Below are 60948 nucleotides of genomic sequence, written 5' to 3' on the forward strand. Positions count from 1 at the left end.
TGAAACCAGGACAATAAAGATATAAGATGAAAAAAACCAACCTGTCTCTCTGGAGATGATTTAATTCTTTTTTTTCTTGGAAGCAAAACATGAGTTTTAAAGTCTCATTAGACAAAGGAAACCTTGAGTCTGTATGGTCAACTGGGTGGTGGTGGTGGGATGCTGAGTCTTCGCACATCTCCTAGCTGCTATTGTCATTTCTGGTCTAGCATTCAGCAAGGCTGTTGTGAGTGAAAATCAGCTTGTCAGAGTGACACAGGAGTAAGAGAGATGGAGCTTCATATCTGATCTCTTTGGAGGCTTTTAATTCAGCTCTCTGCCCCAAGAAATTTCTGTACGAATGCTGCTGGGCTTAGAGAGAACTAATCTTTTATACCCTGCAGGTCAGGGCGTGTCAAAGGGAACAACCAATAAGAAACAGAATAAACATGAACCGAAAAGGACATGGCTTTTTACCTCACCACACCTGTGAAGGTGGCCAGCTAAGGCTTCTCCCGTAAAGAGAATGACGAACTGTATCCTATGTAGTCTCTTCCCTGCAGGGAAGGACAGGTATATTGTTGGCTGGATCACTGTCCCCCACAAGTCTGAGCTTTTCATGTTTTAGAATAGAGATTTGCATTCTTGTTTGGAATAATGTTGCTGTTGTCACCTCCCATTCCCAGTAGTGCACATCAGTCCTGCTTTTGTCTGAAACCTCTGCACAAAGCCAGCTATCAAATGTATGCATGCAACATCCACATTCACATATGACATTGACATATACAACAGATACAAAAGCACACTAAAACTTCTATAAAAACTGATTTTCCTTTCTAGCATAATACCAAAGTTGCTATTTTTTTCTTCAGTTACTATCAGTTTCTTTCACTTTGTTGAACTCTGCAACATGTGGAAAGACAAATTATGTATTGATTTTTTCCTCTGTTCAATAGCCTCATGAACAAAGAGGCAGTGGTGTCGAAGATGGTGCTTCTGGGAGAGAAGGGACATCACCCACAGAGTTTTGAATCACAGTTCTCTTTCAGGTGTTTTTTCTGAAGTTAACAGACTTACCACCACAGAAGCACACTTCTAGAACGTGCATTCTGCTGTTTGCTCCTCAGATTGGAGCAAAGGAGAGCTATATGCATCTATCAGTATAGTTCTTCTGCCAACAGTATAGCAAAACAAATGGTTCTTCTCTGCCTCTGTCCCACTCCCTTTGTTCCTTCATACATTTTACGACAGCACACCACTCTCAGTGTTGTTGCTTTGTGGCTATTCCCATAACTGGTATTTTTTATGTGCCTATAAAAACTATCCTTCTAGTAGACCTGCTGCAAGAAATGCATCACTGGAAATTTCAGCCTTAGGTGAGCAATCACTTAACCCTAATTCACTGTGCCGTGCACACTTATAACTACAATAGGCTACTTCATTATTGAACACTACAAATCCTTCAGCTACTAATGGCAGAGTTTTCAGCATGCAGCAGTCAATATTTAATTTCTCTCCTCTTCAAGCACATTTTGTGATGGTGAGTTAATTTAGTGAACTAAATAGCCAGTTTAACTAACACCATGAGAATAGTTCTCTCAAGGCATTTTATTATTTATTATTTGAAGTCCCCAGCCAGAATAGGGATCAACGATGCTGGACAGCGTGCAAAAAAAACCAAGAATTGTTTATTAAGACATACTGCCACAGAAGAGCTGCCACAGAGTTTTAGGCTCTACTTCAAAAATGTACTAATAATGTCAATCATCATTTGGTCCACAAACTAAATAATAACACCTATTCCAGCAGGAGCATTCCATTTCTTACCAACATTTAAACACCAAAATTTTCCTTCTTGTTGAAATGTTAAAAACTCAAAATGATTCACAAAGCATTATTTCAGCTGTCTGTATTTCTGATCAGAAACTAGCAAAACAAAAACCTTAGTAGAAAAAGTAAAAAAAATTTGCTCAAACTAATATAGATATTCAGTTTTTGAGAAAACAGCAGAGTACATCAGAATTTTATCTAACTGAAAGTGATTTACATTTCATGTTTGAACATTTCTTCAAGTAAAATGTGTGTCTACATAAAAGAAAGAATTTCTGTCCAAAACAAAAATCTTCCCAACTGTCCTGGTTTAGGGCAAATTTGGAGAAAACCTCTGAATAGCGTCCCTCCAGAAAGAAAATTCAAGCAGCCCCTCCCCCAGCTGGTTCGGGAAAATATTTCCTTAGAGAAAAGTGGAAAAAACCTGTTTATTTAACAGAAATTGAATAATATTAAGCAAAAATAAAACCTCTCACTGTTCAAACAGATGGCACATCCAGAAAAGCCCTTTGCATGTGACGTAGCTCAGCTCGCTCAGTCAGTTATCAGTCTCTCTGGCACTGGAAAGTGCCAAGGCCCAGGCCCCGGTGGGCCACAGGAGTGAGCTCCCAGTGTTTTTCTGGGTTTTCAGTCCAGAGCAGGTTTGAACAGATCCAAGGAAAAAGTAAAAAAAAGCTGTCTGGGGAACTTCCCTGCCTCAGCTAGCTAAAAGCTAACTAAAAGCAAAGGAGAGCTCTGTCCTGCCATTTGTCCATGCTGCAGACAGCACAGTCCAGGAGCAGGATGCAGGGAAGTGAGTGCCATTTCTGCAAACAAATTGTGTGCTTCTTCTTTCCCCCACTTTGCTCTCAAAACCAGGCTTAAAGGTGCAGAACTTAATATGTAACGTAAACAAGGCAACTGGGGATACAAGCATCACAAAATCACCCCATGACACCTTCCAAATACAAAAGTTAACTGCCACTCCTTAAAAAAAAAACCCAAAAATCCTTCCCAGAGGCAGAAGCAAAATTAGGTTTTTCAATGGGTTTTTCCATTTCTAGTTAGGGTTTGAGCTTCTTATTTTTTCTTATCTGTTTTTTTTTATGTTTTGAATGTCGGAATTTTTCAAATTATTTTATTTAGAATAATCTTAATAAAAGTCACATAAGAAAAATCCACAGCAAGATTCAAAATTATAGTTGAGGAGGAGAAGTATTCCCATTAACTCCATTGTTAATAGGAGGTATGTGGATTCTTTTCTCTATTCTCTGAAGAGAAGCCTGCTACATCTCCCACTCCTCCAGAAGAACTCTAAGCAATGGGCTTAGTCTTTCCTACTATGTGATGGCTGTTTAAGGGGCCAGTGAAAATGTGACCTCCAGCAGCACCCAGGCTACTGCATTACTGGTGTAATGAATTGCTGGTGTAATCCAGAATGTCCTAGACCTGGAGGCATAGATACCAATCTAAGTGGTCAGAGGGCCATACTGACACTCCATGTTTTAGACATCTGTTAATGCCCCTCTCTGCAGGCCACTGGCCTCTCCTTAACCTCCTTTTTCTCGCATGGAGTATTATATTACCCTTGCTTTTATTACATGTAAACAAAATAAACAGTCTGTTTAAGTTTGCAAAAAAATCCTTTCAATCACCAAAGCATTTTCTTGGTTTCTCATCCAGCTTTTATTTATATTTTTGTGTGCTTTTTTTTTCATTTTGCTTCACTGCACTGGTTCCTAAACCCTGCTTCAGCATGGTTTGCTTGGACAAAGTATTGATGCACACAATTCTACCTACAGTCTTCTAGGGAAGAGTTTGCAGTCCATTTCTCACAGCTCCTCAAACTCATTCCTTTCTTCCTTAAAGCTCAGTGTCTGTTTCATAGGAGAGTTTATGACTCTACTGGAGAGTTTATAAACTGGGTAGACCCCATCCCTTGAGCTCATCACAAACAAGAGCATCCCACTGCAAGACTTTATATGTGTCACTGCAACCTCACTCGCTCATTTCTCCAAGGAGTTCATTTGAGGATTTCCTTATCACAAAAAACTTGTTTATAATTTGTGGGGGATAATATACTAGATACTGGTGGACTGAACACGTAAAATATTCTGCCTGTCCTAAAAAAAAATAGGATAATTGTGTCCTGAGTTAAGCTGGAGCTTCAGCTCTGTCCTCTACACAGAACAGAGACATCTATCATTATGCATAAAGCAACTTCAAAAGCAAGGACAGATATTTCCTTTGTGAAACAAAGGCTATTGGTAGCAAAGAAACAGTTAAAGTACAAAGCCAAGACAACCATGAAAGAAAATGGTGTGTCCAGTGGTATGTTTGTGTAGAACAAAAGAGGGCAAACACTACTTCCTTCCAGCTTCTGCCCCAAAACTGGCTTCTGTACTCATTACCCACTAATGGTCATTGGCTTTCAATGGAAAGTGAAGTAACTAGCATGTCTTCAAATTTAAAGGTTTAAGACATCTAAATTCTATGCAGTCACAAGCTTTTCCCTTCTCTCTGCTTTAATCGTGTGGATTTTTTTCAAAATGGGATTGTAAATCCAGTGACACATGCTCTTGTCCTTGTGAAGAAAGCTGGCTTTAAGGTCTCCTATGGCATATTAGGATCCTCCCCCTGAGGAAAGGATGTCTGTCACAGGAGAGGTGTGCAAACTGAATTAGATGGGATGGATAATGCCTTGGACAAGGTTCCTAACAAGGAGGAAATCAACCTAAGGCCTCAGTAGGCAGGGTGCTGGGAGGATGTTAATGGAATCATTCCATAATAGGTCATGTCCCTGATCCACATTTGCGATTCAACCTCTGCCCTTGGATACCCTTTGTAATGCTAGGTTAACTATGCCCCTGGGTCTTTGGAAGCAGCCCCTTGGACCATGCAGTCTCTGTGAACATTAAAAGCTATCTTTGGACACTCCATCATACCTGTCCTAATTTATTCCGCCATGCTCAACACGGCCAAACCAGAAAAGAGGTGTCTCTGAACCCTACTGTGACAGAGAGGATTCTTTTGAGAGACCGCCAGCTTATTCACCAGTCTTCACAGAAGTAAATGTGAACACCATTTATTTCTATCTTTAACACACCTTTTATAGGGTTCTACGGGGTCTGTGGGCAGAGCAAGCTACTATTGGCTAACACACACAGGTTTACATTTTTTCTCTTATACACAAGGATATTGTTTTGCTTTACTCTCTCTTCTGCAGGAAGGTTTCAAGGACTTTAGCCTTTAATATCACGACTTATTTCAAAGGCTGGTTTGTGCATACAGGCCTTTACTAATATATAAAATATATCAACAATTCCCCCTTTCTCTTTTTGCACAAACCAGGCTTTGGATGTGACTCTTTCTATACTCTTATGAAGACAAGATAACATACAACTTAGACTTCCATCCCCATTAACATTATAAGTAAAGTCTGTCCCCTTTCTAGCACAAGAGACTTCAACCATCCAGTGATACCACAGCTGGCGAACCAACTTCCAATAGGGTCACTATCTTCTTTCAGGGCATGTAGCCCACCCTGTAGCTGGCGTAGTTGCTTATGGATGGAAACTGAATGACCAGTAAGATTCAAACAGCACATGCCTTCAAACTCCTCACAACCATGTCCTTGTGCTAAGAGCAAAAAGTCAATTGCAGCTCAATTTTGTATGTATGTATACTACTCACATTGGCTGAAGGTTCACTTAACATTGTGGATGCTAAATTCAATTCTTTCTTAGTCTAACAAGTGAGCCTTTTTAGAGTTGCTAAGCCTTAATTCATTCAGGCTTCACTTTGACTGTTTGATGTTTTTCACTTTGCTAGCTACATTCAGCAATTCGTGTAAGCTTGGGTGGAACAAAGTAAGTTTCCCAAGATAACAGGGTCTTCTATGTGGATTTGCAGGAATCTAATTCCATGCTCTATCTCCACAGATTAGGAATATGGAACTAGGTAATTGCTTTGGTAATTGTCCTGTGAGATTGCACCACGAATAAAAGCTTTACTTTCAGTGTGAGTAACGAGATCAACTATAGGGCTGACTGCAGCCCAGTGCTGCATTACTTTGTTGGAATGGCTTTTTGTTGGGGGTTCAAACATTATCCATCCACCTGAGGTATTGGTGGAACTTAACAAATCTAATTCTTCTGAGGGCTGTATGGTAACATTGAGAACTTTGGTAATTTTTGCTTGCCAGCAGGCTTCAAGTTGTCTTAATGTGAAGCCAACAGTGTGATTGCACTCTTGCAACATTGCTAATTGATTCAGTCAAGTCTCGTTACTAACTAAACCTTTAAATGCTTGAGGATCCCATTCAGGGACTCCTATGAGACAGGTGTGAAAAGGATCTCCAGGTGTGGCTAGGCTTAGACACATTGACCTTTGGCCAGTTCAGTGTGCCAGAGTGACCCATATGTTCTGTCACTTTGGATGTTAATCAGCAGACAATTGGTTGGGACTATACACAGCACAATTACCATAAGCAGTTTGTTCCATGAAAATGACATCATACTTGCAAACTCACAGCTAAAACTTTAACGTTAAATGAACTTTCAAAGATGCTTACACTACCTCTTGAAGGGGGAATACTTACACTTTATACTAAGAAAACAATTACTACACAGGCTAAACTCTTTATCTTAAACTATTATCTAACTACCTGTAACACATGTGCTCTGGTATATATGTAGTCTAAGCATGAAAGCAATTTGCTGAAAGGGTAATTACACAACTACAATTTGCTTTATATATAGTTAGATGGAATCTCTACATTTTTCTTAGATCTTCTACAGAATTTCTCTAACATGATTCACTCCTGGAACGTTCACTGCTCCCATGATGTCAGCTGGCAGCTGATTGGTGACTGAGGGCTTTGATGTTCAAGTTGTTCTTCACATCCTTCTAAATCTTAAAACAAAGGATACCTGAAAAATTGGTAGAGACACAACATCATAATAACAACATAAAAGTTCTGTTGGTAAACTGTCTGTGTGGTGTTCAGACACAACTGTGTCCTGACAGCTCCACTTCTGATCCATGTCTGGAGTACCAAGTCTGTGTGATGACATCTCTGTTCACTGGGTCTCACGTGTTCAGAGGCAGACAGTCTGGTCAGATGAAGAGGTGACCTTTTTGAACCTGCCAACAAAATACAGACACTTCTCCCCTTGAAGTTAATGAATTACACTAATTAAATGCTTTTAGGGCATCAATCTCCCCCGTTTTCTTAAAAAAAAAAAATAAAAATGAGATGTACTTCTGTTATAAACATCAACATCAACACAAAACCATATACACAATGAATAAGAACCTATAGCAGTTAAAAATCAATTAAATCATAAACATTATTAATAACATATGTAATATAAAACTACTATTAATTACTAAAACACTGCACCAGCATCCCATAGTTAGCAAACAAACAGAAACAAAAAAAATCAGTGAAGGATTGGATAACCACCTCCGGAAATGATTCTCCAAGCTCACTTCAGAATTCATCCAGCTGTCATATTAATAGGGTCAAATTGCTGAGTCAAAAAATGACTCAAATACTGATTTGGTACAGAAAACATCTGGATCCGTTGGCAAACATTCCATCCAGGTAAAGTCAAGGCTTGTCCAGGGCCTAGGCTTTAAACTGGAAAGATGCCTCTTAACATATTTCTAAAACAAGGTTCTCAATAGTAGCAGCTATGAGATGCTTACACTACAGCAAACTGTTAAAATGCATTTGTACAAAGCAAATGATCAGAAGCCTTAGGTACCAGACCAATTAAACCATTTAGCAGTTGGTTTAATCTGAAGCCTCTCCCATGGCAGCTGACCCTCAGCAATGGTACATCTTAAAATTCTGGAAACACTGAAAAATAAGAAAGCTATAACAAACAAAAACTGCAGAGATTGCAACAACCAATAGAACTCCCGATGAAGTCAAGGGTGTCACAGACTGCATTCACTTCTATCCACAAGCAGGTGTTCATCAGCGTTCTATCACAGCTGTTTCAGTAGTGGCTATCTTCATTTCTCTATAAAAATAACTATACTTTACAGTTTGGATAAGTGTCCCCAATAAAACATAAAACAATTTAAATTAAACAATATTTAAACCTAACAATAATTATTTATGACAAAAGGAAATAACAAACTTAACCTTAAAAGAATATCTAAGTTACAAAACTTAAAAATATTCAAGCCTAAACATAATAAAACTTGACTATTCTTAATTCTATTAACACTTAATCTATATTAAATAAAAACATACCTTAATCTTATTCTGTTACTACAAAAAGGCAACTAAAAGTTTGATATATACCTTTTAAACACAATATAACAATAACATGGATTCACTATAAAGATTATAAAACTGTAACAAATACATCACAATTCTATGTCATCTAGCTTTGAGAATAACCCACAATAACTGCAAATGTTACTAAAAATACTCATTCATAACAGGAATTTGCCTAGTATATGCTCAAATTGGTTAATTTTAAATTGGGGTTTTAAAGTGCAGTTTTTCTAGAGAAAAAACACAACAACACAGGATTTGGCAAGTTGCCATTCAGCTTTTGTAGCACTTTTCAGATGCATAAAGTCCAATTCTTAAACTAAAATCCAAAATCCCAATTGGTGTATATGCAGTTATATGTGTTTTATATAACAAAAGAACTCACATTGAAATTACCTTCTTAAAATTGTGGAAAAACCAAGCAAATAGATAATACATGCTCTAACTTAACTTTGTCTTGTACAGTAAAATTCTCTTAACTAATTATTTTTTAAACCATAAATCTCTTCTGTAGATAACATTAATTGGAAGGTTTTCTTAGAAGCTGTAAATCATGCCATATTTTAACCTTAGGTTCTAAAACTAATTATTGCAAGGCAACTTCTGTTAATATTCACCTTAAACACCCTTTTTTTTTTTTTTTTTAACTTTCAAAAAACCACAATAATTTCTCCAATAAAATCCTAAAAACTGCAACTGCATAAACTCATAATTACTTAAAACACAAAATTAACCCCAAAAGGGTATATAAAAACATTTTGAAAACCCAATAAATCATGACTTTGTAACAAACTGGGTACTATCCCGGTGCTTTTTCTTAGAGAGGGAGCAGGGGGGTTGGACTGCCCGCTCTGCTGCTGCTCTCTGCTGCTGTTATCTTTCTTCAAATTCTTCACATACTCTCGCAGAGAGGAAAGATGGAGAGAAAGGAAAAAAACCTCACAAAGTTAACTTTAACAAATGCAGGTTTTTTTCTCAATTTCTCTCTCGCTGTTTGCAGATAGAAGTAAAAGGGCACGATTTTTACAAAAGCAGGCGATGTTACACGAAAAGTCTCTCACGGCCAGGTGGTAACAACGGCAATCATTGCAGCTTATCAGAATGGCCTTGGAACTTTTCTTGCACTGCTTCTACCCCAAGGGTGCCCCCGCTCTCTGCACACACCTCAGTGCTCCCCCATGTCACCCTGGTTCGGGTGAAAACCAGTCTAAATTTGGCTTTCTTTCTTCCAGGGTAGTAAAGATAGAACTTAAATAAGATTGTAGTGTTAAAAGTGACTCCAAAAATGAAGCAAATAGCTCCAAATGTATCACATCCTGCCATAACTGAACAGATTCTGTTCGTTGTTTCAGTGTTCACTGTGGAACTTTTTTCTCATTATTTTCTTCTCTTTGACTCTCCCTCCCTCTCTCCATGGGCAGCATAGATAGGAGATAGCTTGCCCAGCAGTGGGAGGTGAAGGCATCTGCCGCTGTGACGCAGGTAGAATTACGGGGCTCACAGCCTCAGCATATCTCGCTTTTCTGTTTTTTAAGGTATTAATTACAATCTGCCAAGTTCGACCGAGAGACACAATGTCCTTGCTCTTTTTCGTGATTGCCGTTTCCCATATCAGAGCCCTTAAATCCGTCCTTTCCTTCACTGCAAAAAGCCGTGGTGGCACTACTAAATGCCCATGACAATTAGCCCATATAATGAGCATATCCAGGTCCTTTTCCCGTGCTGCTTCACCTCATTTAACGAGGATGCTAAGAAGCAGTTTTTTCGCCGCCGCACATTCCACTTCCACGCTAGCAGCAAACAGCGGGAGGGAAGGTTGCAACCCTTCTACTACACCCCTGCACCTCGATCTCCCCCAGCAACCTGAATTTCCACATCCAACCGCACCACGTCTCACCGGGCTCAGGTTGCTTATCTGGTGCCGATCTGCGCCCACGGCTTCCAGCGCCCAGATCCGCTCCGCTGGCTCCAAAGCCCCTCTGCCCACAGGAGGTCCCTGGTCGGAGCGCCAGATTTTGAGAGACCACCAGTTTATTCACCAGCCTTCACAGAAGTAAATGTGAACAGCGTTTATTTCTGTCTTTAACACACCTTTTATAGGGTTCTACGGGGTCCGCTGGCAGAGCAAGCTACTATTGGCTAACACACACAGTTTACATTTTTTCTCCTACACACAAGGATATTGTTTTGCTTTGCTCTCTCTTCTGCAGGAAGGTTTCAAGGACTTTAGCCTTTAATATCACGACTTATTTCAAAGGCTGGTTTGTGCATACAGGCCTTTACTAATATATAAAATACATCAACAGGATTCTTTGTTACAGAAAACACTCACCAAATGCTGATTTTGCTCTAAACTCTAGATCTATGGTAACATGTGGGAAAGGATTTGTGGTCTGCATCTGAGTGTTTGAAAATTTGAAGTCACTATTCTAATCTGTCATTTTCTACCCTACATGCCCACTCACCCTGCACATTTCTAAGGGTCTAAATTACTCTGATAATGCTCAAAGTGCAGGGCTGGCTTTCATTTAATCAATATTGTTTATACTAAAGTACTGAGGTACTGAACTCTTTATTTTAGCAGTCATCAACATGACAGTTGATACCTGTGTCATGATGGCTTCTTCTATTTGTGCAAAAAGTCTGTTTTACAAGTACAGCAAAAATGGAGAGAAGATAGGGAAACACACAGGCTGACAAATCCCTGAACGCTGAGATTTTTCTATTAAAAAAAACCCCACACAAACAAAAAAAACCACCCCAAAACAAACAAACAAAAAAACCTTAACAAACCACAAAACCCCAAACCAAAATCAACTCTGTAAAATATTTCTGTTTTGCCCTTGTGTCTGAAGATACAAGGGTGGATGTTATCTTACCTGTATTAGCTAATTTAAAGCTGTAAAGAACAATGTCCACTGATGAGTTTAGGGAAATGTTCTAGACTATTTTTCAGGTTGAAAAATACTTTATTCCAGAAATACTTGAGTGAATGACAAGGCATATCCAGTATGTAAAAGCAACATATCTAAGGATCATGGAATTCACTATTAGGAAAACTGTGACACTTAAGAGCACAGTAGTACAAACACAATTTTGGGTAGGTTATAAAAGTGTAGACCCTGCCAAAATTTGTGTGAACCACAGCTAGAAGGCTGAAAACAAATCTATTAACACTTAGTTCTTATCCACTTTTAGACATCCCATATCCAGTTCAGTAATTTAGTTAAGTATCACTGAAAAATGATGGACATTTGTCATGACACAATTTAAAATCATGAGATTCCAAGAGAGCACTACATCCATCACCATATAAAAAAAATAATTTCATAGAGTTTCTTGTTGACCTGTGTGTTTCATGTGCAATATGATTTTACCTATCAGGGAACTACTGAATGAGAAGTCAACACCAACACAAAACACACAATCCTACAACATTAAATCCTAGTTTACTTTCATTTCTGTTAAGGTTTATAATTGTGTCACCTGCTGAGCTGGGTTTTTCTGCTCCCTACCCATGCCCCACCTCCTCAACATTTTTTATTTTTTTAAATCCAAGAAAATTACAGCAGACTTAGTGCAATAGTAAAGGCAAACATTTCAATATGCAGAGGTCAAGATAATACAAGGTTATTGTTCCCAGAGCGATATTGATTTTACCACACTTTACAAATAATTGTATGCATATATTACTATAGCAACTGTTACATAAATTATTCAGCATAGCCAAGCAATTAATACTATGGGAACCTTTATATTTTTTATTTACCTGATATTTTGTATCTATATGGTTTAATTGTTGTATTAAAATAATTTAAATTTTCTCTGCTTTGTGTTATAGTTTTACAATATACTGCAGCTTATTCCAATACACTCCACTATTGGCACTATGAAATATGGAGAATTTGGGATGTTTTTACTAGTGAAGGTAAATTTTAGGAGATCTCCCGAGTTCTCAGTGTTAGCGTTCAGGAACACACATAACCACAAATGGTTATATGAAGGCGCTTTATTTAAAGAGCTCTGGGTGTCAGGGGTACACATACCTAAATCTGACCCGATTTGGGTTTTTGAGTTGAACATATTTTATACTCTATCGTTATGCAACTTACATATTAATTATTAAACTTACATTATTCTATTGTATGCATTGTTTTTACCCAAGCATGAATTTCTCGTGATCCCCTCCTTAGCCCCCTAACATGGTTCCCCTAACATGTTCTCTAAACAATAATTATATCTAATCACATCTAACCATTGTATCATTTATCATATACTGACTACACAGGTGCAGCTTGACCTGGTCTTTAGCAAGCACAAGGCCTAACATTTCCCAGGGCCTGCTTTTCCCACGGCTTTCCAAACCTAACTTTTTTCCTAAGTCCCTGAATTTTCTAAGATTTTAAGACCTTTTACTATCATCGCAGGTACCCACCGTATCCCAGCATCTGTGGAAACACATGCATACCCACCACCCTAAGTGATGAGCTCACACGGGCCTTGCCACTTGTTAGTGGTTAGGTCTCTCACCCAAACTTTGGCTCAAGGCAGATGCATCTCGCCTGAGGACTGCAACGAAAGAAAATTATTCAAAATGACAGGATTATCAGAATTCTTTTGGACTGTGAGATGATTGATTGTATACAGAGCTTTCTCCAACCTACTGTGTGGAGTTTCTCCAATCATTCCCATTTCTTGTTTTTCCAGAACATGCTTTAGGGTACCATGAGCGTGTTCAACAATAGCCTACCATTACACATTTTTTGAAAATTAGTAATTTTTGGCTTAGAGTCCAAATAAATGAAACTCAGGGAAAAGTCCATCAGCTGAAGATGTTCTTTAACATCACCAGATGTCTTTTTGAATCACTCTTTGAAGGCGATGGAGCTTAATGTGGCTGCTTGGACCTGCTGACAACAAAACACAAGCATACTTTCTTCTTTAAATTCACAAACTAATTAAACTTCATGTTATTAGTCAGTTAAAATTTAGACTCAACAATTCATTTTCCAAGCTTCTACTACTTTTAAAATATTCATGCATTGAGAATACTAAAACAAAGCAAAAAATCCCCCAAATTTCTTGGGATGAATGACTATCACCATTTTTCATGTTATTCATAAAACAAACCCAGCAGATATCAAATATGCATTACCTATATTTCAAACTTGGTAGAGATTAATTTTGGAATAAGGAAATAACAAACTTAACCTTAAAAGAATACTAAAGTGACAAAACTCAACTTAAGAATACTCAGATCTAAACCTAGTGAAACTTTACTTAATTCTATTATGCAATATCTATGAACTTTTTACAGATTAGCTAACAATGCAACTTACAATGCTTTTAATTTTTCATTGTCTAAGTAAAATCTCTTTTTTTTTTTTTTTTGGCCATTGGATTTTCACCTCAAGTATGATTTGCACTATTATTTCTATTGCCGTGAAAATTGTTTCTGAGGGACTTGCAGAGTTCACATGGCTGTGGTCAAAAGCTTTTTGACTCTCTGTAATCACTGAAGTAACCAGTGAAGCTAACTGCGGTGTAGACATGGTTGCTTCATCAGGCTGTTGTCGTTCGTCGGGTTCTGCAGTTGTGTTGCTGAACGGTTTGAAGTTTGCAGGTTTTGAGTAAAGCTGACTCCATTGTAAAGTTGCAGTTGCTGCTACTCGCTGAAAATCCTGCTCAGCTACTGTTGCTGTTTCCAGCAGTGGTTGCCATGGCAACAGCTTTGCAGTAGCTGGCATGGGCAGTGGCTCCACTTGTGGACCCGTCTGCCCCCCTGCGCTGGGCTGGGCACGGAGGGAAGGGACCACGCCTGCCTCTGCTGTGGTGGGTGGTCCCACTGCCGTCAGTGGGCGTTGCAGAGGTGGTGCAGAGGCTGGAGGGAACACCCCTGATGAGGGCTGCAGCAATGGGTGCCCCGGCAAGGCTGGCACATGAGCGGACCCCGCGGATGGACGCGGGGGGGCCGGAAGCCCATCTCCCCCCGCCACGCCGGCAGCCTGCTGTGGGGACTGCTGCCCTTGTGATGCAGGAGAAAGGGGCCCGGGGGGGGAGGGGTGGGGGGAGAAAGCCCGTCTCCCCCCGCCATGCTGGCGATCCGCGTACTGTCCCTTGCGGCGCAGGAGGGCAGGGCGCAGGGGACGCGGGGGGGCCAAAGAACACCATCGACAGTGAAGGCCCTCCTGTGCCCACTCGTTGCGGTGCTTGCAGTGCCGGTGAAGGCGCCATGGAGGGCGCAGGCAGAGGCGGGCAGACTCCGTTCCCCTGCTGCTTCTCTGTCGATGAAGCTTTGTGCGCTCAACTCCGCGGGTGACGGATATTTGAACTCTCGGGGAGAGGGAGATTTCTGGGGCACAGACTGTTTCTGCCTGCGGCTAAGGTCTTCTGAGGGCTCAGGCAGAGCTGAGGGACCACTACGCTGCTCGTCCTCGGTCCCATCCCCCAGTCTCTCATGGTGTACAAAAGAGGCACTCCCGGCATACGAATTCTCCATCCCGGCATCGCTGTCCCCAGACTTGGCTCCGCTCCAACGCTTTAAAGAGCACACCCTAGGTGGCCGCCAGGCTACACACATTGGTGTCTCCTTCAGTTAACTCAGACCATATGCGGTCTCCCACTGACAGCCAAACGTCGAGATCAAAGGCATTATTGACAGTCACACTAAAACCTTGCGCTTTCGCCCACTGGAACAAAGTGTGCATAGCATCTTCAGAAATATCGAGTCCCATGCGTGTCAAGGTGGTCTGCCACGCAGAGAAGACAAGTTGATCATCAGTTGAATTTCGATTCCCCATCATGAGAACCGTTTATCTTAATGACCCGCGAATGCAATTACACAGACGCAGCGGCTTAACCCTGGACTTTAAGCTCTAGCTTCGTCAAGATAAGCCGTTCCAGGCCCGCTCACCGGCAGGGCCCTAATATCCTGTGGTCTGAAAGACCAGCTCCCTTCAGGAGAGCACAGGAGATATTCGCTTACCCCTCTGCGGAGGAAGCAGGTGGCATGTTGTCCGTCGGCTGCACTGAACTATGGGGGTCACCAGATGTCGCTCTATTGGGAACGGCGAGAAGAATGACACAGACTCTCTTGGAGTGGATCTCTCTGTTTATTACCTCAGATCTTTTTCATAGATCGATACGTGAAAGTACAGAAAAGTAAAACTCTTATTGGTTAGTAAACTAACACATCGCCATCATTGGTCAGTGGGGTACACCACCCCCCTCGACCTTCTCTTGCAAGAAAACAAGGAACAGACAAAGAGCACCTGCAAGGCTGTTTTCTATCACTGAGGATTGTTTTAATTCTTCCTTATGATTTCCCAGGCCACTTTCTCAGGTGAGACTGAGAAAGTTATGCGGCCTGCTATTCCACAGGCACTGTGCTCCCTTATTCATAGTTAGCATCCATATTATATATTGCTGTGTGAAGAAGAAACCCGTGACTACCTTGAGCTATGGCTGACTTGTTGCTCCTCTCTAAATCTCATGATTTTGAGACTGATATTTTATCTGGCTTACTTGAGCAATAAATTGTCTCAAATAGCATGGTGGTCCCATCCCTCATTTTTCGTCTCGACAATGTGCACACAAGAAACTGTATGGAGCCAATGTTTTAAATTAAATCTTAAATCAGACTTAGTGAATGTGAGGAAACTGCTTTCACAAAACATAATTCATTATCAACTAAGTGGCCAGGACAAAGTTCATTTATCAATGTTCCTGCTGGCTACCCATAATCTGGATGGTCTCTCAAGGAAAGAGCAATAGACTTACTAAAGTCACCATGTCAACAAAATATTTCCTATTGCACAAAGAAATGCTCACACCAAGTTTAAGATTTGCTTTGATTATGCTTAGAGCACAGCCAAAGATGAAACCAAGGAGTGTTAATAGGACAGAAAGGAGCTTGACACATTTCTGAGAGAATCCTCAGCATCTTCCAAGATATACCTCTAAGTCTGCAGGTTTTCTAGGGACTAATATCCATGTTATTTTACATACAGGAATGTTTTCCCTTGCATAATCTAGCAAATCTCTGTCCTACTGTCGGTCTACTCTGTAGATATCCATAAACCCCATTTACTGTTAGTCCAGATGCATTATAGCTGGGAAGCTGCTATTAAGAAAAATTATAAACATCTTCTAAAAAGGCCACTTTCTCTCTGCTAAATTACCTTTTTATAGCATCTTGACTTGTAAATTTATTGACAATAAATTCCTGTTCCACTGCATAACTTTAATAATTGTTTTCTTGATAATAGAAAGAAACAAGATAATACGTAACCTTGTTCATTACCAGGTGCAGCAGAACCCTGCAAACAGTAACACAGAGTACAAAGACCAATGAGAGAGTCAGCACTGTGGCTGGATGATACCACTGGAAGTCCTCAGATATAGTCTCAGTGGAGCACAAGAATTCTGTTTCTCAACAAAGCACTGCCAAAAACCCACACAAACTCTATCTTGTACCTTAACTGCCCCAAAATAGCATAAGACAACAGAAATTTCTAACAATATACTAAAATTTTAGTAAATAATTTTTTCAGCCTTAGATAATCAAAGCATTTTTCATTTCACTTCATTAATTCTGGTTTTTCTTGACCACATCTTTCATACAACCCCCAGCCAATCCATTCATAAACTAATTACACTGTCCCATGACACAAACCTTGGATTTTCCCAGTAAAAATAACTACTAGACAGGAAACCTATGGTTTGATAATATTTTCATTTAGTTTAGCATATCCTCCCTTTAGATGCATCCCTGATTGGGATAAAAGAGGTCCTTATTCAGTTAAGCAAGGCCTAAGCATTTGATGTTCTTCTCAAAGAAAAGACTGATTCAAGAATTCACAGTACAGAAAAACACAGGAAGAATAATCTTTACTATCGAGGAGAGCAAGCTTTTTTCTTAAACAAAATATGGAGAAAATTCAATTTAAGAGAACTGTAACTACACAAAAATAGTAACGTGTTAAGACAAAAGCACAGGAATTATATTTAGCAAAATGCAATTTTAATAGCTGCAATTAATTTATTATGAAGTATCTTAAGGTGATACTTGAATATAAATGGAAAAAAAGCAAGATTAAAATCTAAATCATAAAAATTACTATATTTTATGGTGTTTCACCAGAATTACATCTAGGAACATAGTGAATTACACAATATCATAAGCATTATTCACAGGAAGATTTTCTCTACAAATTTAACCACAAAAGAACCCTATGTCAGAGACTAAATAATAGTCTCTAACTGAAATTCAAGTTTATACATAGCACCCAAGTGATTATAATTAATATGATTCAGAATTGTTAAAGGAAGACATCTATGCAGGACTAATACAAGACACTCATTTCAAAAGTCAAAACCCATCATCAACAATTAATGTCATTGTTGTGCCTCAGAGCAGCATACACATAAAAAATATTGCATAGGAACAGAAATATTATTATAGGGATACCACTGTTAAGTGAAAAATATTGGGTTTTCTGTAAATGCATCTCCCCTTTGCCCCTACAAATGAGTAAAGACACAAAGAGAAACATGTTTACAAATAAAAAAGACCCAGAGGCATATAAAAATAATTATGATGTGAATCTTCTCATATGTAAAAGTCCATAGGATTTCTTAGTCCTGATGAAGCTCAGAAAAAATCCCTCGGTCTATTATCCTCCTGCAGAGTAAAGAACACTAAATGCCCAAGAAGCAATCAATGCAATTTATTTGGACAGCATTTTCTGCAGTCTTAAAGAACATTTCTACTCAAGACACAGATGTGTTAAGTAATGGAATCTCCAAATCTGTTATTCCCCCTTTTATTTGTAGCACGCCAGGCCCAGATGGTCTGGCTGGGTGCTACCTTGCAGATAACCAGTGTGAGGTCTGAGGGTGGCAATAATAAAGAGGGACGGGCACAGTTGTGTGATCCGAAAATAAAATACTTTAATAAGCAAAACAACAAACATAAACCATACACAGTAAGGGGATGCACACAAAAGGCCAGGGTCCAGGGTGTTACAATAACTTACATAACATAGATTAGGGGCAGAGTTGAGGGAAAGGAAGCAATAAGAACTGGGGATTAGTAATATGTAAAATAATGCAGTAAATCTCAACCAATAATAACAAGGAAACCATAGAACTTTCCAGCAACATTAACATATAACTTTTCAGGGGGCATTACGGATGAGTTCTTGCTCCCCCCAACTAGAGGAGATTCTTCTTCTCAGGGCCTGGGGAGAAGTCCCTTACCAACCCCTTGCCCTAACAGACTCCAGCATTTGTTTATTTTTAAAATTTCTTCATCTCTCCTAGGAGTTTTTCCCATACTACCTGATGTAGAGGGCATTTATACACTTCATGGGCACTGTAAACTATGGACAACAGCAAGGAGACAGGCCAGACCTAGGGTCTTCTGGCTGCATGGATTTAATAGTCTGACATTCCAGACCATGTGGAAAAGTCACAAAATATGGGGGAAAGGCATAAGCAGCACACTGGAGACCACATGGAGTTTGGCTGCTGAGGACTGGTAGGAACAAAAGGGCTAGAGGGATGAACCTTTCACTGTCTGCTGCTCCAGCAGGCTCAGGAAGTGTGGGAGTAGCTGCCTGCTGTAGCATTCCAGGGTTGCAGGATCATGTCCAGGGAGGCTACAGTTACTGGTGACTGGCATGGGATTCCAACAAGAAGGGCTTCTGCTCAGGAAACCATTTATTCAGCACAGGAACAAACTTAGATCCAGAGACAGAGAGCCTCGAACAGAAGCAAGGTGATGGGTTTTGAGGGGCAGAACCAGGGTGGAATTCAAGGGTCTAATAGGAACATAGCAAGGGAAAAACTCCAGGGGCACAGAACCAATCAGAACACCCTGGGCTGCCCCATGAGGGTCCAGGGTGGGGCAACTCTCCCCAGGCTGTCAGGGCACATCTCCCTAGGGAGAGGGTGGAATTTACTCTTCTCGGGTTTTAAAGCCATGCCTGTCACTTTATCAATACTTATATGAAACTAAATCTTTGCCTCCCTGGGCGGGGGCACCTCACAAGCTGTGGAGATGTGTGGGCACGGCCAAGGCCAAGAGGTGCTTTGGCCTGTCACTGTGTGAGTATGGCTGTCATGGGTGAAGATACCTGCCTGTTCCCTGCTGGTTCACTACCTGGGCTTTGGGAGGGCTGACTTTCACCCATCTTTGCATCTGCCCTAGTGCAGCTGGGGCTCTCCAGTGGAGGACAACTCCTCTCTTGCACCTCTCCAGCAGGTGGGGATATTGTGTGAATGGACATGTACAGGTTACCAGGCTGACAACCAAACCACAGCCAAAATGTAAAGAGTAGATTTATCTGGTTACCTCACTAACAACGCTGGGCAGCACAGACACACAGGGACACAGGCTCTACTTGGCTTAGTTCATCACAGCCAAGGGCATGGAGGGCCTGCTGCCAGCCCCAGTACATCAGAAAGCTTTGCACACACATGGGTTTTCACAAGGCTGCCTGACACAACTTCAGTACTGCCAATAGTGTCAAAATGTTGCTCTATTGGGAATGGTGAGAAGAACAACACAGATTCTCCTGTGAGTTGAACAGGAGAGTTCCTAAGGTTTATTACCTCAGATCTTCTTTTATAGACCGACACGTGAAAGTACAGAAAGGTAAAACTCTTATTGTTAGTAAACTAACACGTCATCATCATCGGTCATTGGGGTATACCACCCCTCAACCTTCTCTTGCAAGAAAACAAGAAACTGACAAACAGCACCTGCAAGGCTGTCTTCTATCTCTGAGGATTGTTTTAATTCCTCCTTATGATTTCCCAGGCCACTTTCTCAGGCGAGACTGAGAAAGTTATGTGGCCTGCTTTTCCACAGGCACTGTGCTCCCTGCTTCTGCTCATATTTAGCATCCATATCAAAATACTATCAGCACCCTGCTATTTTATTTTACTGCCAAACCTCCAAATCAGGTCTTCTTTTTTCCATATGTAAGTAATATAAATGTTTTTTTATATAACCATGATATAAGTCCTTTCTAAACTTTGTTTTGCACACCTGCCTTATTCCTATCCCAAACTTCTCTGAGGGTTTTTGAACCCTGACTTTAACCCATCAGTTCTGACTAAACCTCAGCCTCAATTCTTCTCCAAGGACGCTTCGCTGTCCTCTCCCAGGTCATGGCAGGCCTTAGCAGAACCTCTAACTCCTTGCCTTCACTAAATGTTGAAGAAGACTTTATTACTTGCCAGCTATGTGGGCTCCCCAGATTGTTCAGCTCTCTCTGCTCTTTTTGCTTGTGCTCCAGATAAGAGCATGGAACAGGAGAGGGAGGAAGACAGATGAGTTCAGCATGCCTCTGTTGCATACCTCATTTAATGCTTCTGCCTCTGAAAATTAGCAAGCAAGGCAGCAGAAAGCACTTTAATAAAAAAAAATAATTAAACTAGACTGGCTTCAAAATTTGAGGGACAAGCTCAAGGTATTTGTTCTAATTAACATTCCATTAAAAAAATTCAAAAGGTACCCACCTCAACCAGATATTCAGGAAGCAAGTGTCAAATTTAGGTCTTTTCAGGAGAAACAATCAGGCTTATGGCAGGACACAAGAACATACCCAGAAGCAATACTTCGTGAAGCACTTTCCACACAGGTCTGCTTTCATCCACAGAGCTCTGCTGTTTAGTGGCACCCCTGCCTCTGGCAGAAAAGATGATAAAATAAATAGCACAACATTCAAGAAAATAGGGAAAAAGTAAAACCCAAACCACTTAACAGAGCAAAACTAAGTCACCTGGTGAGAAACGCTGTATACGCAGTGCCCTAAAAATTGGTTAAGATAGTTTCTTCCCCTGTGTGCTGAAGGGCAGCTATCTATCATCTTCAAGAAGGGGTATATAATGGATGCTGCAGACAACATTTTTCAACAGTAAGGTATAGCTAGGCCAGATGTGGCATTAAAAACAAAAAAGGGTAAGAGGGAAGGGGGGTGGATCTCCATCATATAAAATATTTCTGTCTTATTGAGTTTGTGAAGAAAATATATAATTAAATTTCAATACAGCATCTAAAAGTTGGGGAAGGAATAACTGAGGAAAGAGAAATTTTAAAAAGACAAAGAACTAAAGAGTCAAATTTTTGTACAAAAACTGAGCTTGCTAATGCCTGTATAAAAAATAAAAAAGTATTTTGTTAATGATAGCAACAATGCAGTCCAATAAATCAATAAAAAGGGCAACTGGTGGAGAGTTTACAGAATTCAAAACAAAAAGAAAACCCACACAGGGAATTACTGAACTTTCCCTGCAAAATGTTCACCATTTAATACTGTGTTATGTACAAAATATGTCATTAAAACTTTTCTAAACTATCTTTGATTCAATATCTGTATCATGTAGTTTTTGCATTTGTGTGTATCTTTAAGAACTTTGTTTTGGGATTTCTAAAATACTAGTTTCTAGTTTTCTAGTTAAACTTCAGTCAAGTAACAGAACTAATATCACTTTCTAAGACACAGTGCACATTGATATGCTGTATACATCATTCCTTTCAGTCAGTCAATCAGAAAGTTGGACATCTGAAACATGAAGTAAACATACTTTTGAGATAAAACTAGAATTGTTTAGTCACAATGCTGCACTTCTGTACTGTGGTCTTTCGCTAAAATGTACTAGTGTTCTGCCCATTTTCAACAATGTGTGCTTCATTTCACTTTTAAATTTACTGATGTTTACTCTTGTAATTCAGAAATAAAGAATATAGAATTGCACAGGAGCACTCTGAATAAATTCAAGATAATTTCTTGGTAGAAACATGGAGACAAATACAATCGTTGGCTTCTAAGGATAGCAAACACCTCACTATTTTTGGTGGGCTGACCCTGACTGGATGACAATTACTCATCAAAAGCTGCTCTGTCATCCTCTCCTCAGCTGGGCAGGGTAGCGAAAATATAACAAAAGACCTGTAGGTCTAGATAAAGGCAAGGAGAAATCAAACACCAGATATCACCACAGGCAAAACAGATACAGCCTGGGAAAACTGATTTATCACCTATCAAATCAGAGTAGGATAATAAGGATAAACCCCCAATCTTAAAAACACCTTTCTCCTGCCCACTCCTCCCTTCTTCCCAGGCTCAACGTCATTCTCAAATTCTCTACCACCTCTCACCCATTGGTGCAGGAGGACAGGAAATAGGAGCTGTAGTCATTTCATCACATGTTGTCTCCACCACTCTGTTCTCCTCAGCAGAAGGACTCTTCACACTTTCCCCTGCTCAAGCGTGGGGTCACTCCCATGGAAGACAATTCCCCATGAACTTTTCGAGTATGGGTCCTTTGCACAGGCTGAAGATCTTCAACAACTGCTCCAGTGTGGGTCTCTTTCCATGCAGTGCAGTCCTTCAGGAACAAGCAGCTCTACTGTGGGTCCCCTTCAGGGTCACAAGTCTTGTCAGCAAACCTACTACAGCATGGGTTCCTCTCTCTACTGGCCCACTGGTCCTGCCATGAGCCTGCCCCAGCATGGCCTTCCTACAGCGCCTCTCTGAACATCTACCTGTTCTGGTGTGGAGTCCTCCATGGTCTGCCAGTGGATCTCTGCTCTCCAGTGGAACTCCACAGTCTGCAGGGGAACAGCTGCCTCAACAGGGTCTGCCAGGGCCTGTGGGAGAATATTTACTCTGGTGCCTGGAGCACCTCCTCTCCCTGACTCAACCTGGCTGAGGTCTAACTCATGGACAGCAGCACATTAAGAACACGTTAAATACCTAGAGATAACTTTTAGGAGCAGCAGCAGAGCAGGGCAGCTCAGCCCTCCTGCTTGCTCTCCGGAGAAGCACTGGGATAGTGTCCAGCTTGTTAAAAAGTCATGATTCATTGTTTTCTTAGAATGTCTTTACACACCTTTTTGGAGTTAATTTTTAGGTACTTAAAAGTTTTTGTGTTTTTACAGTTTTACTGGAAAAAATACTGTGAACCCTTAGAAAATTCAAAAAACCCCTTTTTAGAAATGTTTAGAGTAAATATTAATAGAACAAAAAGTTACTTTTCAATAATTAGTTTTAAAACCTAATGTCAAAACATGAGATTTATAGCCATTGATAAAATGATTCACTAATGTTATCTACAGAAGATATTTGTGGTCTAAAAAATAATTAGCTTTTGAAAACTTTGCTACATAAGAAGGTAAAGTTAACTATGTATTTCCCATTTGCTTTTTTTTTCCCTAAAATTTTAATAAAATATTTTTATTGTGAACCTTTTTACCATAAAAATACATGACAGCATGTATACCTATTTAGGCTTCAAATTTTAATTAAAAATTGGACTTAAAACACTTTAAGCATAAAATTCATGACAATATTATATGAAAAGTTTCTTGTTGTTTTATGATTTAAATATTTGTGTTCCCTTACCTTTCTTAGGCCAAGCCCAAATTTATTGTATAGACATCTGCAAAGTGCTACAAAAATTGAATGGTAATTTGCCAAACCCTATGTTGTTATATTTTTTCCTCTAGTAAAATTACGGTTTAAAAGCCCTGATAAACTTGTTTGCACTAAAAGAAATTCCCATTATCAATAAGTATTTTCAATAATATCTGCAGTTATTATGAGTCATTCTTAAAGCCAAATTACATAAAATCATAATGTATTTGTCATATCTTTATAGTTTCTATAGTAAATCCATTTTGATATATTATGTTCAACTGTTATATACCAAACTTTTAGTTGTCTTTTTTGTAATAATAGAATTAAGTTTACTTAATAAAAATAAGTGTATCTTCATAGAATTAAGTACAGTTAAGTTTTATTATGTTTAGGTCTAACTAATTTTTAAGATTTCTTTCTGTCAAATGTCATTCATATTATATTTATATGTTCTTTAATCTAAAATAAATCTCAAATTTTGTTAAAAGATGCTTATCTAAACTGTATAGTTATTTTCTTTTAGTGATAAGATAACTATGATTGAAACAGCTGAGATAAAACACGGATAAACATCTGCTTTTGGATGGAGGAGGATGTAGTCGAATACATCCCTGATTGCACCAAAGTTTTGTTAATCTCTGCTGTTTTTCCTTGGTCCGATGGGTCAATGGATCGATGGGTGGATGTCAACACTTCAACAGGCATTCCAGGAATATTTCCAGGTCTCAAAGAGACACGAGTAGTTCATGGTTGCTAGAAAGGTTTTTATTATATAAAAGCATCAGACTCAAAGGCAAAGAGTTTAGAAAGTTACAGTCCTTACTAAAGCTTTGGCATAAAGTCCTGGGTTCTGAGCAGCACTCTCTGGTATAAGGTCCTGATGTTCAGGGCAGCAGCTTCTCAGTGTGGAGTTCTGTTGTCCTGGGCCACAAAAGCAGTTGGTGATGATGATGGAGCTGCTGTCCTTTTTCGGATGTTTCTCTTCTATCCCAAATACAGGGGATTTAATTCATAAATCATCCAATCAGCTAAAAACACACTTCTAAAACAATACTTTCTACACCAATCTGAACTTAATTCTAACATGCGAAAGCAATGTTCTTTTTACCTAAATCTTATGTATAGAGTATTAACTGCTTACGTGAATAATTCTATCTGTCCTTATCCAAGAATGCAAACTATATTTTCATTATGTCTAGAGCCAAGTTGAATCTGTGAAGGGTATTATCACTGAACTTTAAACTGGGTAGTAAGGCTTTTCACTAGCTAACACAGACTCTTAGGGCACTTAAGCTATATATTTACCTACTTAAAACTAAAACCTACACTTTTACTCTATATCTGTGGTTTAATATATTTTAATTCTTTCCTTTCTCTGAGGAGGTCAGAGAGGCTTTTATTTTGGATTCCAACACCCTGAGAACAAAAATTGAGGTATGTCTTCTCTACCTCTTCCAATGAATTCATATTCATGCAACTATTTAGAGAAAAGAAATATGAACCAATTTTGGGGAAATTTTAAAAGAAACATGACACAAGTCTGAAACACTTGTGATGAATCTCAAACCAAATATAACCTTTTGTGGAATTTAGACATTTTGAAGTTACAAAATATATTCTCTTCACCTAACATTATCATTTATATCTTAATGTTAGCATGCTGTGCTCCTCAAAAATTAGTTTGTGGTGCCAGACAATGGCAACTCCTGGTTTGGCTTGCAAGTGTGAGTATCAAAGACATGGTCTTTGAAATGTAGAGGAAGTTAGGAGACAAATTTCTACTAGTGGCATTATCTTACTTGAAGCAAACAAAGATGATGAAGAAATGAGCTCTACAAACACCTGAGGGAAGCATTTAATAGTCTTCATGGACACATAGATGTAAGAGAAAGCAGAAGAATGGAAAGTATTCAAGAGAGATTTTTAGATGAAAATGTAAATGTTTTGGAGAAACCAAGGCATTTTGGAAGACCAAGATTCAGAATCTAAGCAAAGAACAGAAACAAGTAGAAAATTACAGGAACACAGAAATATACTATAAAAACTCAGGAGCAAAAAACGTTGTAGGAAAGGCAAAGTACAAACAAAGAGACAAGTCTCTGCATTCCAGCTGAATGCTGGTTGCAAGCAAAATAAGAATAGGGGAAATGAGGAAGCTAAATCAGGAAAATTAGTTTGCTTTCCAAGTATAAATTTACCCTTTCTCAAAAGCTCAGGAATACTGAGGTTCCTGCAATCCCATTCCTGTTCCACAAACAGTGATCAGAAAAATGTAGCAAGAAAACTGCAGGCTGGGCTGCAGCTGCTCTCAACATTGAGCAGTAAGGAAAATGAAGCCTCAGGCAATAGCACTACACTGACAGAAAACTAAATGGAAAGTGTATTAATTACCATGAAATAGATATGCTATCAGCATCAATGATGCCAACAAGATCCTGTCATTCTCTGGTCCTAGGCAGTTAATAGTGGTTCAAAGAGCTGAGTGCATCTGCTCTGTCGATATGGGAGCTGAACTGTCTGGGATGGATAGTAACTTGGCTCAGGTGACTTGTACAGAAGGCATAAACCTGAGAGCATGGGAGAAGGGATACTGAAAAGATAGAAATTAGGATGCTACTGGGATAATTCCATAAAGAGGCCATGTTTCTGGTTCTGGCTCTCGGTTGGTTCAGGACCTGTCACATATAAAGTCATGTCCCTAGTCTGCGTTAGTGATTGGACCCTGCCCTCAAGTACCCCTATATATAGTTAAGTTTGCCACACCCCTTGGTCTTTGGAGCTTGTCCCCAGAATGCGCGGTTTCTGCAGTTTGTTATTTTACCATCATTAAAGTTTTTTGGGCAACTCCATTGTTTCCATCCCTCTATTTTGCCATGTTTGCCCGGCCGGACCAGCCTCAGAATCACAGTGAGCTGACTGTGACATGTCTCTTGCTAACCACCACTAGTCAATCTTTCTAGAGACCTTTAAAAGGAAATCTCAGTTAGAACATTCTAGGTTTAAGAGGAAAACCTCACTTAACATTTCCACAGCACAACTTTCAGTTGTGAAGAATTTCAAGAACCTTTCCCCTTTCCATGACAATCTTCAAAAGAAAAAACAAGAGCTGAGCTGGGCTAAAGCTTCTGCTAAAATATGAATCATTTATCTTAACAGAAAACTACATAACATCGCACACAGTCTTACCACTGACTCCCAGCAAATGACCATGGTCTGGCCTGTTATCTCAAGATGCACAGCAATGCCACAAGACACTTGATTACTGACTGGAAGAGGCTCCTTAATAAAAGGCAAACTCAGTAAAGGAGGAAAACAGTGAAGAATCATATAAGAAGAGAAGGACAGAAAGTTTGTCGTTAAATTCCTATTACCTGGAATTTAATAAAACATCAATGAAACGGTGTTAGAAAATCCATCTTAAGAAAAAAAATCAAAGTAATTTAACAGAAACTGTACATGCATGAACTATGTAAAGAAGTCTATCATTAGATTTTGCTAATAACAGATCAGAATTTATCTTCTGTTTATTTAAGGGAATAATCTTACATTGAGACAATGGGTTTTGCTTTCCCAAATTACTTTTTTTCCAGATACCCATGTTATAATTGAAGATTTGTTTGGTAAGGCAGTGCTTCTCCTTGACTATTCAAATTATTCCTGAGCCTGGTTCCATTTGGCATGTAAAATTTGCAAAATATGTTATATTTAAGACTGAGTATTGGTTTTCAGTTTCAGTTTATGTCAGTGGGAGCTGGGGAACTCTCATCCTGTCAAAGCGGTTCATACATAGCTCTCAATAGAAGGTGAAGATTACTTCCAACCTCTCTGAGTACTTGACAAAACATAAACTCCTGGTGGCATGTGAGATTAACCCAAGTACAACATTTAACATATATCATAATCAACACAGGAAAACACTTGTCTAAATATAATTCCCAGACCATTTAGTCTTACATTTAAGCCCAGTGTCACAAAAGTTTTCTCTTTTCAAATCTGTGTGTCACAGACTGTGTGCTCCCCACATATCCCATGGTAACACAACAGTATCAAAGAGTGGGCAGCAAAAACTTTGGAGTGGATTGTTAAATGACCAAAGTAAGAGGATTTTAGAGAGGAGACTGACAGAACTCGCACTATAAACCAATGGTTGACAAACAAATACCTGTAATTCATATTGGATATGCACTATCCAGATTTTTTACAGCAGTCAGAAGGTACCTTGGAGCATTTGCAGCTACTGTAAAATCTCCTTTAATGCTTATGGCTCCTGAAGAGGATGCTTAACCTTAGATAACCTTTGTGTTCTCCCCTCTTTTCTGCAAGTACCATTACTTTATAATGTCCTAAGAACTGCCAACTATCCTAACAGAGGTCCAAGTAAAATAAATTTCATGAGTGCATAAGAAAAACATTAGACTTTTATAGAACTATTTCAAATATAAGTTTTTAAAAAATGGAAGACAAAAACATATGCAAGTAGTTAAGTATTTGCTGTTCTGTTTTTTGGAGTTATTTGCCCACAGCAGAATTTTAGGCCTTTAAAAAATAATGAACCTAAGAACTTCAGTATAATTTTGTCCATACTTGCATAATTAAATTCAAGATATATGAAGAGTAATTATATATTTTTTAAATTAATTACTAATTACTATCCTCTCAAACTACAAATTTCTGGACATAAAACTATCTCAGTAATCATCTGAATACTATTAATGGTTTATTTGAAGTGCATTCACCTTAACATAAAGTAATCTTTGATCTTCATCTTTAAAAATAAACTAAACTAGCAAAATAAAATGAGGACAAACTCAATATTCATACACCTTATTGGCAGTTTACGGAGTTCAGATAATGACCTCTGTTCACTTTTCCAGTAACCTCACAGTTATCTCTTTATTTACTTATATGATTTTTTCCACTCAAACACTAAACATGCTTCAAATGTTCTGATGAATGCATGAAAGTATATATGTCTGACAGACATCCATTTTGTTAAAAACGGATGATATATCTCACTGTCTAAGCTCATATCTCCAAAATACAACTAAAAACTTTAATTTCTAGTTATATCAAAGATTGTCCTCAAGCATACTAAGAAAACAGCCTCTGCTGTTATAAAATTTGCATTTAGCAGATATTGGGATAAGCTTCCATCATTCCAGGAAAAAAGCCTTAAAGTTATTTTTGTTCCTTTTATAATGTCATCCTTAGTTTTTTATGGTTATTGCCCACTTTTTCAGAACTGTATATATTTTTCAAAAAAGTACAAAAAAGTAACTTGACAGAAGTTTAAAGAGTCTCGTGGAAGCTGATATTTAAACTTTACCTTTTTTTTAGTTGCATCCATTGATTTTTCTGCAGAGAAAAAATCAACAACTCTCTCTAATTGTGCTTATAGGACAACTTAACATTAGACAGAAAAATCACCTTGCTGAAATTGCTCTTCAGAAATAACAATCCTTTGTTTCCCTGCACCAACATCAAAACAGAGATATTTTCGTATGTATCAGACTTGAATGCAGTAAATTATTTGATGTTAATATGGTTTCATGATTTCATGAAAAATAAACTACAACTGAGCATGCAATGGTTGAAATCAAAGTTTTGCAAGTATATGTATACATGACCTCAGATCATTGCTATTAAGGCAAAGGTTTCCTCAACATTTCATTTTGAAAAAGCTATTTACCAGAAGACTGAAACATGAAGTGGTAGACTGCATGAATACTTCTGTTTTAGAAATATACTGACTTACTGATTTTCCATTTAAAGAAAACAATCCAAAAGTGTAAATGCTTGAAAACCTTGCAACTGCAGACTTTTGTCAATAATTATAGCAAAAAATATGGTTCTGTAAACAAATCTTCATTGCTATTTCATGATGTGAAAATGCTCAACAAGAAAGTCTTTGTCAGGATGAGCAAATTAAGTGAAAATAGTTATGCTGAAAATGGATTTACATAGGAACACTTTATAAGAAAAAGCAAGCACTACGGCACACAGGAACTGAGATGTAAGATTTATTTTCAAATTATAATCTTCTTGGTATTATTCTGGTTTGTTTTCTCATCATTTACATTGATGTGACTAGCACATTTACTGCACTCTGAAATTCTGTTTGCTTCAGAGAGTCACTTCTATTGCTACAATAACTGCAATTTGAAATCTTACGTACTTCTCATTCTTTAAATTTTTACCTCAAATTCTCTTCTCTTTAGCATCAGGGTTTATTAATTTTCAAATAACATCCGTCTTCACAAAGCAAATCATAGTTTTGAGTGTCACTCAATCACAGATTTTGAATTCAATTTGTGGAAAGGAATTGATGACTAAAATTGATGTTGAAAGTTTTCAAGAAAATGACATTAAAAACTTCATTCACCTTCTTTGTACAAATGAAGATGCAAACTTGTGTAAATAACAAACAGGTACCCTACTTCCATCTACTGATCAAGCATACTGAAATATAATTCAACACTCTTTTGTCCTAAAAAAGACTAGTTAGATCTTTGATAATATCTCAAATAATTTTGAAGATGAACTAGCATAGACTTATCAGTTATTTACTACAAATTACAATGTTTTCAGCTGTAGCATTGTAGTAGTTTTGAGGAATAAATATAATGCAGGTGTTAGCATTCAGGAACACATAATCACAGAATTATTATGTGAAGGTGCCTTTATTAAAGAGCTCAGGGCATCAGGGGTACACATACCCAAATCTGACCCGACTTGGTTTTGAGCTGAACATGTTTTTATACTCTATCGTTATATAACTTACATATTAATTATTAAACTTACATTGTCCTATTGTATGTATTGATTTTACCCAAGCATGGATTTCTTGTGATCCCCCCTCAACCCCCTAACACCCCTTAACATAGTTTCTAATGATTCTTTAAACAATAATTTTATCTAATCACATCTAACAATTATATCATTTATCATATACTGACTACACAGGTGCAGTTTCACATGATCTTAGCAAGCACAAGGCCTAACTTTTCCCAGGGCCTACTTTTAACACTTTTCCCAGGCATGCCAAGCCTAACTTTCTTTCTAACTCCCTGAATTTTCTATAATTTTAAAATCTTTTACTATCATTCCCCCCTTTGAAAACATTTTCACTTCATTATAATACAAATGTTTTCACTAGATACAGTCCTTTGTTTCTGAGTTTATACTTGATGTTCTTTGAATCCTTGATTGATGTAAACATTGTCCTGGATGTTGTCATGAACTGGAGAAACAGAAGATGGTGGGGGTGGATCTCGTGTCAGTGCTTTTATTCTTTTCCAGTTCCAGGACATTTTCTTCTGTATTTCTCCCTTTAAGATGACATAAATTAACCAAATTACTAAGAATATGTTGGGGGTTAAGTGTCCTTTTTTTAGTTCTTGCTTGCCTGTGGAATTTTTACCCATTAGTTGTGGGTAAAGCCTAACTGCGGGTACTTGGTGGGGGCTTGACAAAAGACAAAAAGTTCTTTCAGGCCCAGGGGGAGAAGGGGGCAGGAAAAGGGGAAGGTGGGGACAGTTTGGTGGGCTTCTTCAGCTTTGGAAAAGAACACTTTGGGCGCAGAGCTGTTGTGGTGGGGAGAAGGGAATTTTGCCATCACCCAGACGGAGCTGCTGCTTTTTCTTCTTCTTCTTCTTCCCTCTTCGTTGGTGGCCTCACACCCCCTGTCCTGCCGGGACGTGTGGCCGTGCCAGCCACCACTGCGGAGCTGCTGATACACCTCAGCCACCGGCCCAGGATCTCAGCTCATCCCTGCTCTTCAGCTGAGTGTTCCTCAGAGCCCTGCAGGAGCATCAAGACTGGCCACTTGTGGGGGTTTGCGAAGCAAAACCTCTCCTCCATCCCTTCCCATCTCAGCCGAGAAGGCTGTCATGGGGTCCCTGGTTCTGTTTTCTTGCTAATGCTGTAGTTATTATTTGTTTGCCTTGTTATAAATATTAGTAAAGAACTGTTATTCCTATCCCCAGATCTCTGCCTGAGAACCCCTTTCAGGATTATCATAATTCGGAGGGAGGGGGTCTGCATTTTTCATTCCAAGGAAGGCTCCTGCCCTCCCTAGCAGACACCTGTCTCCCAAAACTGAGACAGATTTCAACGCCCAATATGCGGCCTGAGGGCACTGAGAGAAAAAGGGCAAAAAAGGAGTACCAGTTCTTAAATTACCTAACTTTTGTGTGCTGGATTTAGAAACCTTGTTAGGTAGAACCATGTTGTTTAGCTTACCCAGATTCGGGTGGCATGTGATCACAGCTATATTTCTCCCATTTGCTACACCTTACCTAAATATGGGTCCTAAAACTAAGGCTACTGTGGCTATTATCCAGTTCGTTTTGTGGGTTGATAAGGTGAGGAATTCATGGATGTTTAACTTCCTCTGGAAGGCGAGCTCATGGATTCAAAACTATCACACACTAACTGGATGGTTTTGGGGTTTCTTTAATAATGGTACCTACTGGGAGAAAATGACAGCTGAGGAAATTTTCTCCCAACCTTTCAACCAGTTCTTTGGGCCTACCCCACCAGTTTTCAAAAGGTTAAAATCTTCTCTGGATGCTAATGACATCATACAGTGGCTGGTGTTGCTGATAGGTCTGTTCTACTTAGCATTCAGAGACAAAGGGAAATTGACTGAGATAAGCACCCTGACACCTACCCCAGAGACTGGGGATGCTGCCCCAGAACCTGACACAGCCCCAGAGACTAGTCATGCTGCCCCAGAACCTGACACAACCCCAGAGACTGGGGATGCTGCCCCAGAACCTGACACAACCCCAGAGACTGGGGATGCTGCCCCAGAACCTGACCCTGCCCCACAGCCCACCTCAGAAATGAGCCACCCAGAGTGGGTGGGGGTTCTGGTGAGGGAGATACATGAGATGAGCCAGATGCTAGAGTGCATTTCCTCAGCTGCTGGGAAGCCCTCCCCCTGCCTTGAAGAGGGAGAGTCTGATGGTGCTGCAGTGGAACCCACAGACGTTACAACCGTCCAGGTTCCAGCTGAACCACAAGGGCAGTCACAGCCAGCAGCAGTTACCCCTGTGGAAATGAGCAAGTCTAAGATGAAATCACAGCACCCTGTTGATAAGGATAAGAGAGGAGGGTTTGTCCACAGAGAATGGAAGAGCACTATCATAGAAGGGGCTGGAAAACCATTGAGGAAGGGATCCAATGGCTGAGAGAACTGGCGGTATTAGAGGTCCTTTTTGGGAGGGGTGGACAGCATGATAATGACCCTGACAAAGTCAGGTGCACTGGGCAGATGTTGTGGAATCTGGCAAATCTAGGGCCACGTGACTACACCACCTTCACTGCAACAATTAATGCCAACAACAACCGAGAGACAGTGGGGTCTGTCGACACCAGGCTTAGAAATTTCTACAGTATGGTCCATAGTCCACAGCAGGCTTGGGTTTCTGCTGTGATTAAGGAACTCAAAGAAGAGATGAGGGAAATGAAGGAAGAGATGAGGAAGAGCAGTTCCCATATGGCACCAGTGCGAGTCACAAGCCCAAAACTCCAAGCCCAATGTCTCCCAGCCAGAGGGAGAGGGTACACCCCACGAGCTGAGCTGTGGTTCTTTCTACGTGACCATGGGGAAGACATGGGAAAGTGGGATGGGAAACCCACTTCTGCCCTGGCAGCACGAGTGTGTCAACTCAGGGAGGGAACCATTAACCAGAAAGGTTCCACTAAAGTGAAAGTAGCCTCAACCTCCTGTGACCGAACTGCCAGATATTACAGAAAAGAGGATGATCCCCTTGAAGGAACCTCTAGCATATATGCCCAGGGAGGAGAGGATGACCACTGCTAGAGGGGCCCTGCCTCTAGCCAGGAAGAGGCACAGGAAAACCGGGTCTTTTGGACGGTGTGGATCCGATGGCCTGGCACATCAGAGCCACAAAAATACGAAGCTTTAGTTGATACTGGTGCACAGTGTACCCTAATGCCATCAGGACATGTGGGGGCAGAACCTGTTTCCATTGCTGGGGTGACAGGGGGATCACAGCAATTGACTCTGTTGGAAGCTGAGGTAAGCCTGACTGGGAAGGAGTGGCAGAAACATCCCATTGTGACTGGCCCAGAGGCCCCGTGTATTCTGGGCATAGACTTCCTTCAGAATGGCTATTACAAAAACCCAAAGGGACTCAGGTGGGCTTTTGGAATAGCTGCTGTGGAGGCAGAGGACATTAAGCAATTGAACACCTTGCCTGGACTATCAGAGAACCCATCTACAGTAGGACTCCTGAAACTGGAAGAACAGCAAGTACCAATTGCCACCTCGACGGTGCACTGCTGGCAGTATCAGACAAATTGAGATGCCGTGATCCCCATCCACAAGATGATCCGAGAACTAGAGAGTCAAAGAGTGGTCAGCAAAACCCACTCACCCTTCAATAGCCCCATTTGGCCTGTGCGCAAGTCTGACAGAGAATGGAGACTGACTGTAGACTATTGAGCATTGAATGAAGTGATTCCACCTCTGAGCGCTGCTGTGCCAGACATGCTGTAGCTCCAGTACGAGCTGGAGTCCAAGGCAGCAAAGTGGTACGCCACTATTGACATTGCTAATGCATTTTTCTCCATTCCCCTGGCAGCAGAATGCAGGCCTCAGTTTGCCTTCACGTGGAGGGGAGTGCAGTACACTTGGAACTGAGAGAACTTCCAGGGGTGGAAGCGCATCCCCACCATCTGCCATGGACTGATCCAGGCTGCCCTGGAAAAGGGTGAGGCTCCAGAACATCTGCAGTACATTGACGACATCATTGTGTGGGGGAACACGGCAGTGGAAGTATTTGAGAAAAAAGAAAAGATCATCCAGATTCTGCTAGAAGCCAGCTTTGCCATCAAGAAGAACAAAGTCAAAGGACCTGCTCGAGAGATCCAGTTCCTGGGAGTAAAGTGGCAAGATGGACGGCGTCAGATTCCCACTGAGGTCATCAATAAGATCACTGCAATGTCTCCACCCACCAGCAAGAAGGAAACACAAGCTTTCCTAGGTGCCATAGGTTTTTGGAAGATGCACATTCCTGAGTACAGCCAGATCGTGAGCCCTCTCTACCTGGTTACCCGAGAAAAGAATGATTTCCACTGGGGCCCTGAACAGCAACAAGCCCTTGCCCAAATCAAGCAGGAGATCGCTCATGCAGTAGCCCTTGGCCCAGTCAGGACAGGACCAGATGTGAAGAATGTGCTCTACTCTGCAGCCGGGAACAATGGCTTGTCCTGGAGCCTTTGGCAGAAAGTGCCTGGAGAGACTCGAAGCTGACCACTGGGATTCTGGAGCCAGAGGTTCAGAGGGTCCGAAGCCAACTACACTCCCACAGAGAAGGAAATCTTAGCTGCCTATGAAAAAGTCCAAGCTGCCTCAGAGGTGATTGGTACAGAAGCACAACTCCTCCTGGCACCCCAACTACTGGTGCTGGAGTAGATGTTCAAAAGAAAGGTGCCTGGTACCCACCATGCCACTGACGCTACATAAAGCAAGTAGATTGCCCTCATCACGCAGCGCGCCAGTATTGGAAACCCAAATCACCCTGAGATTTTGGAAATAGTTAAAAACTGGCCAGAAAGTAATAACTTTGATCTCACTGACGAAGAGGAGCAGGAACAAGTAACATGGGCTGCAGAAGCTCCACTGTACAACCAACTGCCAGCAGAAAAAACATGCTATGCTCTGTTCACTGATGGTTCCTGTCACATTGTAGGGATGAACCGGAAGTGGAAAGCAGCCATATGGAGCCCCACACGACAGGTCGCAGAAGCTACTGAAGGAGAAGGTGGATCAAGCCAACTTGCTGAACTCAAAGCTGTTCAACTAGCCCTGGACATTGCTGAAAGAGAGAAGTGGCTGAAGCTCTACCTTTACACTGATTCATGGATGGTAGCCAATGCTCTGTGGGGATGGCTGGAAAGGTGGAAAAGGGCCAATTGGCAGCATAGGGGAAAACCAATCTGGGCTGCTGATGAGTGGAAAGACAGAGTAGAGAAACTGTCTGTGAGGGTCTATCATGTAGATGCCCATGTCCCCAGGAGTAGGGCTAATGAAGAGCACTGAAACAATGAACAGGTAGATCAGGCTGCAAAGATAGAGGTGTCAAAGATAGACTTAGATTGGCAACACAAGGGAGAGTTGTTCCTAGCTCAATGGGCCCATGACACCTCAGGTCATCAGGGTAGGAGATGCCACCTATAAGTGGTGGACCGAGAGGTGGACCTATCCATAGACAGTATTTCCCAGGTTATCCATGACTGTGAGATGTGTGCCATGATCAAGCAGGCCAAGCGTCTGAAGCTGCTATGATATGGTGGGCGATGGTCCAAATATAGGTATGGGGAAGCCTGGCAGATTGACTACATCACACTGCCCCAAACCCGCCAAGGCAAGCACTATGTGCTTGCAATGGTAGAAGCCACCACTGGATAGTTAGAAACCTACCCTGTGCCTCATGCTACAGCCTGTAACACCATCCTGGGACTTGAAAAGCAGGTCCTTTGGAGGCATGGCACCCCTGAGAAGATTAAATCAGACAATGAGACTCATTTCAAGAACATCCTTATAAACACCTGGGCTAGGGAACATGGCATTGAGTGGGTAGACCATATCCTTTATCATGCACCAGCAGCTGGGAAAGTTGAATGGTGCAATGGCCTGCTTAAAACCAGCTTAAAGGCACTGGGTGGGGGGACTTTCAAGAACTGAGAGATAAACCTAGATAAACATAGTTAGTGAACACCCGAGGTTCCACTAACCAAGCAGGCCCTGTCCAATCTAAGCCCTTTAAAACAACAGATGGAGATAAGGTTCCAGTAGTACATATGAGAAATATGCTGAGAAAAACGGTTTAGGTTAATTCTACCTCCAGAAAAGACAATCCCATCTGTGGGGTTGTCTTTGCTCAGGGACTGGGTTGCACTTAGTGAGTAATGCAAAAAGATGGAGAGACCCGGTACATACCTCAAGGGCACTTTGTTTTAGAGTGAACTGCCCATGACACTGTGCTTGTATATGTATCAGCATGCACATATATATATAAAGTAGTGTGTGTGTTTGTGTATACTTTAAAAGTTTAATATTTGATGTAACATTTTAGTATAAGAAAAAATTCAGAGTGGATAATGTTGAGGGTTAGGTGTCCTTTTCTTTAGTTCTGGCTTGTCTGTGGAATTTTTATCCATTAGTTGAGGGAAAAACCTAACTGCGAGTACTTGGTGAGTGCTTGAGAAACACAAAGAGTCCGTCTGGGCCCAGGGGAGAAGGGGCAGGAAAAGGGGAAGGTGGGGACAGTTTGGCGGGCTTCTTCAGCTTTGGAAAAGAACACTTTGAGCGCAGAGCTGTTGCGGTAGAGAGAAGAGAATTTTGCCAGACGGCAAATCACCCAGACAGAGCTGCTGCTTCTTCTCCTTCTTCCCTCTTTGTTGGTGGCCTCGCATCCCCTGTCCTGCCGGGATGTGTGGCAGTGCCAAGCACTGCCACGAAGATGCTGATACACCTCAGCCACCAGCCCAGGATCTCAGCTCATCCCTGCTGCTCCTGAGTGTTCCTCAGAGGCCTGCAGGAGCACCAAGACTGGCCACCTGCGGGGGTTTGTGAAGCAAAGCCTCTCCTCCATCCCTTCCCATCTCAGCCGAGAAGGCTGTCACAAGGTCCCTGGTTCTGTTTTCTTGCTAATGCTGTAGTTATTGTTGTTTGTTTACCTTGTTATAAATATTGGTAAAGAACTGTTATTCCTTTCCCCAGATCTCTGGGGAAATGCCTGAAAGCCCCTTAATTTCAGGATTACCATAATTCGGAGGGAGGAGGTCTACATTTTTCATTCCAAAGGAGGCTTCTGCCCTCCCTAGCAGACACCTGTCTCCCAAAACCGAGATACTTGGGTAAAATCAGTGCAAACAATAGAACTATGTAAGTTTAATAATTAATATATGAGTTATATAACAATAGAGTATAAAAACATGTTCAAAACCAAGTTGGGTCAGATTTGGGTATGTGCACCTCTGACACCCAGAGCTCTTTAACAAAGTACCTTCATATAATCATTCCATGGTTATGAGTTCCTGAATGCTAACATCACTACAAAAAAAAAAAGGAGGGGGGAAAGAACAAAGAAAACATTTTTAATTATGACCCTGACCTTTTACTACTTATAAACAAATTAAATTCTACAGTATTTCAGGAAAGCATTAGTCATTCAGCAATGTAACACCTTTTTTTGCTAAAATCTGGCAGGGCAAGTAAAAAATAACACAACTCCCAAAAGGCAAATGATTCTACTAGAAGATACAAAGATAAAATATAGGTTTTTCTGTGTACCTAAATTACTTTAGTGTTGAACAGCATGTGTAGCTTGTTTCCTCCTTTTGGCTTCAGAACTACATTATAATATGATTATGGTAATTCTCTTTCCTGGTTTTCAGAAGAACCCATTTTTTGTTTTGAAGTATCATATCAACAAAATCATAATACATTACTATAGCAATTCGAAGTTGCTGCGGCGACAGAAAGGCCGGAGCGCCGCGACTTCTCTAGAGAAGCAGCCCTGAAAAGGGCTGGGCCGAAGCGCATGTATGCAGCTTCGGGCAGGCGAGTGATTCCAGCTCGGCTCGGCTCAGCGGTGGCGGGCAGGCGGTACGGGAAGAAGGGACGAGAAAGCTGGTCCAGCGTTCCGCTAAGCACAAACCTTTATTCAGGCAGAGCTTTGGCGAAGGGAGCCAGCAACAGCTAATCTCTCGAACAGGGGAAAACCCAGAATATTTATGGAGGAGGAGAGGGGCGGGGGGAGACCGGAATACCTGTATCGGGGTGGGACGGCAGGGGGGAACACCAATGGAGTGCAACAGTTTAACATAGCTAACTCAAAGATCACTGGGAGTGATACTTTGTCTCTCTCTGAGTGAAAGGTGTCTTGCCTCCAGGGGAGAGCCAGGATCCTGGAGCCAGCGGGTTCCGGCCCCCACAAGAAGTGTATCAATATAATCCAGACAGTGATAACTAGTCGCAGTAAAGTACTGAATCTTGAAAACCATCAAATGAACACAGTTGTCCTAGTTTAGGGCAAATTAGGGAGGAAAACTCCAAATGGGGATTTCCCCAGGGAAATGCCCCCTCCCCACCAACTGGTCCAGGAAAGGAAAAAAAAAAAATTCCTTGGAGAGAAATGGAAAAAGCTGTTTATTTAACAGAAATTGAATAATATTAAATAATAAAACCTCTCACTGTTTGATGGGATGGCAAGTCTAGGAAGAAAAGTCCTTTTCATGTGGTGTAGCTCGGCTCGCTCAGGTTCTTATCAGTCCTTTCAGCGCTGGAAAAGTGCCAAGGCCCAGGCCCCGGTGGGCCACAGGCGTGAGCTCCTGGGATCTGGCTGGGTGTTCAGTCCAGAGCAGGCTTGCACAGATCCAAGAAAAGGAAAAAAAAACAAAGGTCCAGGGAACTCCTCTGCCTCAGCTAGCTAAAGCTAACTAAAAAGCCAGAGAGAAGCTCTGTCCCGCTGTCTGTCCGTGCTGCAGACACCACAGTCCAGGAGCGGGATGTGTGGGAGTGATGTTTTTCTTTAACACAAACTGCGCGCTTCTTCTTCCCCCGGCTCTTGCTCTCAAAGCCAGCCTTAAAGGTGCAGAACTTAATATATAACATAAACCAGACGACTGGGGATACCAGTATCATAAAGTCACCCCAGGACAATAGTAAATGATAGAAAAGGACAATATGTCAACAAAATTATTTCCCAGTCCTCCTGTGTAAATTAGGACATTTTTCTTTCCATTTCACACTTAAGCCATGGAAACAGGAAATACAGCACATTTCCTTATATCATAAGGAATCCCAAACCTTCAGACTACTGCCTAATTCAGTGTAGGCCCCCAAAAGTAAATAGTCAGAGCAAGAAACAGCTCTCTGCTTTACTTTAAAATAATCATAAATCTCTCTTTGCCTGGAGGACAGCAGTACTTTAGTAGTCCTAAAGCTCAGGTCATCAAATCATTAATTCTACTGTGTCCTCCTCAAGAAGTACTCCTGGAGCAATAGGTAGCAACTAGGAAGAGCACATCCCAAAACCTTTACCACAGACAAAAATGTGAAATACAGTTTTCCTTTTTAACAGGCTAAATGTTAATGCAATAGAAAAATATATAGTCAAATACAGGAGAGAAGTATATAATTGCTTCATTCCCTACAAGCTAAATTTAATGAATACAGATTGTAGAAACCTGGGTCAGAGCACTGCACTGCAGATGACAACACAATTCAACAGATCAAAATACTTTTCCCTCCTCTTTTCCTTTATGATCATTCAGGGAAGAACTTTGCTTAATTAGCTAATTTCTCCTTTGTTAGTGTCTTCATCAGAAATAATTTCAGATTTACTTTGTCTGAGGTTCTAGTTTTATGGCCCTGGGATATTAAATTCAGGCATTTTAGATAAGCCACTCTATCCCTGTCCTGTCACTCTATCTCTGTGTAACAATCATAACACTTAAATCATTATAGAAAGAATTTAGTGCAGTTTTACAAGATACTTCATGCATTCTTGCAGCAAAAGACTGTCAGACAGTTTACCAGACACTGGTGTTCTTCAGTACACAGTCTCCATGTTCACAGTTGTGCCTTTCTATGCAAGGCTGAAATCACCTCTCCTTTGTGCACTACACACCCATTTTCCCCTTTCTTGTCCTGCTTTGTGTACATTTTCAGGACAAAACCATGCTCCATTTCAAATCTTCATTGTAGGTTTATGTATTAACTTCTTCCTCTTCCTGTCCCCTCACATCAAAAACCAAAAAGCATGGGTAGATGCATCATTGTAAACTACACATCCCAAATAGCACCCAACTTTTCTTCAAGCCAGATTCTACAGATGTTGTGGTTTTAAAGCAATAACTAAAAAAAACTAGAAAACTTTCTTATTTCTTGCTGTGAGATGTGGATTAGAACAAGAGTAAAACAGGCTTAAAACTTAAAAGGAATAAAGAAAGTTTATTAACAAAACTACAAGAATAAGAACACTAGAATAAAACTTCCAGAAAACCCTTTTTTCTCCCACTACCCAACCATTCTTTTGTTTACATGACAACATAGAGACAAAAAACTTTGGAACTTTGGTGTTTAAACAGTCCCCAATTCCTGTTAGAATATTTTCATCAGTCTTTGTAGAGAAACAGAAGTCTTCTTCTGCTAATCTATGGAGTTTCTCACAAGAAAACTATTTGTTATAGCTTTCTATTTTTCTGATGCCAGCTGCCCAGAAATCTGTCATCAGATTTTCTCCTCCCATTTCACATCACTCTGAGGTGTGTTATGGGTCATGAGTCTAGGGATGTCATTTTTAAGGATGAGTTATTCAAAGGCAAAAGTTCTCTTCATCTGTCTCTGTGAGCTTCCCTGGAAAACAGAAGTTTTCTCATTGCCTCTCAAGGCCCCAAATCTTCAACTATTACTTCTCCCCTTCTGTTCCAGCACTTCACTGTATCAAAATTATTCCACCTTTTGCTCAAAATCCAAACTTTGAACACTCCATTCCTCCCCATATACTCTGTCATGAACTAAAGGAGTTTTTTCAGAACACTATTTGTTATGAACGCACACAAGAGAGTGATATGGTAAAAAAATTTTATTAATTACAGCAAGCAAGCAATAAGCAAAAATCAGCGCTGGGCGGCAGGGGAGTCTCTACTCCTTCGGCTGCCGCACGTCCGATTTCCGTGTCTTCCTTTTTAAGTGGTCTGACTTCCGGGTTACGTGTCCTTTCTCGGGTGTCTCTGTGCATGTGCCTCCGGTCACTGGTGGTCGCTTTTTGCCTTCTGGTGGTCGTAGGATGAAGATCAGGAGTCTTCCTCTTTTGACCTTTCCTCACTGTTCTCCTTTTAAGGCTTATCTGAGTGGCTTAACTTTCTGGAATTCAAGAGAGCTTGCAAGGCTGTTCTCATAATTATACAGACGTCAGCAGCAGCCTTCAACCTCATCTCTATTACACAAAGCATAGTTTTGCAAAGCATCGTATCTTGCATGTTTAGGCGAACTAAAGGGTCTCTATTTACCACACTATTGTCCATCTCCATAGCTTTAACAGAAAAATATTTCAGCTTAATTAAAGCATCTCCTTATTCTCTACCTCTTCTGAAGCTTAATTATTTTCTTCACTGTCTCTGATAGTTTATAAAGTCTCTTTACATGTTGATTACTCTCTTTTTCTTTCTCTGGAAAAAAGGATTAATCTGCAAGTCTCATCTAGGTAATGAAAAGGTTAAAATCTTGCCCAGGTTTTGTAGATGGTTCTCTGATCTCTGCCGGAGTAGCAGCTGGAGTTGTCTGTGATGGAAGATTCTTCATGGCTGCTCTGGAGAGTGTGGTCACTGTCTCAGCCCGCCGCAGGTCAAGAGCTTTTTTCTTTCTTTACTCAGCAGTCTCTGGTGAATTCAGTCACAGCAAAAACTGCAGCCGAGCCAGGGACCGGCCTGGCCCGGCCAGAGCCCAGGGCAAGCCCCGCAGGCCCCATCTCCCGGCTGGGAGCCGTGGCAGGCCCAGCCCAGCCCCCGCCCGGGCTGCATGGCCTGGGCAGGGGACGGGAAGCCAGCTAAAGCTCAGTTACCTTTCACAGCCAGGGAACAAAGAGACAAAGAAATTCCCAGGCTTAGGTCTTAAGGTGGTGTTCACAGGTTGATCTCACTTTTCAATGGTTAAAACTGCTGTCAATTCTTAGAAATGGCCAGGTGTTGGCCAGCAGTTTTAACTTCCTAAGGTGTTTCTCTTTGTTTTCTTAAATGCCAATCTATCACAACAGACCAGCCTAATTTGCTTTTTCATATTGAAGTTTTCCACTTCTATAAAAAACTTTTGTAATTTTGACTAACTACATATTCTGCTTTCAGCTGGGAGTTAATTTTCTTCTTGATAGCTGGTACAGCACTGTGCTTTGGATTTAGAACAGACTAAAGCTGATAACACACTGATGGTTTTACTTGATGCTGAACAGTACTTAATCCAAGCCTTTTCAATTTCTCATGCTCTGCCAACAAGGAGGTATGCAAGATGCCAGGAGGAAGCATGGCCAGGACAGCTGAGCTCAAGTGGCCAAAGGGACATTCCACACCATAGAACATCATGTCCAGTATATAAATTGGAGAGTTGACAAGGAGGGACCAGTTGCTGCTATGGGATGGAGTGGGCATCCATCAGTGGGTGGTGAGCAAGGGTACAGTGCATCACTCAGCTTTCTTGGGTTTTACTCCTCTCTTGTTGTTATTATTAGTAGTAAATTTATTTCAATTATTAAATTATTCCTATCTCAATCCATGGTCATGGGTATGACCTTTTTTTTCAGTTTTCTTTCCCATGCTACTGGGGGAGTATGGGTGAGTGAACATCTGTGTGGTACTTCACTGCTAGATGGGGTTAAACCAGGACACTGTATTAAGTCATTTAACTACACCTTTTCAGTAACCTTTGTGTGCTTTCAGACAACCACTGTACTTCAGTTTTTATAGTGAATACACATCTTCATATGCCAGGACTCTCTCCACATTAATCTTATCTTCAACAGGTCCAGTCAAAGACAAAAATTTCTGTAAGAAACCAAATTAGATGTTTAAGATTCTGTCTCTGGTGTAATTTCCAAGTTTTTTGTTTCATATCTTCTAGAATGTTTCAAATCATAGGCCCACACAGTGTCTATTCCCTCTCCAGCAGTATGATCCGGAATCCAGCAAGGGAAAGGGAAGCGACAGGCAATGACTCTGGCATGGCATTCAAGTTCTTCTTCCAGCTTCTTCTCCAGCTGTGGCATCTGTTGAGTTACAAGAAGAACCTCTCAGAAACAGTAACAAACAGGAGCATTCTCTCTAGAATCTAATTCAGGTGTTCAAGAGAAATCCAAGATTTCAGCAATTTCTTTTGAAAAATCTTAGGAAAGTAACCATGACACGTATTTTGGCTTTGATGCCTTGACAAAGAATATCTAAAATCAGAAAATGGTTATTGTGCCCCAATTGGTGAGATCAAGGGAATCATAACTTTAAGATCCAAAAATTAAATCAAAACCTAAAAATTATCCCTTAAATTAAAAAAAACACAACAAAACAAACACAAAAACAAACCAATTAAAACTGCAGGGAAAAGACTTTGTATTTCCAATTCACAATTCTCTTCAGTGGGATTCTCCTCTGAGGGAATCAAAGTTCAGCCCCTGGAATTTATGCTAATTATGATACCCCAAGGTTCATGAGCTTGTGTGATACCCAAAGGCCATCACTGCTCAAAATTTACAGTCTAACCCCAAGATTGATCCTGGGACACTCAAAACATCACACAGAAAACAACCCAAAGCAAACATTCTGCTGTCACTCTATGGTAAAACACTGTTATGTTAATTAATATTGAAACTGAGCTCAAATAAGTCAATATAAAATTATATATTAACATATATGCATGTGAATCCCTTCAGCAGCATTCCATGAAACAGAATGTAGAATCATGAAATGGTTTGGATTGTAAGGGACTTTTAAAGGTAATCTAGCTGAACACCCCTGCCATAGGCTGGGACATCTTCAACTAGATCAGGTTGCTCAGAGCCCCATCCAGTCCCCATCTACTGCCTCTCTGGGCAACCCATTCCAGTGTTCCATCCCATTCATAAATTTTTTCTTACTTATATTTAATATGAATCTGCCCTCATTTAGTTTAAAACTATTACTCCTTGTCCTGTCCCTACACACCCTACTAAAAAGGCCACAATAAAGTCTCCCCAGTGTCAAGGCTTCTCCAGGCTGAATAACCCAAATTCTCTCAGCCTGTCTTCATAGGAAAGGGACTCCTCTGAACCCAGTCCAACAGATCTACATCTATCTTGTGCTGGGGTGCCCAGAGATGGATGCAGCACTCCAAATAGGATCCCACCAGTAGGGCAGAATTCCCTCCCTCCCTTGCTGGCCACGCTGCTTTGGATGCAGCCCAGGACATGTTTGGTTTTTTGGGCTGTGTGTGCACATGGCTGGGTCATGTCCAGTCTCTCATCCCCCAGCACCCCAAGCCCTTCTGGTCAGGGCTGCTTTAGATCTGTTCATCCCCCAGCCTGGTACTTGGGATTACCCTGACCCAGGTGCAGCACCTTGCATTTGGTCTTGTTGAACCTCATAATATTCCCATGGGCCCATTTCTTGTCCAGCTCCCCTCTGGATAGCATCCTGTCCTTCAGGCATGTCAACTGCACCACTCAACTTGGTGTCATCTGCAAACTCTTCTTAGAGTGCACTCAGTCCCACTGTTTTATACCATTGATGAAGATATTAAGCAGGACTGCTCCTAATACAGACCCCTAAAGGACACCAATTGTACTTGATCTTCATCTGGACATTGAAACATTGACCATTACACTCTGAGTGGAGTTATCCAGAAAATTCCTTATCCACTGAACAGCCCATCCACCAAATCCATCTCTCCCCAGTTTAGAGAGCAGACTTCTGAGGGGAACCATCTCACATACCACTAAGCAACTCTCTTTGGCTGAACATCTGCAGCCCAGCTTTCCTCTGTTCACAGAAACTGAGAGGATATGAAAGTCAGGGGAAGCATCACTAGTTTTCTAGAACAGAGCAACACCCTGACCAGTCAGATGCTCTTTTTCTAGTAAGTGCTTTGCAAATTGTGCCGTGGATTAAGTGAGAAATGAACTAACACATGCAGACTTAAATTTATTTTCCATCCCAGATAGTGATTATGTTCTAGGAAAAAAAAAAAAGAAACCTAACAGATTTAGCCACTTTTGTCCTTTGGAAAAGGTTGATGGTGTATTTAAGCACATCAGCAGTCCATATCCATTTGGAGGTCCTTTTATTCTTACATATTGTATCTATCCGAATGAGTAATTTTAAGGGCAAACTCTACAGGCTACTTCTGTAACATGTAAAATACTATTTACTTTGGTTATCATGATGTAATGGTTAAAAAAAATTAAAAAAACTTAAAGGGCAATAGTTATTTACAAATATAGCTGAATTTAAATCAGAGACAAAAATACATAAAATTTCACAAAAAAGATAAAAAAACCAAAACCCAAAAGAATATTATTAGAAAATAAGATTGACTAAAGAAAAGGTATTTCCAAAGGCTTCAAAGAGCTTCCACTATCACGTACATGCAGGGTGTGCCTTTGATGTAATATCCTATTATAGCTACGTTTAAGCTAACAACGCAGTATCTTAAGAAAATTACAGCCATAGATCAAATGTACCAAGGAGTTACCTCCAAGTATTTTTAAGGCTCTGATTTCATCCACACTGCAAATGCTTTTAAACATTATTGCTGCCTTAAACACCTAGAAAAATAAGCCTACTAGCATCTTAAACAAACTGGAAAAATAAACCCACTTTGTTATTTAAAACTGAGTTGAAACACCAGAAAAACTTTTGTTACAGAAAATATATAGACATGGACTAATTTTTAGGAGTAATTATGAAAATTAGTGACACTGCATGTCCATATTGGCACAAATCAGAAAACATCATTAATAGTTCAGCCAAGTTTAGCCAAAAATAATAATATCCTTGAACCAGTCAAACTAGATTTTAAGCTAAATATATCAGTTACATTAGGTGTTACAATCATACTGTATTTTATGTGAAGCCAGGGTTTAGTGGAATTTTTTGGTGTGTCAACATAGATATATAGTTTTGTAAACCTTTTGTACAGTATATAATCAGTTAAAATAAACAGGAGCTGCAAACATGATCACCTGGCAAGAATTCCATCATCCTACCCTGAACAAGTTAAGTATCTGTCTGCAATAACTTTGAAACAAACACATCTTCACCCCAGATGTTTGCAAGAACAAGACAGGTCTTAGTCTTCCCTGAAGATCAGTGAATTCAGGTTTTTAAAGCTAATCTTGGATATGAAATAAAAGCACTGTGCAAAAGCATCAAATCAGACCAGCACTACTAAAAAAGCTAAAGTGATCTACTGTTCCTCAGTAAAAAAGAAATGCATTAAGGTTTCTAGAAAATTAATTTAGTGATTCAGGAGGCTGAGCATTAACAACTTCCAAAGTAAATTTAAAGGGCAAACAAATGCTCCCTGAGGTTCATATGTTTGCATCTGTTGCATTTATGGCAGGACTTTTGCTGAAAGGAATTTAACCTACTATTTACTGGATCTACAAAAGTTATTCTGAGCCCTATACCTACCCTTTCTATCACAGCTATTACTAATGTATCCCGCTTTATTACATTTAAAAGTTAACTCAGTATTTCTGCTGGGTTTACTCACATTTTCCCAGGGCATTTGTTTATTCCTAGTTTACTGAGCTAGCTTTCCTCACCAGCACTTTTCCCCTTGGTGCAATGGCAGAATTCCTGACTGAAAAATCCAAACATTTCCAATGCTCCCTGCCGGAACTCAGGCAAGGGAGCACATAACACCCAGGGCTGGCAACATGAGGAAAATCATGGTGCTCACTAATATCCCACCCATAACTACTTTAGTTTCCAATATGAGTTATAATTGAAATCTGAAGTAGAGATTTACTTCTGGTGCCATTGAAAAAACAAACAAGCAAACAAAAAAGCACAGAATAGGAAGGTTTATTATGCTTCCTGTTACTGCTGCAGAAATGTTTCTAGTGTATGCTGTATAGTATGGCATCACATAAAGCTCTTCACTCACTTCATCTCACCTCAGTAAAGGAACAAGCAATCCAGAAGCACAGGATGACAGAATTGGTTTGTTCAGCCTGGAAAACAGAAGGCTTCAGGAGGATCTAACTGCAGCCTCCCAGTACCTGAAGGGAGCCTACAAGATGGAGATGGTCCTTCTACAAGCACATGTAGCAACAGTATAAGGGGGAAGGCCTTCAAACTGAAAGTTTGAACTGAGAGTAGGTTTAGATTGAGTATTAGGAAGAAATTCTTCACATGAGGGTGGGTGAGGCAATCAAACAGGTTGCTCGGAGAAGTTGTAGATGCCCCAGCCATGGAATTGCTCAAACCAGGTTGGATGGAGCTCTGAGGAGCCTGATCTAGTCAGAAGTGTCCCTTCTCACAGCAGGGGAGTTGGAACTAGAGGTTGCATGGAGACCTCATAGCAACCTTCCAATATCAGAAGGGAGCCTACAGGAAAACTGGAGAGGGTCTCTTCATCAAGAATTGAAGAGATAGGACAAGGGAGAATTGATAAAAATTGTAAGGGGAAATTTAGGCTAAACATTAGGAAGAAATTCTTTACTGTGAGGGTGGTGAGACACTGGGACAGGTTGCCCAGGGAGGCTCTGGGCAGCGTTCAAAGCCAGTTTGGATAAGGCCTTGAGCAACCTGGTCTAGTGTGAGGTATCCCATGCACATGGGGGTTGGGACTTGATAATGTTTAAGGTCCCTTCCAACTCCTAATATTTTATGATTCTATGATTATTATACCTTTGACCACCTGCAGGTTGATTCATTTTGCAGATTAATGTATTAATGCTGTGTGCCTTGGCATTAAAATAATTAAATTTTGTAACAAATAATTAAACAGTATAATGAATAAACCACAACAATATAATAAAAGTAAAAAGTAAGCTTACCATTTGAGGTACTCCAAAAACAACAACATTTCTATAATGGGAAAAAGAAACCTGAAATAAAATTTGAGCATAAATCTTATTGAAAATGGCATTTATAGTTAGAGAAACTCTCACCATTCTTTTCTCCTAATCCCTCTAGCTGCAGTTCTTTCAACAGGGATTTAAACCAAAAATATGTAAGGAGATCCCTTACCAACTTTTCATCACAAGAATTTCCACATAAAGAAAACTTCATACTGTTGAACAGCAACAAACTTCTACTGTCTGGCCAAGAATATGGAATAGCAATTATAGAAGTACAGAAAGCATTAATTTAGAAAATACCTGTGTGACTTTACTAATAACTAAAGGGTTATTTTCACAACTCCTGTATATGATAAAATAACGTATGCTTTAGATTTGCCCCTTCTTTTGTTAAATGTTAGCTAGCTATAAAAACTTTCTAGGCATTCTTATGACTGAGTTCTTCTGTTCAGTGCCATGAAGTTCTCCTATGCTCCTCTCTGAACACGTACACCCCTACAGGCAAAAAAAACCCTCACACATAATTCATCAGGCCCAGGCTTGCTCAAGGAGCCTTTACTTATAAAGGAAGCACTTGAATAAAGCACAAAAGCAGCAGAACAGCATACACCAGATTCCCAGCACAGGTATTTTGCTCAAAGCCAATATAGCATCTTGTGGTCAGACAGCATTTCAGCTCCTTCAGGAAAGTATTTCCAAACTTATAAAATCTCTCAATCATCCCAGATTCATTCTTATATCATTCACTACCTACCTTCCATAAATCTGAAATATAAAATTTGGTGTTCTGATGTACCCCATCTCTCCAGGCACGATATCTGGAGTACCAGACTAGCCAGGGATTCAATTCATAACCGACAGCCTGGAATCCCTTTTTTGCAGCTGCTATCACCTACGAGAAAGAAAATAAATCTTCACTTAGAAACATATATGTCTATTCACCTAAACAGGAGCACACAGTTTTATTTAAAATATAAATCAAAGAGCACTTTTCTAAGTCATCTTGGTTTTAATGCCCAACAGATTACTACATAGTGAACAAAAACTCAAAACTACATTTTACTATTATTACTAGTCCAACTGAAATATAGTCAGGCAAACAAAATTAAAACAAACAAAATTAAAACAGGGCAAAGCTGTGGGACTGCAGTACATCTATGATTTACATAAAAGTTGAATTTAACACATTAATGACACTGTCTTAGAATTAGAGTACCAACATTGATCCCTGAGAGAACAGTGAAACTTGCAAGCAAAAACACTCAAAATTAGACCACTTATTTGAAAAGCAGTGAGGGATAGGCACTTGAGCAGCCCCTGAATCAGAGACAAAATAACATACCAATAGAAAGAGTCTGAAAGTAATCTGTTGATCTACATTTTAAAAAATTAAAAATGCATTGATTTCTAGAATAAAGGTTTAAAACATAATTTAAACAGTTACTGCCAACTTCTAATCAGGAATTGCCTGATGAACTATTAATTACAAAACAAGCTAGGTAAAATCAGGAAGTACACATTTCTTAACAGAACTTCTCAAACCGCCTTACCTAAACTGTATATTTTACACTGTTAAAATAATGCATCTTCCATCACATACAGAGCACTTGCAAATTCACCAAAAGAATATGACATTTTTACCACACTTGGAAATGTAAGTATCTTCATATTTATCCACCGATTATACCCGAGTAATTGCTAAATAATTAAAAGCATCTGAACTGACTTTTTTCAGGACAGATGCATCAAGGAAACACCAAGTGCTCAATTTTAGGCACCTAGATTTCCAAATAATCTTCAGTCTCCATTTAGGTACCTATATAATATACAAAATAATGACACAGCACCTATTAAAATTAGATAGCTCGGATGAGAGTCAGCAGCCATAATGATGAACAGAGAGAGCATCAGACACTGCAGTTCTCTCATGCCTAAGTTTTTTGGTCTTTTTCCTATGCAGGTACAATTCAAGCAATCTTCACAGATTTGGGGTTCCAAATCAATTTTTTTTTACATGGACAAATAGTTGACCCATTCACATAAAACATGGACAAAGACAGCATTCAAGAACTTGCATGTTTCCATCAAAAACCACCATCCTGTTGCTAAATTTGACTTGAAGCAGATAGTTATGAAAAAGCACACAGAACATCACAGCAACAAAAGAAAAATCAAACCACATCATTCTCCACAATATCCTCATCACATTTCACAAACTGGGGCTGAAGCAATACTCTGGAAACACAGTATCACCTTTTCTTTCATGATTCTCACCATTTCTCTTGGTGCTTATTCTAGTTTCACCACATGGATTTGGAAGTAGCAAAGCCAGCATTGCACAAAGATGTGAAGACTACAGTTCTAACCACACCAGGATTTTTATTTTTATAATCCATCGCTCATTGTCTGTTTCTTTTTGCACTTCTATCATCTTTATACATTAAGAATCTCACAGCCTCACTTGCTGCAGCTACACACCTTTGTGGAATCACAGCTATTTGTCAATCAGTACCAAGATTCTGATTGCATCTTTTCAAGTGAATGCACTGTGATTCCCTCCAGTCATCACAATGACATTTTGTCCACTACCTTGGTCAAGCTACAGGTAAGACTGCAGCAAAAACTATTTATTACTCATCAAAACTTTGAATGTAAACTTTCTCAGCTTTGATCCTTTTCATAAGACTCTGACACAACCATCGGATGCCAAAGACAAGACATTTTTAAGTGTGAGAAAATGCAGCCCCAGCATTTTCGCACTTTTTAAAGAGGTGATCTAAAGAGAAGGCAACATCCACAACTTACAACGCGGCCATCTCCGCTACCAATGTCAACTAGGGAGCCATTTCTGTTTTCCAACATTTTCAGCACATTCTGGATCTGAGAGGCGGTTGCAGGAACGAAGGGCAGGCACACCTTCCTCAGGGCCGGGGTCACGAAGGGGGTGGCCACAGCATAGAGGGCCACCAAGGTCCCTCCCACACCGGCCGTGACCAGCAGCCCCCAGCTGCTTCTCCGAGAGCCCCTCTCGCCCTCCTCCTGCGGGACCTCTTTCGCTAGCGCCTGGGACATCGCGCCCGGGGACGGACAGAGACTGTTTTCGGTCACTTGAAACAAGTCAGTATCTTGTAGCAAAGAGCAAGCACGTAAGAGAGTTAAAAAAAAATACCGTATACCACCACTTCAGCCGATCCCAGAGAAATGGTACAGCAGCTAAAAAGCTGAGGCACGATGGGGCAGAAATACGGTTTCTATTTAAACACCTGGCCCTCCACATGCGGGAGGGGAGCAGCGCGCCCCAAATCAGTTCAAGAGCGGCGCAAGCAAGGACCTCCCCGCCACAGACCCCCCGTGACTTCGCCATGGGGACACATCCAGGAGTTACCGTTACTCTTCTGCGGACAAACTTTTTCCTGGGACACAGGGACATTCGCCACCACACACCCCAACTCGCCAACGCGCAACCCAGAGTTATGCTCAGCCTGCAAAATTTGTAGGGAAGGGCAGTACCACTTTACTATGAAGGGGTGGGGGACCGAAACCTTTCCGAAGGCGCTCCGGTGAGAAGCACCGAGCACGCTTTTTCCACCGAGTGTCTGTCTTCCCTCCTCTGCCCTCACGTAACCCGGCGCAGCACGCTACCACCTCGCCCAGCGCCCGTACTCCGCTCCGTCCAGTACTTTCTCCTTCCTTCCCGCCCCGCCCCCGTGAGCCGGGGGGTGCGGCCGCGAGCGCCGCATTCCTTCCCCAGCGCCGGGCGGCTTCCAGAAGGCTCTTCTGGGGGCGCTACAAAGGTCCCGCCCGCGAAATTAGGCGTGGCTGTGGCGGCTGCGCAGGCGCTGCGCCGTGTGTGGTGTCGTGGTGGGCGCGGCTTCCGGGCGTGTGCGGCTTCCGGGCGGTGCGCGGGGGTGGCGGTAGTCGGAGCTGGCAGTGTAGCCATGTCAGCTATGGGGACTCTGGCGTTTGACGAATATGGACGGCCCTTCCTCATCCTTAAGGATCAGGAGCGCAAGACGCGCCTTATGGGGCTGGAGGCGCTCAAGGTGAGCGAGCGGGGTGGCCGCCGGGGCCGCCCGCAGGCCCGCTCTGGCTGGACCGCTCTGCGCCATGCTGGGCCGTGCCGTACCATAATGCTGCGGGGGGAGGGGGAGGGGAATGGGAATGGGAATGGGAATGGAGTCCGGACTAGGCTTGTAAACGGGGGAAGTATGGAGGAAGAGAGAAGGCATCCCTCCGGGGCTGGGAATGCGCGGCACGTGGAGTCTCCGTGCCGTGGATCCGCCCCGGAGCCGCGGGGCTTTGGGGCTGTTACCCCCGTGGCTGCAGCGCGCCCCTCCCCGTGGCTCCGGCCCAGCTCCCCACTACTGCCCTCCCCTCCTTAGACCGCCGCCTGAAGCTCGGCCGCCGAAGGAAGGCCGGGGCTGAGTGCCTGTGGTACAAATCCCGACGAGGAAAGGAGTGGACACGGGAACAGAGAGGTTGTGGATGCCCCATTCCTGGCGGTGTTCAGGGGGAGGTCGAATGGGGCATTGAGCAATCCGGTCTAGTGGAAGGTGTTCCTGCCCTTGACAGGGCAGGATCTTCAAGGTCCCTTCCAAGCCAGACCATCCTGCGATGATTCTATGATGGACAAAATTCCAGTGCCTCGTTTTTTAGTATTGCCGGCTTCTGTTGCTCCCTGCTTTGAGCGTTAGGGCTGTCATTTGGCTGCTCTGCTTTTGCCTGCTTTAGGCAGAGCCAGTGCAAGCAATATGAGAAAAGGCACAGGAAGTGTTCCTATCATAAAACCAATACACACATACTGATTCTTTTCCAATCACAGTTGTTGTTAGTTAAATTACAGCATTTGCACCACTCGCTGTGTTTTCCTTAGCTTAATATTGTGATTTCAGAATGCATGACGATGATTTAATTTCTGTCTTTATTATCCTTTGTTTTACAGTCTCACATAATGGCAGCAAAAGCTGTAGCAAGTACTCTGAGAACATCCCTTGGGCCCAATGGTAATAATGAAAAACTTTTAGTGGTTCTCTCTTAGTAATTGTTGGGAGGATTTTCAAAATTTTCCTTCATCCTTTGAACACGTGTTTTTTAGGATTGGATAAAATGATGGTGGACAAGGATGGTGAGGTGACTGTGACAAATGATGGTGCTACCATCCTGAATATGATGGATGTGGATCACCAGATAGCCAAGCTTATGGTGGAGCTGGCTAAATCTCAAGATGATGAGATTGGGGATGGAACTACTGGAGTCGTTGGTAAGAAAGTATTTTAAATTTAGCTTCCTCTTTCAGGTTTAAAATCAAGCTGCTTCAGCTATTAAAAAAAATGTGAGAAATAACAGTAGCTTTTCTGTAGCACTTCTTTGGAGTATTTATTTTTGCAGTATTCCTGTCAGTTCTTGTATTAGAAGTCTTCTAATCAGGAAGAAGTCTTTTGTGTCTTTTTGAAGTTTGGTTACATTTTAAGGTAGTGCTGAGAGCCCCCTTGATACTTTGAAAAGTTTTCTGCATAATTTTCTTCTGTAATCTCTTTTGTTCTTCCTTGATCCCTGGATTTCATTTTGTTCTTAACATAATGTGGTTTTCTTGCTAAGCAAAGCAGGTAGGGGTTTTTCATGGGGTTTTTTTGCTATTTAGGAAACCTTGAATTTCTAAAATATTGCAGAAAAATCAAAAAGTGGTCCTTTTAATCTGTTGATAATGTACTTAAAGTTATGCTCCAATCAAGAGTAAAACTTTTATTTTTTTTTTTTATAGTTCTGGCTGGGGCATTACTGGAACAGGCTGAGCAGTTGCTAGATCGAGGCATTCACCCCATCAGAATAGCAGATGGTTATGAGCAGGCAGCACGAATTGCCATTGAGCATCTAGACAAAATCAGTGACAGCTTCCCAGTTGATCCACAGAACACTGAGCCTCTGATCCAGACAGCAAAGACAACTCTGGGCTCTAAAGTGTAAGTCACAAAAACTGAATATTGAATGAATATTTACCCTTCCGTTGAAAACCCTCTGCCTGGAAAGGAGAAATCCTGGTGTTTTGGTGGATTTTTAAATTGTTTGTGTTATTGGAGTGATGCTGAAGGCTCTTCTATGTTTTGTTTTGCCTAATTCCTCAGTGGACTCCTGTCTTGGGATAAGAAATTGTGAGTCCTTTGTCACCAAAGGGTCAATTCCATGAAATTGAACAGCTGCAGCGTCAATTTCACTCTAACCTGATAGTTCCAGGTTTCTGCATCATAACAGGTTCAAAAAGTAATGTGAATCTGTTAAAAGTAATAACATATCATCTTTTGGGTTTTTTTCCACTAAAAAAGTTTTAACTTAGAATGGTTCAGTTTCCTTTATGGGTTCTGTGTGTAGTTCATAAATTCAGACATTGGAAGGGCTTCCTTTGGAGAATTGTCTTATGAGTGGTTTCTGTTTTTTGAAGGTTCTTTAGTAGTTTAGTTCTCCTGACTTGTTCAAAATCTGTGTTGAGACTCCCTTGATAAAGGTTCCTCACACTGACCATATTGTGTGTTCTGTTTTCTGCCATAGCCAGCACCTTCTATTTCTGTGAACAAACAAGCAGGACCACCTCTTTTAATAGTGTCTAAAAGTTGATTATTATAGTGGTACTTCTTGCTTTTTAAGATGGATAGAATCACCTTTTTCTTCCAAATTGTGGAAATGGAGTACAACTTGATTATATTTTTTTTCAAACCTAGAGTGAACCGCTGTCATAGGCAAATGGCAGAGATTGCTGTGAATGCTGTACTGACAGTAGCAGACATGGAACGTAAAGATGTTGATTTTGAGTTAATCAAAGTGCAAGGCAAAGTGGGTGGTAGACTGGAAGATACACAGTTGGTTAAAGGAGTGATTGTGGATAAAGATTTCAGTCATCCACAGATGCCTAAAGTAAGTGATGCCTGTGTGTGTGTGTCTCTTGTGTGTAATGGCTTAAATAAGAATTTCTAGCCTACCTCAAATGTTGCCCTAGTATATATTAAATATTTATACAGTCTTGTGGTTTGGCTTGGCTTTTCACCCATATACCAACAGAGGCAAGGAACATGAAATTTTCTATATTGGAAGAGACTGAATTAGAATTTACAACCAACAATATTGAGAACTTGTGGTGGAAGGGAGGAGTTACTGTACTGGGAGGAATTAATGTACTGTACTGCTACCCTGGTGCAGGGTTCTGTGTTATGTAGAAACAATTGTCCTTGGTGTGTGATATGCTTAATATGCTTAGTGCAATGCAGTGTCAAAATTCTTAACCTTATGGGCTGCTATGTTGTCCTATTAGGAACACTCCTAACAGAAGCTGTCCTTGTTTCATGTTTGGCATAGGTAAGGTCTCCAAGTCTTTGGGCAGTGTACTACTACTGTTTTAGAATATTTATCTAGCAGGTGACAGTGTTTATCCTGTAAAAAGGAAGACTGGTAGAAAATATCAGTTATGTAATAGCTGAAAAGTTGTTACAAAGATGAGTAGTAGTCTCAGTGGTCACAGTGGATAGAGATGGTTTAAGTGATTTTTTTCTTTCGTTTTTTAAACATTGAACCATTATAAGGCATGACTGGTAAAGATTGTTAAGGGCTTAAACAGTGTCTTGGAGCTATGGAATTTGCTGTAAGAGGTTTATTGAGACTATTGACAGAATTATTTAGTTAACTGTAGAATAAGTCAAATGATCTTCACATCTTTTCCTATGTTTGTGTTTATAAAGATACATCTGTGTGTTTTGCAAATACAAGAAAGATATGTTAATGAGGTCAAAAATCTTTTTTTTTTTTTTTTTTTTACTTGCCAGGAGCTAAAAGATGCTAAAATTGCAATCCTTACTTGTCCATTTGAGCCACCTAAGCCTAAAACCAAACACAAGCTTGATGTTACATCTGTGGATGATTACAAGGCACTGCAGAAATACGAAAAAGAGAAGTTTGAAGAGATGGTGAAGCAGGTAGCCTTCAGGATTATTTCTGTTTTCTTTGTTTTTAATAGCCATTAAAAAAAACCAGCATAGTGCATTGATTTGTTCCTCTAAATGAGCTGCTAATCCTGGTGGGAAGCAACATACAAGCAATTTTAATGCTATGAATCAAAGTTAATTTAATGTAAGAAAGAGATACCAACATGGTTTAAAATATATTTTGATCTCTGTGTGTACCAGAGAGCTCTTCTTGAGAATTGTCTTTTGAGAAAATAGGGAGAATAAAAACCATGAAGAGTATTTTTCATTCCTTTGTTAGCTCTGATCAAAAGGTTGATGATTTTTGTTGCTTTTAGATAAAAGACACTGGTGCAAACCTTGCCATTTGCCAGTGGGGTTTTGATGATGAGGCAAATCACTTGCTGCTCCAGAATGAGCTGCCTGCTGTTCGTTGGGTTGGTGGACCTGAAATAGAAGTAAGTAAAACTGGGCTTTGTACTTTCGTTGTTAAAACATTTATGAAGTAATAGGCTGTACTAGCTAAAAGTTCAGGCATATCACTGCATACCTGTGTGTATGGGTGGGTACTGGAGAAAAATCACTGGGGATTTGTGACAAGAACCTATCATGAAGGGGATTATGGTTTATAATTGGAGCATATGTATATTACTTAATAAAAGTTTCAGGTGTCTAGGAAAGTTTCTGCTTTTGTCCTGCTGTTTGCAGAAGCAAAACATTGGCTGAAGTACTTGGAAGTGAAGGGAAGATAACCTTTTGGAGTAGGCATTTGACAGATGCTTTTCCACTAGTTTTATGTTTTGAAAAACTACATGGAAAAATCCTTTTAAAATAACTCATGGCTGTTTAACTTCAGTTAATCGCCATTGCGACAGGAGGGCGCATCGTGCCTCGCTTCTGCGAGCTCACAGCAGAGAAACTGGGCTTTGCGGGTGTTGTCCGAGAGATCTCCTTTGGAACTACCAAGGACAGAATGCTCCTCATTGAACAGTGTCAGAACTCCAGAGCTGTGACCATTTTCATTAGAGGAGGAAATAAAATGGTGAGATGCTTGCTTTGATACATAGTTGCAGAATGTGTAGTTGCTTTGTGAACCATATTAGTACACTCTTCTCCTCTTGGTCTGAATTTTCCTTGCAGTGTGGGCAAATAGGAAGGGGTAAGGCTTGTAGGCAGTCAGAACAGTGTGTCAGAAGTAACTTGTTAGATTTACATCCTATGTCTTTAAGTGAAAACTTCTGTTTTCTGTTAGACCATATATTTCATAAATACGGAAATAATTTTACCTGTGGATGCTCTTGATTATTTTTTTCTCAGGAGATGGTCACATTTATGAGTGTAAAGACATACAAGCATCTTTGAAATATTTGGTTTTATTGTACTTAGTTGTATCACTTCTGATTTAGTCCAGTTAAAATAATTTAAAATAAAAACTCTGAACTACAGCAGACCTTATATCCCCACACCCTATAGCCCCCAGTCCCTCAGAACTCAGACCACTTTAAATGCTTATGTACTTAAACTGGGTTTTAGTTGCACTGTTAGTGTTAAATTATATTTATTATAGGTCAGGTCCTACTTTAAATGAAAAACTGTAGTGGGAAAAAAGAGTCTGAAATTTTATTTTAGGAAAGCAGAAATACTGCTTTAAAGGTTAACATTTCTGTTAAATCTACATTTCTTGAAGCTGGGAGTTGACAGAAACTGCAGTCTGAAAATAATGTTGGCATTTAAAGTTCAGTGTGTCTTAGTTTTGTGTCTTGTAAATATGCAAGATTGTAAACCTTATCATGTATGTTTTTGTTATTTCAAATTGGATTTAACAAATAACAATATAATTTTGTGTATATTTTTATTCCTTCTTTGCCACTGGATGTCTCACATCCTCTATTTTTAAGTAGTATAACATAGCAATAGTAGAGCTGCATTGGAGCCATGAAAAAATCTTACCATTTATTTGCAGTTTCCATGTCTGTATTAGGAACAGCATCTTCACAGCCTTCAGATGTGTGTATTGTCAAACACATGCTGTTCTGTAATTCCAGATCATTGAAGAAGCAAAGCGCTCTCTTCACGATGCCTTGTGTGTAATCCGGAATCTCGTTCGTGACAATCGTATTGTGTATGGTGGTGGCGCAGCTGAAATATCTTGTGCCTTGGCAGTCAGTGAGGCAGCAGATAAGGTAAGAAAGGAAAATTTTCTTAATGCTAAAGTTAAAATTTTCTTTAATATATGAAGGATTGAGGCTGCCTTAAGAGATTCCAGAAGAATTTCAAAGTTTTTCCAGAAAGTTCGGTAAAATGTGCTTTCTGACATTCCGTGATAACCAGTGTTAGAAGTTATCCTTCCTGTCTCTGTAAAATGTCATTACCAGTACTTTTTTTCCTTCTGTGCTAGGAGCAGTTTGTTTTTTTTTAATTTTCAAGTAGTTACCATTCAGAGGTATTTGTTTAGTTGCTGTATTCCAAATAAAATCTGTTTATTCTGTGTCTGTAATTTATATCTAGTACGAAAATATGCTTTTACTAACATTGGAGTTTAATAGCTTATGAATTTGAGTTTCTTTTCCTCTAGTGCCCATCTTTGGAACAGTATGCTGTGAGAGCTTTTGCAGATGCCCTGGAGGTAATTCCCATGGCCCTCTCGGAGAACAGTGGTATGAATCCAATACAGACAATGACTGAAGTGCGGGCAAGGCAGGTGAAAGAAAATAATCCTGCCCTGGGCATAGATTGTTTGCAGAAAGGAACAAATGGTAAGAACTGCAATGTGGAGAAGGAGAAGCATAAAATATTTTCTTTCTCAAAAGATCAAAATGCTCATTATGGTTTTATTAAACCTGTGCATCACTCAGGTTATCCTAAATCTTGTGCCTTGCCATAATAAATGGGAATGTGCTTGGAGAGTATATGTATGTCTACCATGAGGAAAATGTTTAATTGTCTGAAAACCTCTGTTTGGTGGCAAGAAAAGTTGAAGATGTTGACTGGTATTGTAGTACAGGAAAGAAGGCTGCTCTTAGATTGGCGCAAACAAGCTGTGCTTTAAATACTGCAGTTTTAGTGATCCAGGTTACTCTGCAGTCCTAGAAACAGTTGTTTTGAGAAACAGCTTGAGACAAAGTAAACAAAAGGCTGGAAATATTTGTAGACGATGATGTTCACATACAGGTTTGTATATGTCTGCATATATAAACCTTGAGCAAATAAGTGAAGACTAAGAAGCCGGTGTATAAAACCTTATTTTCAACTGGATCTACATTTTACACCTTCTTACCTACTCTTGGTTTTTTTTCAGAAAAGAATGTGGTAAACTGTTATTTGTACATTCATAACCCTTCTTTGATTAGGTGTTCCTGCTTGATGGCATTTGACCTTTCACTTCTTTAGCATTTGCTCAGCCTTTAGGTTGCTTTTAATATATGTGTATGGAAATTTTGCTTTTCACCATTCTGCATTACTTTTTGAAAAGCACACCCTAGTTGAGAAAAGAGTTGTATCTTAGTGTCCTAGGATCTTTGCTAAGAACCCAGATGTAAAACTCCATTTTGTTCAAATTATGTTTGTAAACCACAGTGGCCACGAGTAGTAATCTCAGAACGTTCTTTGAAATCAGGTGGAATTTACTATTACTAGTTACTAACACTTGTAGGTTAAGTGTTATATCTAGATTTCACAAGGGTGTCTAATTCTTTGGCTTCCTTTTGGCAGATATGAAGAAGCAGCATGTTATAGAGACCTTGATTGGTAAGAAACAGCAGATTTCTCTGGCAACTCAGGTTGTTAGAATGATCCTGAAGATTGATGATATCCGTAGACCTGGAGAATCTGAAGAGTGAAGGTTGAAAAGCAGGAAACATTAAGGGGCCACAGCAGTAGCGAAGACGGTAGTATTCTGATGCTTCATCTTCAGCTATTTATTCTGGACACTTTTTGTTTCACATACTGTAATGGCGAGTTGTTTGAAATAAAACAATTTAGCACTAGTGATTTCAAGACTTGTTTCAGAAATATTGTTACATTTTTTCTTAGGGTGAATATGAATAGAAAATACTTCTTGAATGTATAGGGGGAAAAACATAAATAATGCAGCAATAAAATGTAATGAGTCATTTTCCATTGTTCCTTATGGGGAAAGTGCACAGATTCTCATTTTAAGAGGTCTGTCACTCTTTGATGAAGGTAGCAGAAATTATTTTAATTACTTATTTTAATTAAATATTAACTAATTGTTTTAGCCTCCAGTGATTATCATATGTTAAATATATTAAGTATGACGTTTCAGTCTGAAGATTTAAAGGAACTGTGTTCCATGCTTCCAGTTGCTTCAATTTTTTTCTCTTGTTGCCCTTTTCCTGATTTTTGAGGGTTAAGGAGGGTTTTTTCCCAGGGCTGTACACATTCAGCCAAGTGAGAGTTTTTCCCAGAACTTTGTCTATAGTACCACAGCGCACTTACTCAAAAGGTCCCCAGTATGATACTAGAGTAGTAGAGTAAAATTGATTAGTAAGGTGCCTTGCCTGTGAAACTATCAGTAAGAAACTAGTGGCAGACCACAACTAATGTACAATTTTTTTTAAAGATTTCCAAAGTGAGGGAAGTGTTACAAATACCAACTCAGCATGACTTGTGTTACATAGGGCAGAGGAAGCTCTACTGGCCACTGTTTGCCAGGTAGTAGGTCATGTTCTGATTTGGTTTTGCTGTGACTACCGTTGAGTCAAACAAAACCCTTCAGTGACTGTCAACAGAGGAAGAAGGGTAGAAACAAGAAATTTACGAATTACAGGACTGATTTTATTTCTAGAACTGTTTGTGGATAAATAGTGCAAAGCTTTAATGTCATTGATAAAAAATTAGTAGTGGGTGTTTCATCATTATTGTTTTGCCTTTTCCCA

The 60948-nt window shown here is 40.4% G+C and overlaps 2 protein-coding genes across 5 annotated transcripts; one reads left to right on the forward strand and one right to left on the reverse strand.

Moving 5' to 3' along the window:
• Positions 1-41126: 41126 nt before the first annotated feature.
• Positions 41127-51906, reverse strand: ATPSCKMT (ATP synthase c subunit lysine N-methyltransferase). Of its 4 annotated transcripts, none has more exons than XM_088053578.1 (6): positions 51647-51906; positions 50910-51229; positions 48859-48996; positions 48081-48131; positions 43194-43313; positions 41127-43092 (listed from the first exon to the last, which is right to left on the reverse strand). In XM_088053578.1, exons 2-6 carry the CDS (start codon positions 51174-51176, stop codon positions 43009-43011), a joined length of 660 nt encoding a protein of 219 aa, XP_087909704.1. In that variant the 5' UTR covers positions 51177-51229; positions 51647-51906; the 3' UTR covers positions 41127-43008. The 4 variants fall into 4 exon arrangements, with proteins under 4 accessions (XP_087909704.1, XP_014115835.1, XP_014115834.1 ...); XM_014260360.2 differs by having other exon boundaries at positions 51615-51906; XM_014260359.2 differs by having other exon boundaries at positions 51490-51906.
• Positions 51907-51970: 64 nt separating this feature from the next.
• CCT5 (chaperonin containing TCP1 subunit 5) lies at positions 51971-60046 on the forward strand. Its single transcript, XM_005531717.3, has 11 exons — positions 51971-52147; positions 53047-53107; positions 53200-53364; positions 53866-54064; positions 54818-55010; positions 55913-56062; positions 56389-56508; positions 56907-57092; positions 58096-58233; positions 58626-58806; positions 59762-60046. The coding sequence occupies exons 1-11, from the start codon at positions 52043-52045 to the stop codon at positions 59887-59889; spliced, it is 1626 nt and encodes a 541-aa protein (XP_005531774.1). The 5' UTR covers positions 51971-52042; the 3' UTR covers positions 59890-60046.
• The last annotated feature ends 902 nt before the right edge of the window (positions 60047-60948 follow it).

Source organism: Pseudopodoces humilis, chromosome 1, assembly GCF_049639895.1.
Source record: "Pseudopodoces humilis isolate 2021_Gansu_Grassland_sample_001 chromosome 1, ASM4963989v1, whole genome shotgun sequence".
NCBI lineage: Eukaryota > Metazoa > Chordata > Aves > Passeriformes > Paridae > Pseudopodoces > Pseudopodoces humilis.

Excerpts from the sequence above, each read along its gene's own strand:
- ATPSCKMT (XM_088053578.1), bottom strand. The coding sequence starts at position 51,176 with ATGTCCCAGGCGCTAGCGAAAGAGGTCCCGCAGGAGGAGGGCGAGAGG. Across the intron at positions 48,132-48,858 it reads ATATTTCAGATTTATGGAAG|GTTTCTTTTTCCCATTATAG; the intron begins GTAGGTAGTGAA and ends ATTTTATTTCAG. Across the intron at positions 43,314-48,080 it reads TTTTTGGAGTACCTCAAATG|ATGCCACAGCTGGAGAAGAA; the intron begins GTAAGCTTACTT and ends GTAACTCAACAG.
- CCT5 (XM_005531717.3), top strand. The coding sequence starts at position 52,043 with ATGTCAGCTATGGGGACTCTGGCGTTTGACGAATATGGACGGCCCTTC. Across the intron at positions 53,108-53,199 it reads AACATCCCTTGGGCCCAATG|GATTGGATAAAATGATGGTG; the intron begins GTAATAATGAAA and ends CGTGTTTTTTAG. Across the intron at positions 57,093-58,095 it reads TTAGAGGAGGAAATAAAATG|ATCATTGAAGAAGCAAAGCG; the intron begins GTGAGATGCTTG and ends CTGTAATTCCAG.